The 71,010-nt window shown below is 34.8% G+C and overlaps 6 protein-coding genes and 1 long non-coding RNA gene across 14 annotated transcripts; 4 read left to right on the top strand and 3 right to left on the bottom strand.

The window, feature by feature from the left end:
• Window positions 1-5,917: 5,917 nt before the first annotated feature.
• Window positions 5,918-7,230, top strand: LOC112781874 (uncharacterized). Its single transcript, XM_025824562.1, has 5 exons — window positions 5,918-6,092; window positions 6,268-6,441; window positions 6,535-6,739; window positions 6,822-6,988; window positions 7,082-7,230. Exons 1-5 carry the CDS (start codon window positions 5,918-5,920, stop codon window positions 7,228-7,230), a joined length of 870 nt encoding a protein of 289 aa, XP_025680347.1.
• A 4,945-nt stretch (window positions 7,231-12,175) lies between these two features.
• Window positions 12,176-16,021, bottom strand: LOC112771340 (glycosyl hydrolase 5 family protein). Its single transcript, XM_025816055.2, has 3 exons — window positions 15,446-16,021; window positions 12,689-13,283; window positions 12,176-12,609 (listed from the first exon to the last, which is right to left on the bottom strand). The coding sequence occupies exons 1-3, from the start codon at window positions 16,019-16,021 to the stop codon at window positions 12,176-12,178; spliced, it is 1,605 nt and encodes a 534-aa protein (XP_025671840.1).
• Window positions 16,022-25,925: 9,904 nt separating this feature from the next.
• Window positions 25,926-29,035, bottom strand: LOC140182769 (uncharacterized). The gene is made up of 4 exons (XR_011878880.1): window positions 28,847-29,035; window positions 28,702-28,756; window positions 28,456-28,613; window positions 25,926-26,258 (listed from the first exon to the last, which is right to left on the bottom strand). It is a non-coding gene; the product is annotated as an uncharacterized lncRNA (long non-coding RNA).
• Window positions 29,036-30,108: 1,073 nt separating this feature from the next.
• LOC112791365 (receptor-like serine/threonine-protein kinase SD1-8) lies at window positions 30,109-37,334 on the top strand. 4 transcript variants are annotated; one of them, XM_025834169.3, is made up of 7 exons: window positions 30,109-31,938; window positions 35,406-35,555; window positions 35,643-35,833; window positions 35,926-36,136; window positions 36,246-36,483; window positions 36,575-36,725; window positions 36,828-37,334. In XM_025834169.3, exons 1-7 carry the CDS (start codon window positions 30,630-30,632, stop codon window positions 37,137-37,139), a joined length of 2,562 nt encoding a protein of 853 aa, XP_025689954.1. In that variant the 5' UTR covers window positions 30,109-30,629; the 3' UTR covers window positions 37,140-37,334. The 4 variants fall into 4 exon arrangements, with proteins under 4 accessions (XP_025689954.1, XP_025689953.1, XP_025689955.1 ...); XM_025834168.3 differs by having other exon boundaries at window positions 30,198-31,938; window positions 35,397-35,555; XM_025834170.2 differs by having other exon boundaries at window positions 30,416-31,918; window positions 35,397-35,555.
• A 1,378-nt stretch (window positions 37,335-38,712) lies between these two features.
• On the top strand, window positions 38,713-42,665 carry LOC112791367 (G-type lectin S-receptor-like serine/threonine-protein kinase RKS1). Of its 3 annotated transcripts, none has more exons than XM_025834172.3 (7): window positions 38,713-40,191; window positions 40,281-40,415; window positions 40,595-40,767; window positions 40,884-41,094; window positions 41,472-41,709; window positions 41,797-41,950; window positions 42,033-42,665. In XM_025834172.3, exons 1-7 carry the CDS (start codon window positions 38,844-38,846, stop codon window positions 42,336-42,338), a joined length of 2,565 nt encoding a protein of 854 aa, XP_025689957.1. In that variant the 5' UTR covers window positions 38,713-38,843; the 3' UTR covers window positions 42,339-42,665. The 3 variants fall into 3 exon arrangements, with proteins under 3 accessions (XP_025689957.1, XP_072089572.1, XP_025689960.1); XM_072233471.1 differs by having other exon boundaries at window positions 38,723-40,191; window positions 40,359-40,415; XM_025834175.3 differs by lacking the exon at window positions 40,281-40,415 and having other exon boundaries at window positions 38,723-40,191.
• A 552-nt stretch (window positions 42,666-43,217) lies between these two features.
• On the top strand, window positions 43,218-47,362 carry LOC112791368 (G-type lectin S-receptor-like serine/threonine-protein kinase RKS1). 2 transcript variants are annotated; one of them, XM_029297180.2, is made up of 7 exons: window positions 43,218-44,784; window positions 44,870-44,998; window positions 45,469-45,638; window positions 45,756-45,966; window positions 46,301-46,538; window positions 46,618-46,765; window positions 46,854-47,362. In XM_029297180.2, exons 1-7 carry the CDS (start codon window positions 43,491-43,493, stop codon window positions 47,154-47,156), a joined length of 2,493 nt encoding a protein of 830 aa, XP_029153013.1. In that variant the 5' UTR covers window positions 43,218-43,490; the 3' UTR covers window positions 47,157-47,362. The 2 variants fall into 2 exon arrangements, with proteins under 2 accessions (XP_029153013.1, XP_029153014.1); XM_029297181.2 differs by having other exon boundaries at window positions 43,260-44,784; window positions 45,577-45,638.
• Window positions 47,363-53,580: 6,218 nt separating this feature from the next.
• Window positions 53,581-57,931, bottom strand: LOC112791364 (G-type lectin S-receptor-like serine/threonine-protein kinase RKS1). Of its 2 annotated transcripts, XM_072233469.1 has the most exons (7): window positions 56,500-57,928; window positions 56,292-56,432; window positions 56,005-56,189; window positions 54,727-54,937; window positions 54,393-54,630; window positions 54,165-54,315; window positions 53,581-54,073 (listed from the first exon to the last, which is right to left on the bottom strand). In XM_072233469.1, the coding sequence occupies exons 1-7, from the start codon at window positions 57,824-57,826 to the stop codon at window positions 53,762-53,764; spliced, it is 2,565 nt and encodes an 854-aa protein (XP_072089570.1). In that variant the 5' UTR covers window positions 57,827-57,928; the 3' UTR covers window positions 53,581-53,761. The 2 variants fall into 2 exon arrangements, with proteins under 2 accessions (XP_072089570.1, XP_072089571.1); XM_072233470.1 differs by lacking the exon at window positions 53,581-54,073 and having other exon boundaries at window positions 54,162-54,298; window positions 56,500-57,931.
• Window positions 57,932-71,010: the final 13,079 nt, after the last annotated feature.

Raw genomic sequence — 71,010 nt, 5'->3', positions numbered from 1 at the left:
TTTTCACCGACAGAGAGACCGGACTTTGATCGAAGGAGAAAGAAGAGAGCAATGGAATTGAGGAAGGATCTGTCGGCCGACCTTTCAACTCGATCCCGCAACAAAAGGTAAACTAGAATTTAAATTTCAGATCTTTAATTTGATTACAAAATCGTAAACTGGATTAACGTAATTATTTTGTAAGACATCTTTATAAAAAAATACTAGATTGAATTTAAATTTGAATATGAATATCAAATGAAAAAAATAAAATATCTTAGTTATTTGTTAAGATATCTTTACAAAAAATTGGATTTAATTTGATTATTAGTTGGAAAATTATAATATCTTTCTGATTTATTAAGATATCTTTATTAAAAATAGATTTTTTCGTTATCTTTGTTAGTTATCTCTATAAATAACAGTGTTTATCATGAAAGTTTAAACCTAACACTCCTTTTTTAATCACCGCAGATCAGAGGAGCAGAGAATATGAATAAGGTAATCACGCTTGCTTTTGTTAAATGATCGGATTTTTAGTCTTTTGTAAACTCTGTTTAGTAGTTTTTTTTAGTCTAATAAAAATACTAAAATTTATTTCGCTTGAGTAGTACATACTAGATGCCTCTGTAACTTCTAAGGGAGAATCAAACATGGACTTCTCCGCCTTGGATGAGAAGGTAATCTATTTTTGGGCTACAATACCCGAAGATGCATTACTTTCTTGACATACTCTATTTAACATGTCTTTAATTATCTTTTGTGATGTTTATATTTGCTGTGTTGTTTCCTTATTATACAAGTAAGGCATCTTATTTTATGGCATCTTGTAGCTTGAAAAGGGTGTTGTCGAGGCACTGTCGATGATGATTTGCGAAGCTGTTGTGCAAGGGATAACAGCAGTTCTCCCAAAGATTGTGAAAACGGTTGGTTCCTCACCAAAAAGTAGGAGTGACTGTGTAAAACTTTTGAATATTGCTCCAGTTGTTACACCGTCGTCGGACACTTTGAAATGCATAAAGCTTTCGAATACTGCTCCAGTTGTTACTCCCCTGTCAGACTATTTGAAAGAAATATTTGATGCCAATCCCTCAATGTGTTTGGATGACGAACCAGTCACGAAGAAGAGTACTTGGAGGTGCAAGGGAAGAAAGCGTGGATTATCGATCTCCGTAGTTAAGGTTTTATGTTTTTTTTTTTAAATAACAACTATTAAATACCACTTAGATAGCATTTGATCAAAATAGTACACAGTAGATGATGTTATAGTTCACAATACACAACATCATTCAACAATTGGATTTGCCACTGTTCCCATTTAGGGGTGAAAATCTTTTTAGTATTCTCACATATTATAATATTAATGTTAAGTCATAAAATACAATCTCTTCCTCAACTTCTCCTCTCTTTTTTACTAGATATGAGGTCTGAGCTTCACTGTTGAGGGCTTTAGGCTTGTGAGTACCAGTTTCTTTTTCTGGTCATCATATTGTGCCTGTTAGTGACATTGGAAGGTTGATTAGAATCCTGATTAATACTAGGGAGCTAAATTTCAATTGTTGATATGAGAATTTGATTTATTGATGTCGTGAAAAGCTGATCAGTTGAGAGGACATTATTGACAAATAAGTAACAGTGCCTAAAATAATTATCATATTTTTTGGAGTTGCAGAAAGAATTGCAATTTGCAGAGAAGCTTTCTCCAGGGTGTCCATGGATTTACTACAATAACTACAATCCAAATATGGATGGGGATGACATGTCACGTGTGAGTACTTAACTTTTTGGATAACGTTAGTAGATGAAAATTTTTTTATTTTTAATATGAAAAAAATATCTGGTTGATTTTGTGTGTATACTTTGAGTAAATAATTAACGTTATTACATTGTGCTTTTCCATCCTCGGTAATTAACTTGGTAAAAAAAAATCATATTTCATGCAAATGCAACTTTAGTATTTATATTATCGATGTAAGTGTGGCTTTAGTTAGTAACTTATAAATATTTTTACTGCGGTTTAAAACACTTGCCATGTTTTCGTTAGATCTGAAAACGATAAAATCCAACTTATAAAATATTTATATTTTTATAATTGCATTTTTTTCGAACTTTGTGTTGATCAAAATGAATGAGTACTGAATTTATTTTTTGTTGCCATTATTTTTATAGTGTTTGGACCTTTTATTTCGGCTAACTAAAGAGATAAAAATTTTTGATAAAGAATTGGCCATTGCTGCTTACATCTTTGAAAACAATTTGGATCCAGAGTAAGTAAAATTAACTTATTTCTCATTTTATTGCTAATTTGTCATATAATTTTTTATAACCTTTTCTACCACTATAGTATAATATTCTAATTTTATGATTTCAGGGAAGGGCTTGTTCCAAACGATCATTGTAGTGGCACACGCAAGAGTCTTCTGACTATAATGCCTGGCAAGCCAATAATTGGTACATGCAAGACTCTTCTGACAATAATTGTAGTGGCACACGCAAGACTCTTTTGACTATAATGTACGAATACTTTGTTTTTGCTCAAATATCTGTATCGTAGGCATATCTGCATCATATACTATTAAATTAAACTTCCTAATTGTGACTATAGTTTTGATAAAATGGCCGTATTTACATATTGCTATTTGTGCAAAACGAAAGGCCAGACTAGCTAGCATTAATTCTCCTACAAGAAACTAGTATAACTTAGAAAACAACAATGATAAAGCCATAAAGAGATTATATTAGTTCCTATTAAACAAAACAATTAGATCAAAACTAAAGGTGAATTTTTAGTATTAAGAAATCAACATTCTCTCTTAAATCTCCAATTCAATTATGCCAGTAACCCAAAGGGTTGACTTACTATACAATGAATGAGTGCAGAAATAGAAAGAAAGATGAAGAGCTACTAGAGGGCAGAAAGAGAGTTAGTTTTCTTGTTCCTGCGATTGTGAGCACACGCTGATGCTGCGAAAATTCTTTTGCTGGTTCAGATTGCCATTTTCCTTCTCAGATAAAGAAAATTGACAATTGAAAAAGATGATCAACACAATACAAGTGAAGAGTGAAAATTGACAATTGAGTAAGATGATCAACACAGCAGAGCCACAAAACACACAACAGCACACCAGAACCCACAACCCACACCAGCACAACCAGAAAGTTAATAACAGCGCAAAATTAATACTACCAACAGTATTCAGCATTCAGCAATAAAAGTTATCCCTCAGCAACAAACAACACTTGATTTGATTTTTTTTTAGCATTCAGCAACAATCGTTTCAAAACAGTAACAAGTAATCCCTAATCACACTAAACCTGAAATCAATAAAGCTAAACAAAAATTTCAATAATGATTTGATTTCTATTTTTAGCAGCAACAAGAAAATTTCAACAAAAATTTCAGGAATTAAAAAAGAGCAACAGCACAAAATCAATTATTTGATTTTCCATTAATCCATTCACAATTTCACATTCAAAAATCAGCAACAGGGCATAAAAGGATGAGAATAACCGAAGAAGTGAAAGCAATGCCGCTAACCTTCGACGGAGACATGGACGGCGACCGGCAACACAACAGCGAGTGTCGACACAGCAGCGAGTTGCTCCAAGTTTGAGAGAAGCCAGGGAGGACGGGGACAGGGGGAAGGAGGATGCCGAGCTACAAGAGAGGAAGCAGAGGCGCCGACAGCACGGACGGCGGCGGCACTACTGCAGAACCATTGCAGGCAGTGTTGTTGGAAGTTGGAACCGGACCGAACTGCCCGATCAAACCGGAAATCCAGTGAACCGGTTGTATAACCGGTCTGGGTGAGCTTCATGACCGGACAAGGAAGCGAACCGGAAAGACCCAGTTTGAATTGGCCAGGTTTGGCCAAAATTGGTGAACCAGCGGGTTTCATTTAATCCGGACCAGTTCGAACTCTTTTTTTCCATTTGCTTGAAACGACGTCGTTTCGATTAAAATAAAAAAAATTCAGTAAAGTAAATTGAGCTGCTGAAAACCCTAGCTCGAGCCTCCTGCCTCCATTCCCTTTCCCTCTTTCCCTTCCTAAACCTTTTGGCCATGACTCCATGAGAGACCACCTGAGAGCTAAGAGTTTGAGACAGAGAGTGTGAGAGAGACCTGTTCAGCCACCTCACCCGGCTCACCGTCGTCGCAGGAGGCAACCGTCACAGTGCGCCACTCACAACAGCTAAGAAGCACCTCAATCGAAGATTCAATTCGCCTCCTGCTACTGCTACTACTCGTCGCCTACTGCTCATCGCCTCCTGCTCGTCAGTGATCACCTCCAGTCTCCCTCAGTCCCTCTTCTCTGCTTTTCCCTCCAGGTTTGTATTTTTAAGTTTTTTTTAAGTTATTCAAGATTTTAAATTTTCAATAATTTAGTACTTTAGTTTTAGTTAGAATTAATTGATTAATGATTGATTATGTATGTTGATTTCTGTTAGAATTTAGAGTGTTGATTGTTTAGTTTTTTGTAACATATTGTTGTGATATTTGTTGATTATCTATGTTGATTTCTGTTTGATTTTGATCTCTCTTGATTGTTGATTTATGTTTGAGTTTTGTTCAATTTATTGATTATCCATTGTTGTTAGATTGTTGGTTGTTGATTAGTCATTTAGTCCTAGTTGATTAGGAATTTAGGATGGCTTCATCAAATACACCATCAGAAACAACAACTTCTCAAGAACAAGGATCAACTCCTGATCCAACAATTGGAACCCAAAAAAATAGTAATAGAGGAAAAACTGATCCTGCATTGGGCCATTGTAAACAAGTTGTGGAGAAAGAAAAAACTGTTCTGTTATGTATTTATTGCGAAAAGCTTATTAAGGGTGGAGGAATTAACCGGGTTAAGCATCATTTGGTTGGAAAAGGCGGAGATATTAAGGCATGTTGAAAGGTGCCAGCTGTGGTGAGACACCAATTCAATCAAAACATTGAAGATCTTCGAACCAAGGAAAGAAAAACTCAAGAAGAATATGCAGAAAGTTATAATGCTTGTGATGAAGTTAAAAGGGAATTTGATGAGGATTGAATGTAATGAGATGCGACAACAACAAACATCAAGAATTCCAGCACCTAGCTCTAGACAGGGAGTTGGAAAACAAATCAAGGGATTACAATCCTTTTTTTCCACCGGCAGCAACACCTGGAGCTCAACCAACTCTCAAAAGTGTTCTTCAAAGCAAAGAAATTGTGGAGAAGTGTGATATTGCTATTGCAAGATGGATGATGGATGCCTCTGTGCCATTCAATGCGGTTAATTCAACTTATTATCACCCGATGATCGATGCTATTGCAAACATGGGTGCAAGGTATAAAGGGCCAAATTATGGAAGAGTTCGTGGATATTTGTTGAGTAAATTGGTTGAAGATGTAAAGAAGATGATTGAAGATTATCGTGTGATTTGGAAACAAACTAGATGTACTATCATGGCTGATGGATGGATTGATTGTTGTAGGCGTACTTTAATTAATTTCTTGGTTTATTGCCCTAAAGGAACTGTTTTCCTAAAGTCAGTTGATGCATCTTATATCTCAAAAACTACTGATGCTTTGTTTAAGTTGCTTAGGGATGTTGTGTTATTTGTTGGTCCTAAGAATGTTGTACATGTAGTGATGGATAATGCTACAAATTGTTGCTGCTGGAAGGTTGTTGGAATCGGAGTTTCCTAGATTGTATTGGTCTCTTTGTACGGCACATTGTGTTAATCTGATGATGCAGGATATTGGGAAGTTAGTGAAAGTGAGTGAAACTGTGTCACAAGCTTCAAAGATTACGAAGTATATCTATAATCACTGCCATCCTTTGTACTTGATGAGAAAATTCACAGGCAGATGAGAAATACTTCGTCCAGCTCCAACTCGATTCGCCACTAATTTCATTGCTTTGCAAAGTATTTAGGCTCTCAAAAGGATGCATTGAGAGCTATGGTGACATCTATAGAATGGACAAGCTCAGCTTACTCTAAAGAAGCCAAAGCAAAAAAGTTTGTGGATCAAGTCTTAGATTCTAAATTTTGGAATCAATGCACTGATATTGTTAAGCTTACTGAGCCACTTGTTCGTGTATTGCGTATTGTGGATGAAGATAGTGCTGCAATGGGTTTCCTTTATCAAGTTATTTATAAGGCTAGGGAAGATATGGTGAAGAGGTTTCAAAAAAGAAAGAGGGTTGTTGATCCATATTTTAAGATTTTAGATTCACGTTGGGATTCACAACTTAAACCTTCATGCTGCTGGTTATTAGTTAAATCCAGCTTTTTTATTTAATGCTGCAGAATTTGAAAAGCACAAGCAAACAGCTTCTGGCTTACTAGATGTCATTGAGAGATATGCTTATGGTGATGCAGATTTGAATTCTAAATTGACAAGTGAGATGAGAATCTTTAAGAATGCTGAAGGAGACTTTGGGATACAGTCTGTAATACATGAGCGAAGCACAGTGATGCCTGGTAAATTTTTTATTAAAATCAGCCTTTTATGATCATGATATGTTTATAATTTGATTTTATGATTGTGATATATTATTTCCTTTTTATGTTAAGATCAATGGTGGGAATCTTATGGATGTGCAGCACCAAGCTTGCAAAAGTTAGCAATTCGTATTTTGAGTCAAACTTGTAGTTCTTCAGGTTGTGAGCGAAATTGGAGCATTTTTGAACACATTTACTCAAAGAAAAGGAATCGGTTAGAGCATCAAAAGCTTAATGATCTTGTTTATGTTCATTACAATTTAAGACAACAACAAATGTACTTTTTATTATTCTTTCTTGAAGGCATTATTTTAAATTTTTAGTTATAATAATAATAATCAAGTTAATTGATAATATAGGAACCGAATGAGAAAGCAAAGTTATGATCCAATTTGTCTTGATGCATTTGAGGATCATTCAGAATGGATAATGGAAGATTCACCACGATTCTTAACTCCTAAAAAAGTTGATGCTTTACGGAATGATCTTGCAAATATGTCTCTTCAATCAGCTTTAGATGACTTGGGTATGTTTTTGTTAGGGATGATTTTGTAATGCTTTAACCAAATGTTTTGTCTTATTATTGATTATGATTTGTGAAACATTATTGGAATTCTAGATCAATTGAATCTGGAAGACGATCGAGATGATGATGAAGCTAATAATAATTCTGTAGAAAATACAAATCAGAATGAAACCAATCATCAAGATGTAACTCCAGATTTGTCAGATGAAGAAAGATATCCAGACTTTGAAATTACTCCTTAGATATAATCCATGAATTGCTATTTTCATTGTGTCAAATTGAGTTGTTTATGTAATAGTACTAACAAATTTTATGTTTATTTTCGTATTACTTATTTTTAGGATTTGAGACTTAATGTTTATTAAAATGTTATTGGAGATATGTTTTTTAACGGTTAATTTTTAAGTTTTTAGCTATTTTATATGTTTTACTTATGTGGGACTGGGTTAACTAGTTCAACCAGTGACCTACCAGTTGAACCAGTGACCTAGTAATCTGATCGGTTTGATCACCGGTTCGGTTCTGACAACTATGGTTGCAGGGAAAACTTAGGATTTTGGTTGGGTGAGTTTGACCTTGAGTTCAGAGTTCAGGCCTTCAGGTAGATAGTGATTCACGAATTGGGGGGTGGGGTGGGTGTTAGGGGGAAGGGGTGGGTTTTGGAAAGTAGACCGGCCCATTTTTCACGTCGGTTTCTAGTTGAACCGGTTAGACCTACCAGTCTGGCCGGTTTTCAAAATATTGATTATTGTTATAAAAAATCGGTTTTATTCTGGTTAGTTAAAAAATTTAAAAAAATCGGTTCATTAAAACGTCCAATAATATGACGACACATAATTATCTTTACAAAAAGACATTTTATGCAACTTTATGGGAGTATCCCCCATAAATATATGTGTGATTTAAGTTATTTTTAATATATATTTGTATTTTAACATATATTTTATACTGATAATTGATTTTGGTGTATACGTATTATAATCATTCCGAAGATCCACAATTCACTTGAGCATATTCTTCATTGTTCATTAAAAGCTCTAGAATGATTGTTATGTATTTACTTAATAGGAATGGTGCATATTGCATTAAAAGCTCTGGAAAGTATACATAAAGGCTGGGCCAAGCTAAGGAAGTATCTCGAATTTGCAGCCATAAGAGGATGATTTTCTTGATTACCATAATGGTAGTGGTTGATTGTTTGTTCTTTCTGTGTTTGATCGATCACCTTACTTTCAGTCCCTGAGTCCTTAGAATAAGTAGAACTCATATTTTGGCCTGGTAAAGTAGGTAGATCCAAAGATGATATTCCAAGATCTAATGAAGTCATGGATATAATACGATGACAAAGGAGTAGTTCATGACTCATCTTATTAAATCAGTTTAGTTCGAGATCATCCACTTGGTTTGAATCACGTCTCATATTAAACTAAGAAATCGAGATATAGAGACAGAGAATAGATAGAATTTATGGTAATTGCTACAGTACGATTACTAATTTATACGTATCGGTACGATATAAAAAATAGACAAATAAAAATTTGCCATGTGGATTTTACTTATTTTCGTCGGTATTTATTTTTTATTTAATTTTTAAAAAATATTAAATAATTATATTTACAAAAATATCCTTATATATGATTATATAAAATAAATATATCCTTATAATTAATTTTATTAAATGACTAAACAATCCTTTTTATTTATGTGACAAGAATACCCATTTTTAATAATAATTTAAATTACAATTAAATCAACAAATCATTTCAAAAAAATAAAAAGAAAAACAAAATCAATTAATAAAAAACATCATATGTGCTTGCTGTTCTTCTTCTTCTCATAATCAAAAGTGTCCCAAAAATGATGAACAAACCCTAATCCTAACAAAAGTCTCAAAAGTCAAAACCAGTTCTTGTCTCCCTCTCTCTACTCGCCACACCCTTCCTTGTTGCTTCCCTAGTCCAGTCTCCGCTGCGTGCTCCCCTGTCTCGCACTGTCCCACCTTTGCCACCATACCTCACGCTGCTGTCGCCGCCCTGCCTCGCACTGTCGCTTAGTCTGTGGGTGTTGTATCGCACGATGCTTCTGCAGCCTGTGGGTGTTGCCGATTGGAAGTTGCTAGTGTCGTTGTTGCTGCTGTGGCACCGCCGGTTTAAGTAAGCCACAAACCTCCTCTTCTCTCCTCTGATATTCCCTTCCTATCTCTGTTCAATACTTTAGTTGAATGTTCAAACTTTAATCTATTATAAAAAGGCTAGGGAATCAAAATTACACGAAAAAATGGAGAAATGGATATTATTTGGGAAGGAAGTTAATGCATGTCTTATTTTGCAATGAATTTCTATTACTAGAAGACCTTAGTTCTACTAGTTATAAGAAAATAACTACACCATAAACACAAATAAATAAAGTGCAACTACTAGCAACACTTGGAACAGATTTCAGTAGGTACATGTGCCTATGGATATCAACTGAACAACAGCAAATTTAAAACAAAATTAAACAAGAAAAAATAAATAGTTCATTCGAGAAGATTTAGAACAAAATAGAATAGAGAAAAATTCAACTAAAAGACTTCAAATAAAATTTAACTGAGTTTAGTTTAACATTATACTAATATACAAGTCTCCCTGTAATTTATTATATTAATATACTCTTATCTATTTTTTATATATAAATATATAAATCTTCAGTTGGTTTATAACTTCAAAAATTAAAGTTGATTTGCTCAATAACAGTTTGTGAATTGATTATTATGGTAAGATGATGTGGTCCATTCTTTTTTGAGAGCGCTTCCTTTTGCTTTAACCATTAACGAGGTATATAGTAAGTAACATGGGAATGAATCATGTTTTAATTATATATAAAAAGTCAATCCAGTAGAATTATAAATTCATAATCATATCCAGAACAAAAAATAGGAATATAACTGATTAAAATTTGAACATTCAACTAAAGTATTGAACTGAGGTAGGAAGGGACTATCAAAGGGGAGAAGAGGAGGTTTGTGGCTTACTTAAACCGGCAGCACCACAGTAGTGAAGATAGCAACAGCAACGGCGACGCTAGCAACTTCCAATCGGCAACACCCATAGGCCGCAGAAGCATCGTGTGATACAACATTCACAGACTAAGCAACAGTGCGAGGCAAGACGGCGACAGGAGCGTGAAGCAGGGCGACAAAGGTAGGACAGTGCGAGGTAGAAGAGCACGCAGTGGAAACTGGACTAGGGAAGCAACAAAGAAGGGCGTGGCGAGTAGAGAGAGGGAGACAAAAACTGGTTTTGACTTTTGAGACTTTTGTCAGGATTAGAGTTTGTTCATCATTTTTGAGGCACTTTTGATAATGAGAAGAAGAACAGTAAGTACATATGATATTTTTGATTAATTAATTTTGTTTTTTTTAAATAATTTATTGATTTAATTTTAATTTAAATTATTATTAAAAATGAATATTCTTATCACATAAATAAAAAAGATTATTTAATCATTTAATAAAATTAATTATAAAAATATATTTATTTTATATAATTATATATGAAAATATTTTTATAAATATAATTATTTAATATTTTTAAAAATTAAATAAAAAATAAATGCTGACAAAAATAAGTAAAATTCACATGGCAAATTTTTATTTGTCTATTTTTTTATACCATATCGATACGTATAAAGTAATAATCTTACGGTAGTAATCACCTAGATTTATTATTACGATAATACTAATACGGCATCGGGTAGGTGCCATTAACAATAAGAACTAATGCTAATCCTAAAGTATTTAATTTAGGGAAAAAGACAGATAGGTCCCTGACTTTTTAAATTTTTGACAAATACATCCCTGACAAAATTTAAATACAAAAAAGTCCCTGACTTTAACAAACGGAGGACAATTTAGTCATTCCGTCTATTTGCCTCTCATACACCAAACGGAACTGGCTGACGTGGCTGAAACGGTGTCCAGGTGTCCGTTACGGTGCCACGCTGGAAGGGGAATAAAGTTCAAAGGACAAATAAATCCTTGACGTCATTTTGCAAATAAAGTTTGAAGGACAAATAGGTCCTTGAGAATTTTTTTTTTCATTATGCTTCTATTATATTTCTATTATGAGAATTTAGTTTATAAAATTATGCTTGTATTTTAAAATCTAGTTAACTTATTGTACTCTGCAATTTAAAATTATTTGTATTAAAATTGCAGAAATTGGACTTTTTCTGTTTCTATTTTTTTTCTTGAATTGCATTAGTTAAGTTTTAGTGCATTTGTGTATTATATTAAAATTTGTTAAATTGCATTAGTTCAGTTTTCATCATACCAGTGGCATTAGTTAGCATCAGTTCATTTATGCATCAAATTAACATTAGATCATTTGTGCATCATTCATGTATTAAGTTAGTATTAGTACATTTGTGTATTATATTAGAACTAGTATTTTTATCCATAATAACATTACGAGAATAATTTTTTTAAAAAAATTATAATTCACTTTGTTCTAACAGTATAAATTATGCATGACACAAAAGATTTATAAAATCAAACTACTTTTACAAAAAAATCGTAAGTTGACAAAAGTTTCTGACTAAGAAGACCAAGATATCCGTAGATAAAAGATTAAATAATAAGATTTTTAGTTATTATTTTTATATGAAAAGTCTAATTTTTTATTAATAATTAATTTTAACATTCGTTATCTAAAATTTAAAATAATTTAATGTGTATACTTTTTACATTTAAAATGTTTTAATTGTAAAAAATATCAAATGACATATTTTGATTTGTCAAATTACTAATATAAAATATAATTATATATAGAGTAAAAATAGTAAAGAGAAATATAAAAATGGAAGAAGATAGATGAGAGAATTTAGGAAAAGAGTTTATTAATTTTGAAAAAAAATCTTAAGGACCTATTTGTCCTTCGAACTTTATTTGTAAAATGACGTTAAGGACTTATTTGTCCTTCGAACTTTATTTCCCTTCCAGCGTGACACCGTAGCGGATACCTGGACACCGTTTTAACCACGTCAGCCAGTTCCATTTGATGTATGAAAGAAAAAATAGACGGAAGGACTAAATTGTCCTCCGTTTATTAAAGTCAAGGACTTTTTTGTATTTAAATTTTGTCAGGAATATATTTGTCAAAAATTTAAAAAGTAAAGAACCTATATATCTTTTTCCCTTTAATTTAACTAGACGTTGGTTGTAAGAAGCTGGAACCACTGGCTTTGGGGATTATCCAAACAAGCAGAATCATCGTCATCAACGCAGATGCATTTTTTGGTGACTAACTTAGAAGAATGAGAATGAGTGCCCAAGCACAAAAGGTCCCCATTCTTATTTTTGGTGGCCAAATGAAGACCCGTCACCGAAACAAATCTCCAAGAACTCTGTGGTGACAAGCAATCCTTTGAGAGTGTTGGAGGAAGGCCTTCACCAGTTGCCTTTAGACACAGAGGAGAGTCCATCTTTCTGATTGGAGCTCCATTATTATCTCCTTCGAAACTCCACCGAACATGGTTCTTGCAGTCACCAAATTCAAGTTCCTTCTTGCGGCTCACGTGCGTGCAGTTACCGCTCAAAGGATGGAACAGGATCTGGGACTTTGAAAGGTTAGAAGTTGGATCTGCATCGGAATATCACATTAATTAGCACTATACTTCTGGATTAGATGATTAGATGAAGTAGATGATTAGGGTATGTACCTTGGAGTAGAGCTTGAAGAAGTTGAAACTTGTGTGGGAATTTAGGGTCTCTATAACGTGTCCAATCATGGGTCAAAACAGCATAGCTCTCATCAGCACCAACATTCCCTTGTCGATAATAATAGCTTCCTCCAAAAGACCACAAGCTCCAATCCATGTCCATCGCTGCAAGGTAAGACTTGAAGCACACGATGTATTTGTTGTCCGCATCATTTTCACCCGTCATGTCATAACCGAATTCGCTCACAAACATTGGTGCTGGGTTGCTTCCGCCTATCAAAAATCCCCATAGATTTTGCACCGACTCCAGGACAGAGGCGCAAACCCGATTCACCGGTTGTAGGCTCCAACTGCCTGTGTCGCCGGTAAAAGAGTACAAGTGCGCCTCGTAAACTATCTTCTTGGTGAAGTTTAGGTCAAGGGGCTTGTTCTTCAAGAACGTGAAGTCTTTGTCGAAGTCTAAGCCTGAGATTACAACTAAGAGATTAGGGTTGTGTTGGTCAATGGTTCTTGCTCCTTGCCTCACGTACTTATACCAATCCTTTGAACTTTCACGTGAACCTCTAAGCTCATTTCTCAAGTCCATAGCCACAACCTAATGCAACAAAATTAAGAAAAAGATACTTGAGTAAAAAACGATTAGCTAGTTCAAGGAGTGTGATCTTTGACATACCTATATCTGCGTGGTTTGGAAAAAAGATTCAAATAAAATTTTATAATATAAAGTTTTGAGTATTATATTTATAAAGTGAATAGATTTCGTTGAATTTGTGTGCACTATGTATGAATCTGAGATACTATTCCACATCACGATATCTTATATATATGTAATGTGAATAATATATAACAACTGAATTATATCATATAAATATGATTCTGTTAATGAACTAAAAAAATTTAAAAATTAAAACTTAAAAGTATAAAATAATCTACTTTTGAATATTTTATGATATGAAAAACACAATTTTTCTTTCACTTCTTATTAATACATTGCCCATGTAACATTCCGTTATTTCAAAATGTCATTAACATAATATATATATTAACAATAATGTTAAAAAGACAATAATCTATTATCTATTATATATCTCTCATTTTTACAATAAAAATATGCTACATATCATTTTTTCATTGCAATTAGAATCAAATTTTTCTCTCCAAAATTAAAAAATTCTTCTCTCCTCCTTACTAATTTTACAACCAAAATGTGTCACATACCATTCTCTCGTTGCAATTGAAATCAAATATTTTCCTCCAAATTTAAAGAATTCTTCCCTCCTCCTTACTAATTTTACAATCAAAATATGCCACATGTCACTTCCTCATTGCAATTGAAATCAAATTTTTCCCTCCAAAATTAAAGAGTTCTCCTCTCCTTCCTCTTCCTTTCTCTATTTATCTCATTCCTTCAACCACTCTATCTATTTTTTTATTACATTATCAATGACTAATTACTATTTTGACAATCAAAATATGTAACATAACATTCTTTAATTACATTAAAATTACAATTGAAATATTAAAATTGAAATTGAAATATACCTATATTATGTATCATATATTACTATCTAATTTATTAATCAAATGTGTTACATAACACTCCCTTATTAAAATTGAGACAGAAAAAATATATTTTTTAAATTAATAAACTCTCTTTAAAATTCTCTCATCTACATCTTTCCATTTTTCTATTTCTCTCTACTATTTTTACTCTATATATAATTTATATTTTATATTAGTAATTTGACGAATCAAAATATGTCATTCGATATTTTTTTACAATTAAAATAATTTTTTCTTCCAAAATTAATAAACTCTCGCTCTCACTCTCATTCTTCATCTTTATCTTTTTTTTCTCTTTTCTCTCATTTTCTATTTTTTCTATATTTCTCTTCTGAGAAAATAAAATTAACAAAATAATATAATTTAAATAAAAATATTATTATTATTGTATTATATACATAATTTTTTTGTTTTTTATTTAGTTTTAAGTTTCACCGCTTATCTTTTTAATCTATATTTTCATTCTCTTCTTTAAGATATTTATTACATATAATTTGGAGAGAATACTAATGTTATAATTAAAAGTTAGAATCAAGATTCAATTGTTTTAAAAAAATTAATTTGAGTTAATTTTATAACTATTAGTATAATTTTTTTATACTAATATCTAATTATATTTTTATATACATAAAGAGAAAAATTATTATTTTTAAATAACAAGTATAAAAATTAATTATTTATATTTGTGTAACAGACTTAACAATAAACACCTAATTAAATATAAAAATATACACGTTAAATTGTTTTAAATTTTAGATATCAAAATGTTAAATTTTAAAAATTAGACTTTTTCATAAAAAATAATAACTAAAAATCTTATTATTTGATTTTCTATCTATAGATACCTTGCTCTTCTTAGTCAAAGACTTTTATCAATCTACTGACTTTTCATAAAAATAATTTAATTTTATAAATTTTTTGTGCGATGCATAATCTATATTGTCAGAAGAAAGTGGATTATAATTTTAAAAAATTTATATTTCCCTAATATTATTACAGATAAAAATACTAATTTAATTATAATTTTATGTATATAACATTTAAAATTATACACTTATTGTTTTTAAAGATAATTAATGAACATAAAATAAGATAACTTTATGCCGATTTTTATCTTCCAAACGTGAATAATCTGTTAGCAAAATTAATCCATGAAAATAAATGTTGTTGTTCACACTGAATATGACAACTCACATGGCGTTTTGGCTTGAAATGGCGGGCTACAAAAGCCAAACCTTGAAGCCATTCCTGAGGTTGAAAGTGCCTGTCATTGAAGAAGCCATTCTGATCTTGACGATCACAGCACCATTTAGGCATGCTAACATGGTTATCAATGAGCATCATGACCCCTTGTTTATCCAAGGCATCAACCACAGCATCATAAGCCTGAAGGTGCGTCATGTTCAGCACCCAAGGGTTGTGCTTCTCTATCGCTGCCACCCTCTCCGGTATGTCCAGACTCCTCAAGGTCTCGCCAATGGAGACGTTGGCGTAGCGAGTGAACATGTAAGTGGCATAGGAGAGACGAACGCAGTTGAATCCCCGTTCAGGAAACTGCTTAACGATGTCGTTTAAGGGTAACTGGTCCAAACCCTCCGCCACCATTGGCTTTGCATGTGCAACCCAATGGGCGCACGTGAGCTTCACGCGCTTCCCCGTTGCGTCGTCGATGATCCATCGCTTGTGGGTTGAGAGGGGCAAGGCGTTGCAGTAGCAAGTCAGTGTGGCCAAGAACAAGAGCAAAACCGAGACTTTGCATAGCATCTTCATTTTCGAATAACAATCAAGTCACATCAATATTACTACTGATTAATTGTTAAATGGATAGATAATCTCATCTGTTGTTCGATGAAACTTTTTAATTTTAGAGACACTGAAGAGTTTTAGGTGAAAACCGAATATTTATTTGGTCACGTAATTCGATTAATTAGTTTATTCATAATTTTGAAAGTAAATAATATCGAATGCAAAGATTGTGAATACTGGCGGATTTACGGGGGCCTAAGGTGCCCCCCTTTTAAAAAAATTAATACTATTAGTTTATTATTATTATTATATAATTAATATATATATTATAGATTAAATATATTTTAGTATATTAATACATCAAAAAAATTTACATGTTAGTAATTTAATATGTATAAATTATAATATGTATTATAATATATTAGTAGTAATTAATAAATAAATTAAAAAATAAAAAACGTATAAATATATAAATAATTAAAAAATTACTAAAAAAATATAGGTTTGTATTAATGTTAATGTAAAAAAATAATAACTATAAAAAAATTTTTATTTTGACTCTTTTTATGATAACAGTAATAATTAAATAGATTTTTTATACAATAAAAATTATTAAAACAAAATTTTAAAATAAGATAAAAGACGAATTTTTAACAGATTATCTGATTATATATATTTAAAAAATATTTTAAAATTTATTTCAAATAATAAATTGATAATTTTAGTTATATAAAATATCATAAAATAAATTTAAAAATATCAAATAATTATTAAGTTTGACTTATATATTATAAATTATATTTTATTATTTTTTATTATATTATATTTTAATTTATTTTGTATTTAATTTGTCCCTTCTTATAAAATTTTTGAATTCGGCACTTATATTATATTTTATTTATTTGGCCATCATCATTTTTCAATGAGTTGTTATGAATCATTTATCGTCACATCAAAGATTTGAAACCTATTTTTTATTATATTATTCAAAGTTTTAAAGATTTGAAGCCTTCGTATTTTCTCCCACACCTCTAATTAAAATAAAGGAATTAAGGGTATAAGCAACGTTATGTTAATATAAATAACGAAGCAGCTGGCGGAGAAAAGAACACTTCATCGTCCATCTCAAGTTATTCTCATCATGATCATCATCTCCTAAATAATTGATTAACTTTGGAAGCTTGAAATTGCAGTTACTAGTCCGTACATTGAACATGATGATGATCAATATATGTTTTGGCCGCGTCAGCTATATACACTTTAACTGCACAAGTTGTATAGATTATTAGATCCCATAAAAACATGTTTCATTACTAGTTTTATAAGTGAATATATAAGTAATTAACTTTTCTAATTAATTCATGATAATCAACTGCTGTCACATCCTCGCAATAATTCAACATTATGATTTATGCATAGTATATCGTAAACAAAAATTGAAGAGATGTTTCACCTAATTTATGAACTTCTAGTTCCTATATGTTGAAGTGTTGAACGTTGGAGGAGAAAAAAATTATTCAATTAACTTAAAAAATATTAAAATATAATATTATAATAAGCCTTTTTTATGGTGGGTTTGTCAGAAGCCCCACTACACTGGGTGGGAATTATTTTTCAATCTCAAGATAAAGTTATTAGTATGCATGCTTTGAAAAATGAAAAAGAATAGGAGTATATATCAAAAGAATGAAAACTAATTTGTTTAATAAAAATATTATGTGCTAAAGAAAAATTAGTCACTAAATTAATATTATATATTTGTGTATAAATATATAATATTTAATTTATTTTTAATATATATTTTATATTTTGATATATTTATACAAATAACTTATTTAATGAATATTCTTTATTTTTATATATAACGTCATTGTTTTTGTAAATGCCTTACAGAATCCTAAATTTTGTGGTGTAATACTGTAGTATATATTATGGCAATATGTCATTCAAAGCTAAATAGAATAAAGTTTAAAAAATAATATATTACAATCCTCTAATTGCTAATACTATATTCTGTTTTATATTATTAATAAATTATTTTGACAATGAAAATCTTTTCATCATTATGAAAAATAAAAATAATGAAAATCAGAAAGTAATTTTAAAAAATTACACAAAGAGAATTTTATAATATGAGATTTGGAAGTAACAATATCATTCATAAAAAAAATTTATTGCTATACAATAATAGGATTAGAGCTAAAGTTTTTTTTTAATGGGTAAATTATAAAAAAAATGATTGAAAGTCTTAATCCATTTTCATAATTATCTTTCTAATTGCTAAATAAATAAAGTTTTGATTTTTTATTTTTTAATATTAAAAAATAATATATATTTGAATTTTTAATTTTTTAAATATTAGAAGGATAATTAGGATGATAAATTAAAATTCTCAATCATTATTTATATTATAGTGTTTTATTTGTGCACTACCAGAATATTTATTATTCAAAAATATTATGTTAAAAATTTATTATTATACATATATAATATGTTATATAATTTAATGTTAATGTGTACTATATATATATATATATATATATATATATATATATATATATATATATATATATATATATATATATATTTAATTTTGTGGTTAATTTTTTGTGTAAACATAGTGTGGTTATTTATTTTTAAGTAATGATTCTCAAGAGAATTGAAGCATGTAATTTTCAAGAAGAAAGATGAATAGAAAACAGGGATATATATGATGATGATGTATACAAGCTAGATAGTAAAAACCAAAAAAGAATTTAGGGCAACTTAGTAAAGAAGACAATACAGTAAAATAAAATTGAGAGATTATGAAAAAAATACATTACACCTCCTCATTTTAAAAATAACTTCTATTTATACTATGACTCATACAAACACTTTAACAGAGTTTTGCTTTTCTTGACCTGCACTAGCATTATTATTCAAATTTGTGTTAGTGTCCACTACATCTTTTACATCCCCCTCAAACTTATGATTGGTCTTGAGACCACTCTAAGTTTGTACTTGAACTTATCAAAGGTTGCTGCTAACAAGGATTTAGTCAATATATCAATAATCTGCTCTTGTCTTGAGATATGGACCACATGTAGTTCATTGCTTTTGATCTTGTCTCAAACAAACTGTATATCAAGTTGGAAGTGCTTAGTTTTGTCATGTAACACTGGATTAGAAGCAAGCATTATAGTGCTTAAGTTGTCACAGAAAATAGTTAGAAATGTCTGAAGTTGAACTTTCAACTCGAGCAAACAAGTTCTTAATCCAAACTGTCTCTGCTACACACGCTGCAAGACTTTGAAATTTAGCCTCTATCGAATTCCTATTGACAGTGATTTTCTTCCTACAACACCAAGACACAAAATTAGATCCTAAAAAAAAAAAATACAAAATCCAGTGACTGACCTCCGGTCTTCAAGGTCTGATGCCCTATCAGCATCAGCGAAACTATACAATCTGAAGTCTGTATTCTTATGAAAGAGTAACCCTTGTTGCTTAGTGCCTTGAAGATACCGAGGAACTCTCTTTAGAGCTTTCCAATGTGCATAAACTAGCTAAACTTGCTCACAACGAAGTAAACGTTTGGTCTGGTTATTGTGAGATAATGAAGACTTTTAACAACAGATCTATATAGTCTTGGATCCTCAAATTCTTCTGAACCTATAGTCAACAGCTAAAGAAATGATATCATGAGAGTTGGCATTGCACTTGCCTCTCCCATGTTTAATTTTAAAAATAAATCATTCACATATTTTGTTTGAGATAAATGAATATGTCCTGCAGTAGTTTTTCTAACTTCAACACCTAGAAAATAACTCAGTTCACCTAGATCCTTTAATGAGAAAACTGTATTTAAAATTTTAATCATCAGGTCAACTTGAGTTGAATCACTCTCTGTAATAATAATGTCATCTACATAGCATAGAAGATATATGACATGATTAGAAGTGTATTTCAAAAACAAATAGGTATCTGATTTTACAGTGGTAAAGTCAAATGTTTCTAAAGTTTTGTTCAACGTTAGGAACTATTCTCATGGTGCTTACTTTAGATTATATAGGGATAGATTTAGTTTGCACACTAAGATTTTAAAATTGACTTCAAAACTCTTGGACTACTGCATATAAATAATTTGAGATAAATCTCCATTAAAAAATGCGTGATTAAAATCAAATTGTCGAATAACCCAACCTTTGGATAAGGTTAAGCTTAGCACAATTCTCACAGTAATAAACCTAATCATTGAACTAAAAATCTGGTCAAAATCAAAACCTTCACTTTGTCCAAAATATTGTGCAACTAATCGTGCTTTATTTGTATTTTTGCACAAATTTATCAGGGTTCTTTTTAGTGGTGAAAATTCATTTAGAACCTATTATTTTAGCATGAGGTAGTGACAACACTAGATTTCAGGTATTAGTTCTCATAAGGGCATTATATTCTTCTTTCATAGCCTCATACCAATGTGGTATAGTGTGAGCAGTAGCTATAATTTTTGGTGGTCTTTCTTCATATTTCTCATCACTATGTTTAGTTAGAAAAATTTTGGATTTAGACTTATCTGTCTTAGATTTGGTGTTCATATAGTGGACATTAGTGTTTGGTGAAATGGGGAGATTTTGTGGCACACTATGACTGTATTATGAACTATCACAGAGTAACTGACTCTCTATAGCAGAACTAGGAATAGGAATTTCATGGTGCAGAATTGAAGGAAAAACTTGATCAGGCTAAGAAATTTCTATATTAAAGCTAGTGTTAGTACTATTGCTCGACTTATGAAGAAAGTTGAATTATGGAGGATTGATCATGAGAGAGTGTTTGTGTAAGTAAACCAACATATGTTGGTACAGTAGGAATAGTCTGAAAAGAACTCTAATTAATGAAATTATTATCAGTACTAGTCTTCGTATATCGTAAGTTATTAGATGAATTTATAAATAATTCTTTATATGAAAATATAGATGCATCAAAGACAACATGTCTACTAATAAACACCTTACTAGTGGGTGACAAGCACCTATAACCTTTGTGATTGGCTGCATATTTCAGAAAAAGACACTTGTGAGATCTATAATCAAACTTATGTCTATTATAGAGTCTCAGCAGTGAATAACATGTGCTGCCAAAAATTCTCAAATGTTAATAATCAAGAATTTGATTAAATAACAATTCATATGGCGTCTTACCTTAGAGAACAAGAATAGGTAATCTATTGATTAAGTATGTAGCAGTAATTACTGCTTCATCCCAAAAAGTAAGAGAAAGGAAAACTGTAAAAAGCATTGTCAAAGCTATTTTTATAACATGGCAATGCTTTCTCTCAATCCTGCCATTTTGTTCATGTGTATGAGGACATGAATATTTATGATATGTATACCATGTTTAAGTATAAATTCTTTAAAACTATTAGAGCTATACTCTTCTTTATGATCAGTTTGTAACTCCTTTAATTTATATCATGTTAAGTTTTTAATGAGAATCTTTTATTGTAAAAATGCATTATATACCTGAGATTTAGATTGTAATATATATAGACAAGTGTACTTACTATATACATCAACAAATATAACATAGTACCTAAAATCAAGATGATATATAATAGGGGCTAAGCCCCAAACATCAGAATATACTAATTGAAGGGATACAGTGTAAGTAGTAGTAGAATAAAAAAAAAACATCTTGTATAATTTTGCATAAATACAATTTTCACACAATGAATTATCAGAAGTTAAATTAAAGAAGTTAATTGTATTCTAAGTAATAATATTGCATTTATTTAAGACTGTGTGTACAATCTGTTTGGCAGCATGTCTTAGCCTCTTGTGCCACAATTCAAAAGAAGAACATGTAATAGTTAAAATTCTAGGTACAAAATTTAAAGAAGAAAAATGAGGAACAACAACATTAATAAATTTGTAGATTCTTCCTCTACAAAATTCTTGCATGAGAACCTTCTTGAAGAACTAACATTTAACAAAGCAAATAAAGGCATGAAATTCAAAAAAAAATATTGTTATCTTCAGCAAATTTAGAAACACTGATTACATTTTTCGTGATCTATGATATGTGAATTAACTTTTATAATTGAAACCATCTATTTGAGTCTTGTGCATAAAGATTGAATTTCCATAATGTTTAATAGACAAACTTGATCTATCACTTACAATAATCTTATCTGAGCCAGAATATTCTGTACTGATAAGAAGGTTGGAGTGATTTGGAGTGACATGGTGAGATGTACCTGTGTCTGGGTACCAAGAAGTGTCTGCTGCTGATGAGGGAACAACCATGTATGCCTCAGGATGATGAAATGATGCTATAGGTGGTGGTGGCGTGGTGAATAGCACTGGTGGTTGTGATGATGGTACAGAAGATGAAGGAAAATAAGATTGAGGCCTGTAAAAGGGTGCAGTGGGACTTGAGGGAGGAGGAATTTGTTGAACAAATATATGATAGTAATGCCAAGGAATATGATCCGTTCGACCACAAACTTGGCATTGTGGTTTAGAATTTGAATTAAAAAACTTGTCTCCTCGAAAAAATCTACCCCCTCTGCCTCATCGTCCTCCAAAACCCCTTCCTTGATTGATGGAGGGTAAAAAATTGCCTTGTGTCAAATGAGCCTGTGCCATTAAATTAAACTATTTGAATTTCGAAACTTATCTACCATATAATCATGAGTCATAATGAGAGTTTCAACTTCACTTAATGAGTCCATTTCCGATTTTGCATCGATAGTAAAGATTAGTATTTGATAATCAGAATTTAGACCCTCAAGAAGTGCTTCAATATGCTCTGCTGATATAAGAGGGTTTTCTAAAGTCGCAAGAGAATCAATAACATGTTTGATTTTGAACACATAATCAGAGTCAGATAATCCATATTTCTTGATGAGTTTCAATTGTGTCTTGAGTTGTTTGATTTTGTACAGAGTTGACTTAGCGAAATAATTTTCAATCTTTTTCCAGATTTGAAAACTAAAAGCACGGCCTACCATTTTGTTTTTGAAATTCGGATCAATTGATGCAAGTATCCATGACATCAGGTTGGAGTTATCTTGCCTCCACTGCTTGCAGTGAGCAGATTCTTTTCCAACAATTCGACCTTCTTCAGAAAGGTACCTAGAAAAAATTTTCTCTAGTAGAAGATAATCTTGTAAATCTTGCTCATAAATAGTAGCCACAACTTGTTGTAATCAAGTCTTGTGATTATTTTTGCCAAGTATGTCTCCAATTAGGGTGAGTAGTCGTTGATTCAAGAAGGATGCAGTGATAGAAACAGATGTAACGACATTTTGAGGGGTTATTGTTACTGTTGACAGAGTTGGAATTTGAAGGTGATTCAGCCATTAAAGAATAGAAACTTAAGTTTTATATACCAGCTCAAGAGAATTGAAGCATGTAATTTTTAAGAAGAAAGATGAATAGAAAACAGGGGCATGATGATGATGTATACGAACTAGATAGTGAAAACTAAGAAAGAACTTAGGACAATTTAGTAAAAAAGACAATACAGTAAAATAAAATTGAGATTATGGAAAAAAATATATTACAGCTCCTCATTTTAAAAGCAATGACTTCCTATTTATACTATGACTCATACTAATACTCTAACAGAATTTTACTTTTTTTGACCTACACTAGCATTATTACTCAAATTTATATTAATGTCCACTGTATCTTTTACAATGACAATTTTTTTTTTTTTGCTAATTTCTCACGACTTTAATAGATAAAACAACTGGTTTGAAGTTTTAAAATTATTATGTATCTAAATTAAAATGGAAATCAAACTCTTTGAAATTTAACTAAGAGAGAGGTAAGTTATAATTTATTTTTCACCATATATAATATCTTTTTTTTTTCTAAAAAAAATAGTAAATAGCGTGGGATGTAGAAAGTGTGTGTATATATTTGGCATGTTGTTGTAATAAACTAATGATACCAGTCAATAAAGATTTTTTATTTCTATCTACCATTTGCATATATTGTTTTGATAATCATTAACAGAGTGCCAACGAATTTGTTAACAGGATTAGGAGTGGTAAAGACCTGGGAAGTCTCCTTATCTCATATTTATATATATAGAAGCTAATCGAGTTGATGTCGCTCTTGCAGAGTTGGGCCATTTTATTTTGATTCGGATGTGTACGAGTGTATGTTTGATTGTTTATATCTCTTATTTCTCTCTGCTATATGTGTTTTTATATTATATATGAATTATACTATCTGTATATTAAAAATTAATTAACAATCTTATTTTATATAAATATACGTATTTGATATTTTATAAAAAAAATTATATTATTAAAAATAAACTAAATTATTAGTCTATTGTAGATTTTATTATTATACTATGACAGATTTAATTATTATGATAATTGATTATATAATTAAAAAATATATATATAAATTTATAGTAACTGGTTTAATAATTGATTTTTTTATATATTAAAAAATTTATTTTTATATTTCTATTTTCTCCAACAATACGAGAAATACTTCTTTTCTTAAATTGATTGTGTAATTTTTTCTTTCTTTTATTTGGGCTCTTTGCCTCGTATATCAGTATCACCGAAAAAATTAAAAGAAAAGAAAAGAAAAAAAAGGAAACAATGAGTTTGTTAGAGACTAGATGACAAGGTATGCTGACTAACTCATCTCACCGTGCTATTTAAAAATGAAAAATGGACGAAGGGCAGAATAATTTTGTTAATAAAATAAATGCGTTGATTATGTCATTATGCTAGTTAAACTCATTTTTTGATGGCCAAGGATAAAACAGCTAAGAAGCCATTCATATAAAGATGTTTAAAATATTTTTTTTAATATATTTTTAATAATTAAAATTTAATCTATATAATTAATTAAATTATATTATTTTTGTTAAAATAATTAGATCAAATAAATTAGTTTGACCGAAAATTTAATAAACTAAATTTTAAATTGATCTAAATTAATATTTTTTTTATAAAAAATAACTATAATATTCTTATTATAAAAAAGACTAAAATACTCTTATTATATATATTAATTTTAAAAATCTTAAATTCTAATACTATTACGACATAGAGAAAAGAGAAAGGTTAAGATTAGAGTTTTTTAATATATATATATATATATATATATATATATATATATATATATATATATATATATATTAAGTCATTTAATATAATAGGGACATTGTAGTTATTTTTATAAAAAATATTAATTTAGATCGGTTCAAAATTTGGTTTATCGATTTTTCGATCAAACTAATTTGTTTGGCCTAATTTTGACAAAAATAAAACAGTTTGATTGATTATATAGATTAAATTTTAATTATTAAAAAATGTCTTAAAAAAAAGATGTTTTAAGTATCTTTATGTGAGTGGCTCTCAAAGTTAATTGTATTAGATAATAACAAAAATGAGAAAAATGTGTATAATCAAACAGAAATAAAAAGTTCACATAAGTCTAGAGTCTAGTCATTTAAATTTGTCTCTTGATCTATCTTATGTTGTGATTTGTGATAAGAGTATTTTATAGAAATTTATTAATCTCATATAAGATTAGATATTGTATTTACATTTGACTTTATGTTTTGATATGGTTGTTACAGATCACGAGTTATAACTCGGCATCATGCGTTACAAATCGGCTTTATGGATCGTAACACATCTCAAATGGGATAGTTTGAAATCTTAACGTCCGGTCAAATACCAAAATTATCGATCTGCTATAATTTGTAACACCCTACCATACAGAGTCTTATGCTTAAGTCATAATTCAGAGATGGCAAGGTATTACGACCTCTAAAATAAAAATTTAGTACATATAGTAGTATGAATGATTGATTATAACTAGGAGCCTTTGTAGAAAAAGGGGTAAACAAAAACCATCGCAACTCTAAAGCGCAACACTCCGATCGACAACGTAACGAACAAGGATACCCAATGCGTGATTATATATATACAAATGAGAGTCAAAAACAGGAATATCAAGACTCAAAATCCGGCTGCGAAGATAACCGGTCCGAGCATAACAATATATACATATGATAAAAATAAGGAAAACCCCAAAGGAAACCCAAAGGGACACAAATACATAAAACCTATTCTCCAAAATCTCCCATAAGAGGAGTCATCACAGTTTGTATTATTTAATGGAGATAAAAGTATCTAAGCAAAACATATAAACTAAAACCTAGCCCCGAGAACAAAGGATCTTCGCAAATCTAGAAGTCTCCAGCATGCATCAGCGGGACACCTCACGTCCTGCATCTGAAAACCACAAAATCCGCATGGGTGAGAACCAGAGGTCCCCAGCATGGTAACAACTTCCACATATATAATACATAATAATGGAGGAAAGCCGAAGGCAATCCTAGAACTTCCTCCAAATAATATCAAAGCTTATAAACAAACTAAACCATAAAGGGCATCTGACTAAAGATACTTCAGTCTAACTAATACTTCCATTTCCAATTCCTTCAAACCTCCCAACCACCAGCAGGAGTAGAATGTAGCAAACACAGTTATATCAGACAAGAAATATACAATTAGGAACAAGTAAGGCATTTAGACAATTAGCAAGTAATATGCAGTCAAATAGGCAATCTCAAACAATTCATATAGTATGCATATGATGAATGCCTGTCCCTAGTGGCTGATGATATCATCTGTCGGTTATAGAGCCAACCCGACAAGTCCTGGTAGCTAACCATTGGACTGTCCCTCTGTCACGCATCCCCAACTCGAGTTATACTCGTCATAAACTTGATCATAATCATGATCTATATCCATCACCTTCACTGGTGAATATTTACGGGGGCGAGCTCATCCGGGTCTTTCACAGTGCCCGGCCACACTTATGACATATGGTCAAAAGAGCTTCGAGTCTCAACCTGGAGCACGTGGTGGCTAGCCACTGCTTCCCCCCAGGGAAACTCTCAACTCCAACAGTGGAAGTGCAACATTCACAATTCATTCAACAGCATATATGCATTTATACATAGCCATAATCATGGCTCCACCGTAACACGACAATAATCTAGCCATCCAGCTCATGGTTAAATCCATAACCAGCCAATATTCATAGCATACCCAGCTATTCCGGCTCACGGTTCAATCCAGAACCAGCCAATTCATAAACAATTACGGCCCTTCAGCCATTGGCATAACAAGCACTCCACCACAATCCTCCACATCTCACATAATCATCAATGATCCTCATTGATTATTCATTTTCCCTTGCTTCACTCGCAAGTTACCACATTCACTAGCCTTTCTCCTCATAGCTAGACATATCATAATGATTTAAGATATAAGTGGTGAGATCGGAGGCTTAGAAGTATGAAATTTGGCTTTTAAAACTCAAAAATCAACTTTGGGATGAAAACAGGGCCACGCGTATGCGCACTCCACGCGCACGCGTGGATGGCCTCAAAAACTCATCGACGCACAAGCGTCATGCACGCTAACGCGTGGATTAAAAATTTGTTAATCGGCGCGTACGCGTCAACCACGCGTACGCGTGGGTGTTCTCGTGCCCCAGGAACAACACTGGCACAGTTCTGGCATAACTCTCTGGAAAATGGCTGGGCATTGGGTGCAGCACAATCGGCGCGCCCGCGCACATCACGCGCACGCGTGGATGGCGCTCTCTGGAAGATCGGTGCATACGCGCCAAGTGCGCCTACGCGCAAGGGGTTATTCTGCTAAAATTTTTCTAAGTTAAAAGCTGCAGAATTCACAGATTTAAACCCCAATCTTCCAACGGACATAACTTTCTCATTTTAAATCGTTTTTCACCCGTTCTTCGAACGGCGTGGACTTCCCGGATCTAATTTCATTTCTAAACAGATTTGACACAAAACAGAGATCCGTAGTCCAAGTTATGTCCCACCAAAGTATGCCCAAAAACCATGTTTTTCATAAAAACCACAAAGTGCCATTTTCAAAACAAGCCATTTCCAACTCTTTTCAAAATCAACCAAAACATGCCATTTTCATCCCCTTTCTTTGAAATTAATCAAAATATATCGATTTCAACATCAAGCCTCCTCAACTCACACATTGACACATTACCACAATTTACAAATCACTATCTCATCATTTTAACCCACTTCACCCAAGTGGCTCAAACTCAAATATATTGACATATCATATACTATTCCTCATGCCAATTCTCAACAACACCTATTCCAATAAATCATTATTGTACACAATCAACATCATACTCACCATCAACATGATTCAACCCACAATTCAACTATAACCAATCATCAAGCATATATCACAACATGCATATTTCTCATACGTCATACCCTCAAGGCATCATTAATCATCATTACACATATGATCACATCATATATATCAACAATTAAACAACATCAACAATTCAATGCCTATCTTAGGGCCTTTAGCCTAAGTATTTCCTACTGCATTACATATTAGATACGGGAAACCGAAACCATACCTTAGCCGATTTTCCCAAGCTCCACCGGAGCACTTCCAAACCACTTATCCACAAGCTCTCAAGGCCTTAACACCTCCAAGAACAGATTTTTCACCACCAAAACCTTTCCAAGCTTTTCAAAATCACCAATCAAGCTCCAATATTCACATATACACAACCTAAGCCACAATCATCATACCCATGCACAACATCTCAAAACCCAAACATCATAAAACATCAAAATTACACTAGGGTTGAGAATCTTACCACACCCAAGGTCCAAGGAGACAAGATTAACCTTCTCCTTCAAGAGAGTTGGGTCCTATAACATCAAAGAACCCAAAATCTCAACATTTCACCCATGAAACTCGAAAATAAGGGCTGGAATTTCGAACATTAACACGTGGCTTACCTCAAGATTGATTGTATGGGTTTTGTAGAGCTCTCCGCGGTGAACACGTGGCCGCAAACGGAGCGGCAATCGGAGCTCTAGATCAAAAGTTATGGTGGTTTGAAGATCAACCAAGGGAGAGAACTTGAGAGAGTGTTCTTCCTCCCTTTCTCTCCACCATTTCAGCGTGTTTGAGTGTGTTGTGAGGAGAGAGAGTGCTGAAAACTAGGGTTTTGGTTTAGTTTAGTTGGGCCAAGGGCCCACTTTGGGTCCGGTTGGCCCGGTTTGACCCGTTCGGTCCAATCTTGGTCCGATTTCTATAAAATTGGTACCGAAATTCTCGTCTCAATCTCCTCTATCATATTTAGCCACAAAAATCACATTTTGGGCTTTCTAAAATAAATTCTCATTTATGGGTTAATTAGCCGTTAATTAATCGGGTTTTACATAATTAACCTTCAATACAAACAATTATTAGAGAACGTAACCAATTTATTTTACATCATCTATAAAGGTATGGTATTTTTATTGATGCAGATATACTTTTAAATATACAATATTAATTTAAGTATTTGAATATTTTTTGTAGATACACTCCTTTTTTTTGTTTACACTTTTCACGGCGTGATATATCTCTGGACCAAAGAGTTTAGACTTTAAAATTTATAGCTTGACGTTGAGGATAACAACTCGACATCGATTCTCAGAGACCGACTTATATTCAGATTATTTACCCAATAACATGTTTAAAAAGATTACTATGAGAAGTTTTGGAAATTTGTAAAAAATATTTTTTTAATTATTAAGAGCAAATGTAAGATATTTTTATTTCGACTATTTTGTGTATATTAAAATTAGTCATTAAAATTAATTATTAGTATAAAATATATTTTAAAATATAAATATATATTAAAAATAAATTAAATTATATATATTTATATATAAATATATTTTTAATAATTAATTTTAGTGTAGGGGTAACATTTTTATTTTTATTTTATTTTATGTTGGCAATAGTTGATGGGTAGCCGATAGCATACGATTTTGTCCTACATTAATGATTAACCATTAAATACTAAATCTGATAACGTCTTTATTATTTAAGAAACATCAGAAAAATCAAATCAATTTTTTGATTATGTTACCCCAGTGAATACATAAAGAAACAAAGAAGCAGCTCCAAAATCAATTGATATATTTTTCCGGCTTGTTTGTAGCATTTTTTCCCTCTCGTGTTAAAGGTTGCGGGTTGCCATATATTTCATCCTGGTGTTTTTTTTTTTATTTGTTGACAGAATATTTCATCGTGATATTGATCACCTAATCAGAAGCAAAATATTATATTTGTAAAAATAGCAATATTCAAAAACATGCATTTCTTTCTTTATTCTTAAGTTGATGATTCAGCCATCATTGTAGACCACCACCTTCATAACACTCACTGACTCACATATTAACGTTACAATAATGTTAAGAACTAAAAAAAAAAAACAAAATTTAGTTTATTTTTAATTATTTTTTATTAATTATTTTTTATTATCAAATATTTATGTTAATCTTAAATGTCATATATTTTTAATTTAAAGTTTAAAGAAAGGCGAAGAAATGAAAAAACAAAAAAGCAGAGAAAAAAGGGGAGTGAAGCAAAGCAAGAGCAATAAGAGACAAGGGTTCCCTCTGAGTCAACACGCCCTTCTTTTTGTGTCGCTAATTGTATTCAGTCTTCAACATGAACAACAAACTTGATTCCAACCACTTATATACTTGAATCCACCTTCACAAACCAAGCCCCCTCTCTCCAAACATGGGAAGAGCAAGAGGAAGATGTGCCACTACTCTCCTCTGTTTCTTCCTTTTTTGTTTCTCCATTTTTTCCCCAAAACCTTGTACTTCTTCAGATACCTTAACAAAATCCCAAATCCTAAGAACAAACCAAACCCTCTTGTCCCCAAAGGGAATCTTCCAACTAGGTTTCTTTTCCCCCACCGATGATGATTCCACCTCCTTGTACCTCGCCATATGGTACAACAACATTCTTCCTAGAACAGTGGTTTGGGTTGCAAACAGAGATACCCCACTTCAGAGTTCCACAGGGTTTCTCCAGATAGCTGAAACAGGATCCATCAACATAGTTAACCATTCCTTGAAATCCATATGGTCTTCAAATCAAACCACACAGCAACCTCAAAACCCAGTTCTCAAGCTCTTAGATTCAGGGAACCTTGTTCTAAGAGAATCAAACGAGAACGACGACCCATCAAAGTTTCTATGGCAGAGCTTCGATTACCCTACGGATACTCTGTTATCGGGAATGAAATTGGGTTGGAACTTAGACACAAACACGGAGAAACACCTAACTTCATGGAAGTTCCAAGACCAAGACCCTTCAACCGGAGATTACTCTTTCAAGATGAACTTCCATGGGCTCCCTGAGATTTTCCTCTGGAACAAGGACAAGATAACATATAGAAGTGGACCATGGAACGGTGCGAGATTCAGCGGCGTGCCAGAGATGCAACCCGTAACGGATTCAATCAAATTCACGTTCCACGTTGATGAGCACCAAGTGTACTACACATTCTTCATCGGGAACGAATCGTTGTTCTCGAGACTGTTGGTGAGTTCTTCCGGAGAACTTCAGAGGCTGACTTGGATAGAGAGCACGCAGGCATGGAACAAATTCTGGTACGCACCGAAGGACCAATGCGACTATTACAGAGAGTGTGGGGCGTACGGCGTGTGCGACGCAAACGCATCGCCGGTTTGCCAGTGTGTGAAGGGGTTCAGACCGAAGAACCCGCAGGCATGGAACCTTCGGGATGGGTCGAATGGGTGTGTGAGGAAGACGGAGTTGGAGTGTGAGAGTGACGGGTTCTTGAAGATGGGGAATGTGAAGCTGCCGGAGACGACGTCAGTGTTTGTGAATCGGAGCATGGGGATCATGGAATGCGGAGAAGTGTGCCGTCGGAACTGTTCATGTACTGCTTATGCCAATATAGAGATCACCGGTGGGGGCAGCGGATGTGTCATGTGGATTGGCCCCCTCTTAGATATCAGGCGCTATCCTTCCGGTGGTCAAGATCTCTATGTCAGGTTAGCAGCTTCTGATTTGGGTATGTCCATTCATTTCTTTCCTTTTTCTTCTTTTTTTATTTATCTATTTCATAATCTGAACTCAGTAGAATTAGTACAGTTATCAATATAAAATATAAATACATATAAAAATTAATTAAATTATACATATATATATTTATATATAAATATATTAATAACTAATTTTAATAATTAATTTTAATGTATGAATAATATTTTTTATTTTAAATAGTGTGCATTTAGTTTGTGGATAAAAAATTATGGACCTTTTTATTTTTAAATTAAACTAGAGAAAGACTAGACATTTCCAAAGATGAGATAGACCTGGACTGGAATAAAAACATGACGGAGAATAGATGTGGGATGGAAGAATTTAGATTCTTTACCTTTGAAATTTTTATTTTAGAGAATAAAATATAATTTTTTAAAATTTCTCTCATGTTTTATTTTAATTTTATTTATAAAATAAATAATAAAATATTATATTTTATCTTCTAAAATAAAATTTAAAATTTTAAAAATTCAAATCCGAGATAAAATGGGTTGAAAATTTTGTGGAATTTGTTATTGCAATCATCGGGTAGCATATTCCAACTCGTGTTAGAAGTAGAATAAGAGTTAGCTGGAGTAGGAGACCATCAAGACTCTTTAAATAGAAGTTTCTCTGTCCATCAAATTTAATAAGCCTTGTTTTAGTTATTATTCTTTCATTCATAAATTGACCCCTTTATTTTTTATTTTGTTTAAAGAAATACTCATAAATTTCTTTTTATGTGAATATTAACTCATATATGCAATTAAGATATCAAATTATACATATAGGTGGACAATGATTTAGGTGGGTAATTTAAAGGTGTAGTATGTTTTGATTTGATTGGTGATTATTTATGTTGTTTAAAAAAGTTATTGATTACTTAGCATAACCCAATAGTGCTAGGTGAACAATGATTATGTTGAACAATATGAATCAGCACCAATCAAATATAAGTATATTATATCTTAATTTAATGATACTCATTAAATTTACTCTTTTAACCCTATTAATTCATATTATTCACACATTGTTCAAAAATATTATTAGTTACTTATAATTTTCCTAACCGAAATTATAATAACTGAAATACATCGTTGTTTTGAAAAAAAAAAAAAAAACACCGCCTTGTCATGTAAACATGTTCTATTTACTCAACTGATCTTCTGGCTATAAGCTAAGGGTGCAGCAATATTTCATTCGTTTGTGTTGAAAATATATATATGTAATGATGACATGATATATAGCTTTTCGAAAGAAATTAGAGTCAAAAGGTTGGTGAAATATTAAATGGAATCTTAAATATAATATACCACTTGTAGTATTTTTTTTTTTGTTGGATGAGTGGTGACTATACCACTTGTGGTATACTTTACTGGCATTACCCGTCAATAAATAATAATAATAATGTAAAATCTTTAAATTAAAAGGAAATGCACTAAAATCTCAATATCGCTTAAGAGACATTAAATTTACTAAAAAGAAAAGTTATTGACATGTAAAATACAGTTGTGTTATAAACAAACTCTTACCCAAGACTTAATCGTTTTTTTTTTTCATATAAGGAATATTTTAATGAGAAGCAGTTTAGAAAACTAAAAGCTATTTTTAATAATGATAAAGTTAGAAGACTGAAAATATATATATTTTTTTTGCATTGCATTGCATGTCATGTGAGTATGTGAGATTGTGAGTGAGGACAGAGCAACGCAATGAGATGAAACGAAGGACCACACCGCAAAATTGCTTGCTGCGTTGTAAATCTTGTCTTCACCACGTGCTCTTCAATGTTTTCGGGTCCCATGCATAATGCATTGCTTATAATTTATGAATATTTCGGGTCGGGCATTTTTCATTTTTTTTTGTTTGGTACACATAAATATGTGATTAATTGTATAATTTCTACCATGCATGCGATTTCTAAAAGTGGCTATCTTGCTATACCAGCAAAAGCAACAATATATATTTTTTTAATTTTCCCCCAACATGTGATGGAATAAGCTTTATTTTATTCTCATAAATTAGCACAGATGAACTACCTTCCAAACTCAAGATAAGGAAACATTGATGAAACACACTAGAAGCCAACTAAACTCAGATACGTAGCTGTTTGTTTCCGAATCACGAAGAGAAAATAGAAAAGTGCGTAAACTGCATTGACTCCAGTATATATTCATGTCGGTCCATTTAGCCTTGATTAGTTGCGTAAGTTAATGGGACTCTCCAAAAAATATTGTGGGCCCACTACCTAATAGGGCCTCTCCCTTAGATTTCTATCCAGGACGGCAATATGGGCCCACCCAATTTTAAATGTTCGGCTCTCAAACGTTGTGTTATGGCCAACCTTTTTGACTTCTGAGGTTTTCTTGGTTCACACTTCACACTTCACACTTCACACTTCACAGCACACACCCCTTGGTGATCTTCATGCGTTAGTGTTTTACACGAATATATGATGCAAAAAGGAAACTTTTATTTGTTAATATATTCTTTATAGGATTTTGTTTTCATTTATTTATTTCTGCATGCAATCTTACTTTCTCATTTATGGTTCGCCTAAACTAAATTAAATAGGGGACTTCTTCTCACTGCACGTATTTTGTTTAAAATATAATGTGACTGTACATGCATTAAGAAGCAGCTGCATATGTTAGATGGAGCTAGATGATCCTATTTAAGTTTAATGAAAAATAGTTTAGGGGAATTTTAAAAGATTACTAATTAAAGAAAAATTTAATTTTGATGTATTATTAGTGTAAAATAATTTTACAGGTGTATCTAATTATATAATACTATATTAATAAAAATAATTATCTTTCACATTAATCATGTAAATAATTATTTAAAAAAATAAATATAATTGATAAAAAAGGGCAAAATTGTCACCTTAAAATTATCTTTGGTGAAAGAAATGGAGCCTACCACCTTCTGTGGTGGGACCCAAAAAAGGTCATTTTATTGTTTTTTTCAAGCCATTTCGGTAGGAGTAGGACTGTAGGAGCATTTGACACCGCTTCTCTCTCTATATCCCCGTCCCAATTTTCTAACTACCCTTTTTGTGATCCATTTTTTTTTATATATTTTTATATTTTTTTAATAGCGAGTTTGCTTTACAAGTGCAAAGTAATCCAAAAAGGAAAAGAACCTTTTGAAATTGATTGGTTTACATTCCCTTGGCGGTGGTGCTTGTAGCAGAATTATATTGCTAACTTTGTCACATGATCTTTTTTGTTACTTAAATTCCATGCAAGCACCATGAATGTTCCTTTGTACTTAGCTTCTTTTATGAGCTTGTGTTTTCTTTTTGCAACTGAATAACAGGTTATATGACATGCCTTTTTTGTCCCGAGTCCCTAGACTAATTTACTAATCTAAATAATAATAACTTTTATCTTGTAGCAACTAGACCAGATATAAAGTGGATATCTTAACTTTCTCTCCTTTTAGCTGACACAGAATCTGGAGATGGTTCTCACAACACAGCTAAGGTTGTTGGGATTATAGTTGGCGGTGCAGCTCTTATACTTTTGGCACTGGCTATCTGTTTCTTGTTATGGAAGAAAAGGAAATTCCCATGCATGTTGGAGAGGGAGACAGTGCACCGAGGTAATTCACAATTAATATTGTGCTACAAATGAATGAAATCAATGCCTGTGCACTTGTACTGTTTGATGAAACGTTTTTGCTTGCCAGGTTCTCTGGAAAGGAGTCAGGATTTGTTGATGACTGAAGTGCTCTTTTCAAGCAACAGAGAACAGTCTAGTGAAAGGAAAATTGATGACTTAGAGTTGCCATTGTTTGATTTTAATACCTTAACAATGGCTACAAAGAACTTCTCTGAAGAGAATAAACTTGGACAAGGAGGATTTGGTGTTGTTTACAAAGTAAGTTGTTGTAGTGTGCCACCAAAATGCACCCTATCACATTCATATTGTCATCCTTGAAATCCTAACAACAGTAACTATGATTATATCAGGGCAGGTTGATGGAAGGCCAGGAAATCGCAGTGAAGAGGTTATCAAAAAATTCTGGTCAAGGAGTTGAAGAGTTTAAGAATGAGGTCAAGCTGATTGTCAAACTTCAACACCGGAATCTTGTTCGGCTGCTTGGTTGCAGCATTCAAATGGATGAAAAGATGCTTGTGTATGAGTACTTGGAAAATAGAAGCCTTGATGGGATTTTATTTGGTAGTTATTTCAACATTCTTACTCATAATATTACTTGATGTTATCTCATTCAGACTTTTAATGTGTAATTCAATATTTAATGTTTGTAACCATCATGGCATCATTTCAGACAAGGCAAAAAGCTCCTCATTGGATTGGCCAAGGCGCTTCAGCATTATTTGTGGTATTGCTAGAGGACTTCTTTATTTGCACCATGATTCCAGATTTAAGATTATCCATAGAGATCTCAAGGCAAGCAACATTCTACTTGACAAAGAAATGAATCCAAAAATATCAGATTTTGGAATGGCTAGAATTTTTAGCACAAATCAAACAGAAGCTAATACAATGAGAGTTGTTGGAACATAGTAAGTGGCACCACAACAAACTAGTACTCTCCAAAATATTAAACATAGTAACCTCTCTAACTCTAACTACAAACACTTTGATTATGTACAGTGGTTACATGTCTCCTGAATATGCTATGGATGGGATCTTCTCAGTAAAATCTGATGTTTTTAGTTTTGGGGTATTAGTGTTGGAGATCATAACTGGAAAAAAGAATAGAGGATTCTACTATGCAAATGCTGAACTGAATCTTCTAGGGCATGTAAGTGAAAAATTTTCTTTTATCAGTATGTTATTACATAGTTGATGCTAACCATATCCTGCTAATAAAGAATTAGCTGAGCCTCAAATTGTATTGTTGTAGGCATGGAAGCAATGGAATGAAGGAAATGCATTGGAATTAATTGATTCGTCAATTGACAATTCATATTCATCATCTGAGGTTCTTAGGTGCGTACAAGTGGGGCTCTTATGTGTGCAAGAGCGTGCAGAAGACAGGCCAACAATGTCTTCAGTGGTCTTGATGCTAAGTAGTGAAACTGCATCAATGCCGCAGCCCAAAAACCCTGGGTTTTGCCTGGGAAGGAATCCAATGGAAACTGATTCTTCTTCAAGTAAGCAAGATGAAACATTCACTGTGAACCAAGTCACAGTCACAATGCTAAATGCCAGGTAGTGAAAGAAGCACGACCTTCATCTAGATCTTGCACAGTTTGTATATTCCCTGAGCTATATAGAAAAAATCTGTTAATTTTTCCTTTCTTAGTGATTTTGGGTAACTTCGAGATCAAGTTTGGTCTTGTTTCGTTGTAATATGCAAGAGATGCTTCATCAATTATTTTTACACAGTTTATAGCACTTCATCTAAAAATTTTTTCAGTTTGATATTGTTTCAAAACAAGTAGCTTAACAATCACTTCAGTATGTACATACTACATGGTACATCTGATGATATACCCGAGCCAGTTGCATTACAAATTGGCAGCGTGGGCTTGCTCTTGAAAGAACTTAGATAACTTATCTACGTACTTCAAATAATAAGAAAATATATATACCAAACAGAAAACCGAAAGGCCAATCATTGGGAGGAACTTGACAATATCTGAATTGTCAAAGTGCTAATGTGACATGCAGCATATCTTGGCCTTCAAAACTTGGAAGAAGCCCAACTTGGAGTAATTGGATTTCATTTAACAAAAGAGTTGTTCCACAAAACAAATTGAGGAGTACTTCATGGACCACAATCACATTCTTTTAATGTGTATTGTGTTAGACTTAGTCTGGAACCTGAACTGTTAGAGTGCAAGTCTTAGGTTTTTTCTTAGTTTCAATTTTGACAAGGAAGTGTGCTTTCCTGATCTGAAAACAGAAAGTTTATAGTGTGTAGTTGTAAAATGCTGTGGAAAAAAGTTGACGTACAGAATCTAACTCTAATAGAGACTAGTGGTGAAAGTACAAGATACCAGAGAAGAGAAAACAACCTCAGCTACCAACAAAGGAAAGATAGTGCAGAATCAATCTTCTTGTCTTGGTTTTCCCAGCATGACTTAAATCAGTGAGTCATTATTGCACTGACAAAATATCAAATTGAATTATGAACGTGGCAGTTGCATACCAACCTATAAGATGCATCAACAACGAGACTCCCTTATACTGCCCCGTAGTGAGGAAGTGAGGCAGCTTTGAGAACAGAAGAACAAAAGACAATTTTGGAGATTAACTCTTGAAAAATGTCCTTTGACTCTATGAGTAACCGGGAACCTTCCACACAAGCCCTATTAAGAGAACTATTGGAAAAAAGAACGTACATTTAAGAGGTTTAGTCATGATCAACATGAAAAACAATCACATCTGACATCACCATGCTCAATAGTCATTACAGGATAGTCATTAATATAATAAAGCCTACTTTTAAACAGTGATAATTAAGCTAGGAATCTTTCAAAAAAATCTTGAATCATATGTGCCTTTATCCTACCAGAAATATTTCCATATTTCGCAAGACTTGTAAACGCCTAATAAAGACTTATTATGAGCAAATGACATTTATCTAGTCTTGATTACGTGCGGATCTCTCTGGACTAAAAGTCATTATGCTTTCAGATATTTGCCCACCTTTGGTGCAAAAATTTATGCTAATTAATCATTATATAGTTCATAGTCTTCAATTTAATTATATAAATTTGTTGTCTTTTTCTAATAATCATTGAGAGATACTATTGATAAGATGTGTTAGCTAATAGCCATCCAAATAGAAAGCATGTGTCCTAACTCCTAAGTCAAGCAATCTACAACTGTTTCACTTCAGTGTGAACACACTTTATCGCTTATGTCTATTTCCCTTTCCCTTGATGAACAAAGAGAATGAAGCAGAAACTCCATGTGCTCTGCAGAAAATCCTCTCTGCCTTATCATGGGTCAAAATCAAAAACCAAAGTTACATTGCCATTATTGGCTGCTAAGTTCTTTGACAGTAGTCCTTCTTAACATCTCATTTGGCTCTTGCTTTGACACCATATCCACTGACAAAGCCCTCAGAGATGGTGAGATTCTTGTTTCTAGGGACAAGACTTTTGCTATGGGATTCTTCAGCCCAGGCAGGTCCACTTCCCGTTACATCGGAATCTGGTACAACAATCTGCCACAACAAACTGTTATTTGGGTTGCAAACAGAAACACTCCCATCGATGACACATCTGGGGTTCTCTCAATCAACCAACATGGAAATCTAGCACTCCACCATAATCATAGCATTCTTCCAATTTGGTCTACCAATGTTTCAGTCACACCTTCAGACACAAACAAAGTTATAGCTCAACTCACAGACATAGCCAACCTTGTTCTGATCCTTAACGACACCAAAACTGTCATCTGGCAAAGCTTTGATCAACCAACAGATACTTTGATTCCCCACCTGAGATTAGGATTTGACAGAGGAAAAGACCAGAGCTGGGTCATCCAATCTTGGAAAACAGATGATGATCCTTCACCTGGTGACTTCACATTGAAGTTCAGCACCAATGGTATGCCACAGTTGTTTTTATACCACAAGAATCTTCCATGGTGGCGAGGAGGACCGTGGAATGGTGAGTTTTTCATGGGTATACCCAACATGAAACGAGATAACAACATTTTCAATGTTTCTTGTGAGGAAGATGAGAACCATGCAGCACTCTCATATAACACCTATGACAAATCCGTTCCCAGTTGGGTGGTGGTTCAGCAATCTGGTTTCTTTCAAGTGTTCACTTGGGATAACCAGAAGAATCAGTGGAACCGCTACTGGTCAGAGCCTACTGGTCAATGTGATAACTATGGAACATGTGGACCTAACAGTAACTGTGACCCTTTGAACTATGAGGATTTTCAGTGCACTTGTCTGCCCGGGTTTGAACCGAAATTCCTGCGTAACTGGTATGAGAACAGAGATGGATCAGGAGGGTGTGCGAGGAAGAAAGGTGCATCTGTTTGTGGGAGTGGAGAAGGGTTTGTGAATATTGAAGGATTGAAGGTTCCTGATACATCTGTGGCTATAGTTAAGGAGGGTTTGAGTTTGGAGGAGTGTGAGAAGGAATGCTTGAGAAACTGTTCTTGCAGTGCTTATGCAGTTGCTAATGTGGCCAGTGGTGGAAGTGGATGCTTTGCATGGCATGGTGATTTGATGGACATAGAGAAGCTTAGTGATCAAGGCCAAGAAATATTTGTACGTGTTGATGCTGTTGAATTAGGTACTCTCTTCTACACAATTTTTCTCTTTTTTTTTTCATCTGAAATGAAAGCGGTTCTGCTTCATTATGTTCTTGTTTTTTACTCTCAGCTAATTATTACAAGAAAACAAAAGAAGCATTTGGTAAGAAAAAGATTATAGGGGTTCTGGTAGCTTCTTTGTTTGCAGTTCTCCTTATTCTGGCCTGTGTATATCACTTGCGGTTGCAGAAGAAAAAGAAAGAAGGTATGTGATTCAAGATTACTTTCATGGATGATGCTATTGATTTTACACGGGACTTCCATATGAAATGCAATGAAGAATTGGTTAAGTATTAGAATGTATTAGAATTCATGAGATGCTTTCGTAACCTATATAGGTATAGTAGTTTCATAGGGAATGTGATCACCTTGAATTTATTTCAGATAAAATGTTGCGGCAATTGAATCAAGATTCTCCTAGAGAAAACAGTGATGATATTCAAAGTAAAGGAGATCCAAATCTCCCCTTCTTCAGCATTAAAATAATCATGGCAGCCACAAAAAATTTTGCTCCTCAGAATAAACTTGGACAAGGTGGATTTGGCTCTGTCTATAAGGTAAACTAAAACTCTTTTTATGTCTCTTTTTACTTTCATTTTCTTCTTTCAAGACACTTAAGAAAACTAATGGGAAAATAGAGTAACAGTGTCTTAAGAGTTGTTAAATATTTCAGGGTCAGCTATACAATGGACAAGAGATAGCAGTGAAAAGATTGTCCAGAGATTCTGGACAAGGAATAGAAGAATTTAAAAATGAAGTTACACTATTAGTTAAACTTCAACATAGAAATCTTGTGAGATTGCATGGTTGTTGCCTTGAAAAGGAAGAAAGAATGCTTGTCTATGAATACCTTCCAAACAGAAGTTTGGACTTCTTTATATTCGGTAAATCTTCTGTTCACTCATATAAGCTTTTATCTAGATTAGCAGCTATAACGGTTACTAAATTAAAGAGGGAAAATTCTCTCCATTGAAGAATTACCTTCTTCCATTCCACTTTTAGAAGCAGACACCAAATCTGGGCTGTGGCTACTCCATTTTACAAAGAAGCTTGTCACAATTCTAAGGGGAAAAAAAAATCCTGTTAGTTCAATTTTTCAATCAGAATACTAATATATACAGCAAACATATTTTTTTTTAAAAAAGGGTATATTCCTTTTCCATTGTAGGTTTTCATACTTTCTTTGAATTTAAGTTAGAGCCCTATATGTGCTTAATATTTCATACAGTGGTCATTCTTGGAAATCATGGTCATATTTCAGATAAACTCCAAAGGTCATTGTTAGACTGGGATCGGCGTTTTGAAATTATTTATGGGATTGCTCGAGGTGTGTTATATCTTCATCAAGATTCAAGATTAAAAATAATTCACAGAGATCTCAAAGCTAGCAATGTTCTCCTTGATGCCACAATGAATCCGAAAATCTCAGACTTTGGCATGGCTAGAATATTTGGCGAAGATCAAATCCAAGCCAGAACGAGAAGAGTAGTAGGAACATAGTAAGTATTAGGAACTTAGAATAACCAAGACTCACGAAATTAATTAGTTAATATTATTTATAATCTAATCGTTTTATGCTTTTGCAGTGGTTATATGTCACCCGAATATGCAATGGAAGGACGATATTCAACAAAATCTGATGTCTTTAGTTTTGGAGTCTTACTTCTAGAGATTATTGCCGGCAAGAGGAACACAGATAGCAGCGACAAAGAAAGAGCCTCCCCAAATTTAATTGGATATGTAAGTAAAGAAGAGAGATAAGGAAAATAATTTAAGCAATGGTGACTTTGACTCATACAAAGATTTTGTTATGAATTTCTAGGTATGGAAATTGTGGACAGAAGGAAAGGCTTTGGATATGGTAGACACAACACTAGACCAATCTTATCCTCCTGAGATAGCTTTGAAGTGCATTCAAATTGGACTATTGTGTGTGCAAGAAAATGTGAACAAGAGACCTTCCATGATGGAGGTTGTTTTCATGTTAGGGAATGAAGCACCTATTTGTCCACCTCAAAAGCCAGCATTTTTATTCAATGGCAACCAAGATGACTTGCAAGAGTCATCAACATCTGGAGGAGGATCTTCAATTAATGAAGTAACAGCAACTACCATCTCTGCTAGATAAAATCTAGTTATATGCAATGGTTACATAACTTTATAGGATGCATGAAAAGTTGTTTATAGTCCTTCAGAAACTCATACTGTTAAATACTTAAATATGAGAGTAATAGGGGTTGGCCACTTCATGAGCCAGAAATTCTTTGGATGAGTTTTTTTTTGGCTTAATTAGTCTGAAAATTTTCAAGTCCAAGTTTTCCCGTTGTTCAAATCTTGACTAGGGAGTTTGTTTTCTTTACTATTTTAGTAATTGACTCACATTTTGAGTTATGTATCAGTATCAGAGAACTTATTATACATGTCTATTCTTAACCGAAAAGCAATTCTCACAAAACAACTGCATATTAATTTAATGGCAAATTAAAATTTTAGTTATGGCTTGATACGCATGAACAATTTTTGGCTTCATTTATGCAAGAATCCAACTCCATTTTTAATAATAAATCTAATTAGTATTAATGGTAGTTAAGGGATGTAGGCTTGAATAACCATCCCCCTGCCCCCAAAAGAAGTTTCAAATAAAAAGCTAACTTCCAATAACTAACTCCATGACAGAACAAAACTAATCATGCTTCCATTTCTCAATGTGAAAACAATGATGGATTATCCCGCCACTTGCTGTAAAGATTATCCTTTGCGTAATGCTTAAACACGGTGATAACTGATAAGATTGAAAAATTTGGAATCTTTTGAAAGTTGTATCATTTGTTTTCAATGGGCCTTGAACCTACTAAGAGTATTAGTGACTAATAGTTCATAAGCTGTTATATTACCTAAAAGTGCAAATACGTGGTAGTGTGGGTCTCTTAGGACCACAAAGTCAATTTTAATCTTAGAAATTTGTACACCGTCAAGCCCGGTGCAATGTACCAAATGGACAGCAGCCTCTGACCTATAAGTCATGCTAACAATAATTTGTATACGTCCTAGTCTCATAGACTTCAACGTTCATTAGAAGATAGTTCTTCATTATCTTTTCCCGATCATTATTCTATAGAATATTTATTGATAAGGTGTGCTAATAATCACAAGGAAGGGTGACATGAGACATTTAACATGTCCCAAGTCTAGCACTTTAATTCATTATGTCATATTTAAATACATTCACATGTGTCTCAAACCTTCATTTTCTCTTCAAAAGATCCTTTCTTTCTTGTGAATGGCCCAAAACCATTATTCTCTGCTTAGTTCTTTGAGTGTAGTCCTTCTCAGCATCTCACTTACCTCATGTTCTGATACAATTACCATTGACAAACCCCTCAGAGATGGTGAGATTCTTGTTTCTAAGAGCAAAACCTTTGCCATGGGATTCTTTAGTCCAGGCAAATCCACTTCCCGTTACATCGGAATCTGGTACAACAACTTGCCAGAACAAACTGTGATTTGGGTTGCAAACAGAAACACTCCCATCAACGACACATCAGGGGTTCTCTCAATCAACCAGCATGGAAATCTAGCACTCTATAACAACTATACCACTCTTCCAATTTGGTCTTCAAATGTTTCACTCACACACTCCAACAACAACGTTGTAGCTCAACTCTTGGACACAGCAAACTTTGTTCTGTTCCAAAACAACACCGGAACCATCCTATGGCAAAGCTTTGATCACCCTACTGACACCTTCATTCAGCACTTGAAAGTTGGTTTTGACAGAAGAAGTAACAAGAGCTGGTTCCTCCAATCATGGAAGACAGATGATGACCCTGCTCCTGGTGCATACACGTTGGGATTCAACCCCAATGGGAAGCCACAGCTGTTCTTATACAACAAGAACCTTCCATGGTGGCGAGGAGGATCATGGAACGGTGAATTGCTCATGGGTATACCAAACATGAAACGAGACATGCTCAAATTCAATATTTCTTATGAGGAAGATGAAAACCATTCAGCACTCTCATACACCATGTTTGATGAGTCCATTGTGAGCAGAATAGTGGTTCAGCAATCAGGTTTCTTTCAAGTGTTCACCTGGGATTTCCAGAAGAGTCAGTGGAACCGGTACTGGTCAGAGCCAACAGGTCTATGTGATAACTATGGAACATGTGGATCTAACAGTAACTGTGACCCTTTGGACTATGATGAGGCCTTTCAGTGTAGTTGTTTACCTGGGTTTGAACCCAAGTTCCCGCGAAACTGGTATGAGAACAGAGATGGATCAGGAGGGTGTGTGAGGAAGAAAGGGGTGTCTGTTTGTGAGAATGGGGAAGGGTTTGAGAAGATTGAAAGCTTGAAGATTCCTGATACATCTATGGTAATAGTTAAAAAGGGTTTGAGTTTGAATGAGTGTGAGAAAGAGTGTTTGAGAAACTGCACTTGCAATGCATATTCAGTTGCTGATATTAGGAATGGTGGGAGTGGGTGCATGACATGGCATGGGGACTTGATGGACATTCAGAAGCTCAGTGATCAAGGCCAAGATCTTTTTGTCCGTGTCGACTCTGTTGAGCTAGGTATGACTCATTTTTTTATGTTTACTTATTATTGGAGTTTAGAAGGTTCTGTTTCATTATGTTTGGTATTGTTTCTTATTCTCAGCCAAGTACTATAAAAGACCAAGATTGTTTGGTAAAGACAAGTTGGTAGCGGCTCTGGTAGCTTTCATGCTTCTGGTTCTCCTTCTAGTGTCCAGTGTGTATTACTTGTGGAAGAAGAGTAAAAACAAAGGTACGTGATTTACTTTCATGGATACTAACAAGGTGCTTCATATTGAATAAAAATAATATCATTAGAAAGAATAGTTGAAAACTGGGTTTATACTTTATACCTTTTGGAACTAAAGGAAGTTCACCAAGACCAGAGTAGCTTTTTGAAAGAACTAGTTTCCCTAATTCTAAGTATCCCCTGTTGTGATATTTCATCATTATCAGCAGCATTTGTCTTAATGTTAGAAAAAGTTTGATTTTGGATCTCTTCTTATGCTGCAAAGAAAAAACATGTAGTACTTTAAAGTAACTTGGTTTTCCTTTAGTTCATATAGAAAGAATCATATGTAGTAACTCGGGGGGAGGGGGGAATGATTCTGCAATGGCAGGTACTACAGTTTCTTAAGGATTCTGGTAATATTATTTTAGAGGAAAAGAAAATTCTGTTCAATTTGAGCCTTATGTGAAATCTTACGAAATTTGAAATTCCAGAGAAAATGATGTGGGATTTAAATCATGGTTCTCCAAGAGAAGAAAACGATGTTCAAAGCAAAAGACATCCAAACCTTCCCTTATTCAGTTTTAAAATGATAATGGCAGCCACAGAAAAATTTTCTCCAGATAATAAGCTAGGCCAAGGTGGATTTGGCTCTGTCTTTAAGGTAAATGGAAACTCTTAATAATTAATGCATGAGAATTCTTATACCACTTGGCTCTATCTTCTTTTAGACATTGCAGAAAGCTAATGCAAAAATTGTCTAAATTTGCAAATATTTTAGGGTCATCTATTTGATGGACAGGAGATAGCAGTAAAAAGACTCTCCAAAGATTCAGGTCAAGGAATAGAAGAGTTCATAAATGAAGTTACACTGCTAGTTAAACTCCAACACAGAAATCTTGTGAGGTTGCTCGGTTGTTGCCTTGAGAAGGAAGAAAGAATGCTAGTTTACGAATACCTTCCAAACAAAAGCCTAGACTTCCTCATATTTGGTATGCAACTATGCATTTTTCTATTAACTCATTAACTTTCCTGCCTCTGTAAGCTTGCACATAAATTTTGGGACAAGGAATAGACTGTGCACAAAAATAGCTCTTATGGCTTTAAAAGATGACCTGATTAAAATCCATTGGAATCACCATCTACTATTCTCCATTTTCACTTCAATGTCTTCTAATTTAGCAAGAAATGCTACATATCTGCTACACATTTTCTGACTAGATAAACTCCTCTCATTTTGGCATTTATTGATAAAACAAAATGTGAATTGTAACTAATATTAACCATGGCATTCCAATTTTTGAAAACACCAATGGTTCATTGTAGATGAAGTTCGAAGATCATCGTTAGATTGGGGTCAACGCTTTAAAATTATTTCGGGAATTGCTCGAGGTGTATTGTATCTTCATCAAGATTCAAGATTGAAAATAATTCACAGAGATCTAAAAGCCAGCAATGTTCTTCTTGATGCTGTAATGAATCCCAAAATCTCAGACTTTGGAATGGCTAGAATATTTGGAGAAGAACAAATTCATGCAAGTACAAAAAAAGTAGTTGGAACCTAGTAAGTATCAACACATATACCAAGAATAGAAAAACTAATTGCATTTTAATAGTCATCTAATCATTCTAAACAATTATAGTGGTTATATGTCACCTGAATATGCAATGGAAGGACGATACTCTACAAAATCAGATGTCTTCAGTTTCGGAGTCTTGTTATTGGAGATTATTGCTGGAAAAAGAAATTCAAATTGTGAAAAAGGAAGAGCAGCCTCCTTAATTGGATATGTAAGTAAACAAGAAGTATTCTTAAAAATGGCAAACAATTGAATCAATTAGATGCATTACTGAGACAGATTTTGTTATGAATTTGTAGGTGTGGAAACTTTGGACTGAAGGAAGGGCCTTGGATGTTGTAGATTCAACACTAGGCCAATCTTATCCTCCTGAAATAGCACTGAGGTGCATTCAAATTGGACTATTGTGTGTGCAAGAAAGCGTCAACAATAGACCTTCCATGTTAGAAGTTGTTTTCATGCTACGCAATGAAGCACCTATTTGTTCACCTCAGAAGCCAGCATTTTTATTCAATGGCAATCTGGACATGAAAGATTCATCAACATCTGGAGGAGGATCTTCAGTAAATGAAGTGACAGTAACTACCATCTCTGCTAGATAAAATCCACCTCCAATATTGTAAAGGGTTCAACATTGTTAGTAGGTTCTATTAGTTTAAGTTGCTTGAAAAATTCTGTTTCTTCATTACATAATGAGTATATTTGCATGAAGATTGGCCTAGTGCAGGTTCATTTCTTCTTGAGATAACTTGATTATCTTTTTCGCTTACAATACTCTATAACAATACAAACGGAAAATTGAAACAAAGGAATATAAAGAAATCCAAGCTTTTGTTAGGAAGGTATTCATATACTAGCATTCTTTCTTCTTTTTCAAAACAACATCCGACTAATCTCACAAGATTTTTATGCTGGAGTTTACTTAATAGTGTAATTTCATTTTTGAATTCCTCAGTTCCTTGACCTGAATTGCTTGACAATCTTTTCACTGCTATTTCTTGTCCATCAAGATAACCCTGAAAACATTTGTAAATACTTTTAAACTCCTTAAAATATTTTTCTAAATTTTCATAATTTTTTATGGATAGTAGTTTTATTGGTGATGGCTGCATGTTTCATAATTAAGACAAACATGATTTAGATTTGTACAAAAAGGACTAAAAGTAACTTTATGTTTGGATATCTCTTACAAAAAAAAAATTTTATTTATCAATAATGTTTGAGTATAACAATATGATTTTTTTTGTTTATTTGTTATGTAAAAAATATCTTTTTTTTAAGAAAAAAAATATTTTAAAAAAATATAAATTATAACTTTTTACAAAAGATATTTTTTATTTTTATTATTAGAAATTTACTAAATACGCTAAAAAATAAAAAAGATATTTTTTCAATAAAAAAGATCTTTTTTACCAACTTAATGACACCCAAACAAGAACGTTATTTTTTCTAGCAACATGTTAGACTTAAATATTTTCCTTAAATTAATGTTACAGTATCAAATTTACGTCTTTTTAAAGTCCATACTTTTTATATGTTTTACTCCTATTTTAAAATCATTGTGGATTTCACTTACTGGATACTCAATGCATTAAAACACCTATTAACGGTTATAGTATTTAAAGAAATTTAATTGTTAAAAGAAAATTAACTTATATACAGAACCAAAACCTCCTTGACCAAGTTTATTAGAGGGAGAGAAGTTATCAGTTGCAGAAGAAATGGAGCTTAGATCAAATAATGGTAAATCTGAATCTTCAGCTTTCTCAAAGTAGTGAGTATCCTCAATCTTGTATAAATAGCATTTTGTTTGCCGATTAAACTGTATTTTTGTAACTAAATGGCAATGTGGATGCAGTCTTGAACTGAATTATTAATTATTAATTTAATCCTCAATATTTTAAAAAAATCATCGGCTAGAAGGAGGAACAACAGGATTGACACTCTGATGATTTATGGACGACTAGTGGGGAATCAAGCAAGAATAAAGGTTGCTATTAGGGGCTTTTATAAGGGCTTGTATCGGCAGGAATATGTCCCGAGGATTGGCTTTTGGGATGGTTTGGTGAGGCAGCTTGATGTTGATGAGGCTACAGCTTTGGAGGTTATGCCATCTGCCGTGAAAATTTGGGAGGCAGTTTAGGACTGTGAATCTTCTAAAGCACCAGGTAGTGACGGGTACAATATGAACTTTATCAAACGATGCTAGGAGGAGATTGGCCAAGAGTTTACAACAGCAATGATGGGGTTCTTCCAGAATGCTAAGCTACCAACTGGTGCGAATGTTACGTGGGTAACCCTTGCTCCGAAATTTGTGGGTGCCAAGGAGATTAAGGACTTTAGGCCGATTAGTATGGTGGGATGTGTGTATAAGGTGATTTCAAAAGTCTTGGTGAGAAGAATGAGAACAGTTATGCCGGGTTTGGTAGGAGAGACACAAAGTGCATTTGTGAAGGGTAGAAAAATCTATGATGGCGCCCTAATTGCTTGTGAGACGGTTCAGTAGCTTAAGACGCGTAGAAAGCAGGCAGCAATTATAAAACTAGATTTTCAGAAAGCATATGATAGAGTCAAGTGGAGTTTTATCGATATTGTGTTTCAGAAGATGGGCTTTGGACAAAGATGGAGGAATTGGATGAAGGAGTGTGTCAGTACGGCCACTATGTCTGTCCTGGTTAATGGGTCACCGTCCAAGCCATTTAAAATGGAGAGGGGCCTAAGACAAGGAGATCCACTTTTTCCTCTTCTCTTTGTTCTTGTAGTCGATGTGTTGCATCGGATGTTGGGGGAAGCCGTACGCAATGGGCGCATTGCTCCCTTAATGGTTGGAAGAGATCATATTGAACTATCACATCTTTAATTCGCGGATGATACTATTTTGTTTTGCCTTCCGGAGACAGAGACAATTATGAATTACAAGAGGCTGTTGCGCTGTTTTGAGCTGATGTCGAGTTTGAGCATCAATTTTGATAAGTCGAGTCTGATAGCGGTCAATTGTGAGCAAGAGTGGATGGAGCAGGGCTGTCGCCTTCTGGGTGCAAGCAAGCTGTCTTACCTGTTAGGTATCTTGGGATCTCTTTAGGGGCGAATCCGCGATTGGTGAAGACTTGGAAACCTATCATTGATAAGGTGGAAGAGAAGCTCAGCTTATGAAAAGCGAATATTCTAAACAAAGCTGGAAAGTTAGTTCTCATCAAATCGGTGTTGAACAGCTTACCAATCTATTACCTTAGCTTTTACAAGATGCCGAAGGCGGTCGCTGACAAGTTGATTGCATTACAGAGGAGGTTTATGTGGGGGCAAGGAGGATGAAAACTATGGTATACCTCTGGTGAAGTGGGAAGTGGTTCAGGCACCAAAAAAGGCGGGGGGTTTGGGGGTCGAGGATGCAATTCTCAGGAACACAACGCTTTTGTTTAAGTGGTGGTGGCGATTTTCAAAGGAAGAATGTCTGTTGTGGAAGAAGATTGTGTGTTCTTGTAACAATTTGAATCCTAATGTATGACTATCAGATCAGCCTATACCAGTAAAGGGTGGCCTGTGGAAAGACATCTGTCAGTTGAATATAATAGAACAACAGGTGAAAGATAAAATTATTAGTGGGATGGCGATGGAAGTGGGGGATGATAGGAAAACTATATTTTGGGAAGACAATTGGATTTAAGGTGGTCCTTTGAAAGCGAGTTTTCCAAGGCTTTTCTCTGTTTCAAACCAACAAGGATCTGTGATAGGAGATTGTGGGTTTTGGGATGGGTTAGAGTAGATTTGGAATTTTCAGTGGCGGAGAGAGTTATTCAATGGGAGTTGGAACTTGTTCATCAACTTCATGAGAGGTTAAGGCCAGTAAAGCTATCAACTGGTAGACAGGATAATCTTGTTTGGAAATTTGATAATAAAGGTATTTTTTCCACTAGCTCTTTGGTGCAGGTGCTGCAATCGGAGACTCTTTCACAAGAGATTACGAGCTATAGCTTCACAAGTGTTATTTGGAAAGGGTTGGTACCACCAAGAATAGAGCTTTTTGGATGGTTTGTTCTAGTTGGTCGAGTAAATACTAAAGAGAGGTTGAGTAGATTGGGCATCATCCAGCAGAGTGACAATATTTGTGTCCTGTGTAAAAAAAAGATGGAATCTGTTCATCATCTGTTTCTGTTTTGTGAGTTTACTTGGCAGGTGTGGTGCGCATAGTTGAGGAGTTTTCGTAGAGATTGGACAGTCCCAGGAACCATTAAAGGTCTATTTGAGAGTTGGACTAGCATGCTTAATAGAAAAGAGGAGAAGAAGAGGTGGCTGATTGGATTCTTTGCAGTGATTTGGAACATCTGGTTGGAACGCAATGACAGAATCTTCAACAATAGAGAAGCAGGTGTTGAGGTCATTCAAAGTAGAACGTTTCTGAGCTACAAGGAGTGGGTTGGTATTGATCCTTTTGGTTGTTGATGACTATGCCGGAGATGACAGGGGATTGATCACCTTCGTGTTTGGTTTCTTTTTTCTGGGTGCTTAATATGCATGTTTATCTGTTGCTCCACTTTACTGTGTTGAGCTTTCTTTGTTTAAAATAAACAATTAACTGACTTTGCAAGAACAACTTTCGCATCTCTTACTGTCATGACCCAAAATGAGTTATAATTGGCGCTTAAGAAAATAATCCTATAGCAAGCCTAACATACTCAAATATAAATTGAATAAGCAAGTTACAAATATTTTACAAGTTCTAAAATAAATAGTTATATACTTTTAACAAAAAAATTAAAATAACTAAGAATGGTTGGATCCTGTATGTGATATATGGAGCATATATTTCTAGGAATTCGACAAAGAATAGGTACTCATTGCAGATCATTACTCTTGAATAGAAAGTCTCACATAGTCAAATATTTGCTCCTGAAAAATATTTTTTTAAAAAAAGGTGAGTTTTGCAACTCAGTGACCAAACAATACATCTATAATCGATATGAGACCATATAAAGATTATTATTAAAGTAATTTTTTTGTTAGAAAATAATAGTTGATAATAATAAGTGAATCAATAAGGGAGTTCTCATACAGAAATCAAATCAAATAATCCACACTTGGGCGGCTCCACCTCTAAGGGTAGCTCTTTCATCTCGTGTGTCTTAACAGAATAATAGATCTAACGTGTGACCTACACGTTAGGCTAGCAACACCTCTGCTAGCTGGAGTTTGAGTTAGATGCATCTAAGTTAACGTCATAACCTCCGTTAACCACGATTTTCTAATACGAGCCTCCCAAACCAATTCAAAACATATAATTTCAAATATAACAAATCTTTGATCTTTCAAATATCTAAGGTATCAAATCAAATCAAATCATATTATACTTTCTCATTAGAATCTTTTCCAATCATACTTTTTCAATCATAACACATTTCAAATATATTTCACAATCTTTAAACTAAGTGAATACAAACAAACATTTCAATGCTTCAAAAACCGATATTCAAGTAAATTTAAACATTTTAGAATAATACAAAACTTCGTCAAAAATATATATGGTCTCAAAAACAGATATTCAAGTAAGATCAAACAATTTAAAATAATGCAAAACTTCATAAAAAATATATATGGTCTCATGCATAGTTTCGAAAGTATAAACTTCATAAAAACGAATTATTTAATTTTAATAAATCAATTATTTTAATCAATTTAAGACCATTCAAAGTATATATAGTGAGTATAATTCAAAGATCATAATAGATATATGTCAAAATAATTATAGATGTATAGTCAAATAATTATAAATGTAAAGCCTACTCACAATATGGTCCCAAATGACCAAAGATACCAAATCCGGAGTGCCAAATTCAAGATGAGGAAGATTGAAGTAGAATAAAATAAATGAGCGCTGAATTTGGACCGGAGAGTGACAAGATGGAGCTGGCGATAATCCTGGAAATCTAAAACAGGAAAAACTAAAATCGAATTAAAACAAGGACAAGACAAATTAAATGGTGGCATAATAGGACATGAAAGCTAGAGCAGAATCAAGGAAAGAGGCTGGACCGGGATAATGACTTCAGCTCCAGTAGCACCAACAACTCCGGAGGCAACGACGATGGCTTGGTTCAGGTACATTCGAACGGCGACAGGAACAGCGCAGCAGCAGAGGGTCCCTCCTCGGCATTTCTCTCTCTCCGGGAACTCCTCTCTTTTGAAGCTCCAAATCTGCAACTACGACAATGACAACGAGGCTAGTTTCGACGGCGGCAGCTAGGTATTTCTTGGCGACAGAGGCGCCGCGGCCATGGCAGCAGCAGCAGTAGAGTTCCAACGGTGGTGGAACCTCCCTGCAACCCCTTCTCTCTCCACGCGTGTTTTGTTTCTCCCCCGGCGACAGATCTGGCGGCGCTAAACGGAGGCACGAACATTGGCAATGGTGGCTGTGCTTGACGGCGATGACCCTTCCAGCGATGGCTCTGGGTAGAATGGCGCGTCTTCCCTCTTTTTGCGAACCTCCATGGACGGCGACGATGAAGACCTCGGTGGTGACGACGGTGACACGGGCCCCACAGGATAGTGACATCTCCTTCTCCCCACACGGCTCTCTCTCTCCCTCGGTTTTGGCCTTTCTCGCGACGACACGATGGTGGCGACAGTGGCAGTGATGCCCACCAGCGCCACTTCCCTTCCTTCCTCTTCTCTTCCTTCTCTGGTTCTCCCCCTCTTCTCTTCTTTCTTTCTGTTCTTTTGTTCTGCTGTTGGGTAAGGGTGGCTAGAGTTCTGGTGAATGTGTGAAAGAATGTGTTGTGTCAAAATTAGGGTTAGGATTTTGGTTTGAAAAAAGAGAAGTAAGGGTATTTTAGGAATTTACTAATGCATTTGTACATTAATGGAGGATTTATTGTAGAGTCACTCTGGCGAGATTGTCACATTTGATGCATGCATGGGATCAGTTTAGGTTGCCATTTTTCTCTGGTTCCTTTTTATTATCATTTTTTATATATCCAATAATTAACAATCAATAATACATTTATAGTACCTAGAGATCACTAAATGGCCGCGTAAGGGAACCTTCAATCTAGTTCTTTTCGTCACATGAAAAGTTCATTCGGATTAGTGGTAGTTACAAAGTTTCTAGCTACTATGACACAGTCTGAGTTTCTCAATTATCAGCTTAAACAACCATAGAATAACCATCAAATTAAACTTGCGTTGCATTTGAAGGAGTCAAGGATAGTCATGTTTAACGGCCAAAGATTGTACTTGTTGTTATTTCGTTTACTGATGAAGATCCATCTTCCACTATTGATGATGGTTCTTGCACTAGCTCTCGGTTGTTGCTGAATAAAAATGCTGGTTTTTGGGGTTGGCGAATGGGTGCTTCATTTCCTAGCATGACAATAACTTCTAACATGGAAGGTCTATTGTTCACATTTTCTTGCACGCACAATAGTCCAACTTGAATGCACCTCAAAACTGTAGCAGAAGGATAAGACTGCCCAAGTGATGAATCTACTAGATCCAAGGCCTTTCCTTCTGTCCAAAGTATCCACACCTACCAACACATAGCAAAATCTCCAATTGAGTCATACCAATAGTATTCAGTTCATTTGATAGATTGAACAATTTAAGACATGACCACTTACGTATCCAATTAAATTTCGGGAGGATCGTCCTTGATCATGGTCTGTGTTCCTCTTGCCGGCAACAATTTCTAAAAGTAAAACTCCAAAACTAAAAACATCTGATTTTGTCGAATATTGTCCTTCCATTGCATATTCTGGTGACATGTATCCACTAAGATATGTCAAAATATTATAGGTAATTCGAATTAATTCCTTTGTTTTTGGTTATTATAAGCTTACGGCACTTACTATGTTCCAACAACTCTTCTTGTTCTTGCTTGAATTTGATCTTCACCAAATATTTTAGCCATTCCAAAATCTGAAATTTTGGGATTCATTGCAGCATCCAGTAAAACATTGCTAGCCTTTAGATCTCTATGAATTATTTTTAGTCTCGAATCTTGATGAAGATATAATATTCCTCGAGCAATCCCAAAAATAATTTCAAAACGTTGACCCCAATTTAGTAATGATCTTTGAGTTTCATCTGAAAATGAACCATTGAATTTCAATTTCTTTTTAGTAACTGAACTAATAGAAGAAAAATGTTAACAATCAAATTAGATAGAGAATGACAGCCTACCAAATATAAAGAAGTCCAAACTTTTGTTCGGAAGATATTCATAAATCAACATTCTTTCTTCTTTCTCAAAGCAACAACCCAATAGTCTTACAAGATTTCTGTGTTGAAGTTTCACTAATAAGGTAACTTCATTTTTAAATTCTTCGGTTCCTTGACCTGAATTTTTGGATAATCGTTTTACTGCTATTTCTCTTCCATCAATTAAGCAACCCTGAAATATTTGTAAATTTTTTAATATATTTTTTTGAATTTTTAATTTTTATTATAAATTATATTCTTTTAATTAAGCAACATGTTAACTAGTCATTTACTTATTTATAGGGATGGCAGCAACAACTTTATCCGCATATACTCAATCCGGTCGAAAGAGAATTGTCAACCCCTATTTAACCCGCAATATATATATATATATATATATATATATATATATATATATATATATATATATATATATATATATAATTAATGTGTTTGGATGAGTGTCAAACCAAAAAATTTTATTTATATAAAATTTTTTTATTTATTAAGTTAAAATCATTAATTAAAAATTTAATATTTTTGTTTATATAAAAAACAAATCTGTTTAATTAATGATATAATATATATATATATATATATATATATATATATAATTAATGTGTTTGGATGAGTGTCAAACCAAAAAATTTTATTTATATAAAAATTTTTTATTTATTAAGTTAAAATCATTAATTAAAAATTTAATATTTTTGTTTATATAAAAAACAAATCTGTTTAATTAATGATATATAAATATCAAATTATAATTCTAAGATCTCATTATATTATTGAATATTATATTTTTTATAATTTTTGAATAGTGAGATTAAATACTTTTAAATTAAGAGCGAATAGATTTAAAATTAATATATTATAAACCTGCAAATACAGTAGAGTTAAGTTTTAATGAAAAATTCAATACGTGAATAAAGTTAGAATTAGACGTGAATCCTACCTTATCCTATCTATTGTTACTCTAATTATTTATTCTCTATTCTCATACAAAATATTTCAACATTTCTATTTGGTATTATATATATATATATATATATATATATATTCAATAATTTTTTATCGATGAAGATTTAAAATGAGACAACTTTGAGGAAAAAAAATATTTTGCTAATATTTTCTCTAAACTTGATTTAATCTACATAAGTTTTCTCTTGCATTTTCTATATATATATTAGTGGCGATGTTTAAAATTAGAGTTTCATACCAAATATATTATGGAATTGAGATATGTTAAAGGAGAGATACCTTATATACAGAACCAAATCCACCTTGACCAAGCTTGTTAGTAGGAGAAAAATTGTGAGTTGCAGAAGTGATAGAGATTAAATCAAATAGTAGTGGCAAATCTGAATCTTTTGTGTTGTCAAAATTTTGTAGATTCTCCTCAACGTGAATACGAAAGGAAGAATGCTTGTGATTCCTTCTTCTACCTATCATCAAATGTGCAAAAAAGAAAGAAAGAAAAATAAGTTTAAATATGAAATGTGTCTATCTATATTACAAGAAATTTGATACAATAAGAATTGACTTACCAACTTGCTTCCTAACCTTGAAAAAGTACACGAGGATTGTGACGACCAAAAACATGAAGAAGGAAATAGAAAGCGCTAAAATAAGCGCCATCTTTTTCTTGCCAAGAGAAGCATGGTCATTGTAGTGCTTGGAATATTTAGCTGCAAATGTAAATAATAATAAGAACAAAAAGAAGAAGAAGATAGTATCTTTTCCATACGTACGTACCCAATTCTAGTGCATCGACACGTAGAAACAAAGTTTGTCCGACTTGGGAGAACTTTCTAGTATCTTCCATATCTCCATGCCAGGTAATACAACCGGTATTTGAGCTCTGATTAGCACTAGTATAGGCAGCACAAGAACAATCCCTAAGGCACGTATCCCTACACTCCTCCATACTCAGCCCCAAATCCACGCTGGCCTTGGATGTATCCGGCGCCTTCACAAGCGCCAACTCCACAAACCCCTCCCCGCTTCGACACGTGGACACGTTGGCCTTCCTCACGCACCCACTTGACCCGTCTTTCAGATACCACTCTCTCTCCGACTTGGGTTCGAATCCTGGCAAGCACTCGCACAAGAACGTCTCTTCATGATAAGGGTTACAAATGGAATTCGACCCGCACCTTCTGTAGTGGTCACACTCTTCCCGTGGACCGTTCCAGAGCTCGAACCACTTCCCCTCGTGAGCTTGCCATACTAATCTCCTTAGGTACCCGGTTTCCTCCAGCACAGAGATCGAAAGCAGGTTTGGGTCGTTCACTCTGTAGATTGATGAAACCTCGTTTGAATCGTCGATGAAGAAGAAGCTGAAGATGAAGTCTTGAGTCATCTCCGCTGCCCCGCTCAATCTTAGACCCGTCCACGGCCCAACCCGCATCAAGGGAGCATTGTTCGTGTATAGAAATAGTTGCGGCAGCAACCCGGTCCGGTCCATCCTGTATGTCGCGTTACCGGTTCCCGGGTCGTTCCGGGATTTCCATGACGTTAGAAACCGGTTCAAGCCAGTTTTACGGTCGAACCCAAGCTTCATGTAGGGAAGGTAAGTGTTGCCAGGGTAATCAAAACTCTGCCACAAGACTTGGTCGCTGTTGTTGTTGTTGATGGTCAAAACCAAATTTCCCGTGTCTAAGAGCTTAGCTGAAGCGTTGGTAGATATAGATGGGAGAGAAAGGTTTGAGGACCAAAGAGGGTTACGGTCGTGGAGTACGAGGTTTCCATGGTTGTTGATGGAGAGAAGACCTGAAGTGGTGTTAAGAGGGGTGTCTCTGTTGGCAACCCAAACAACGGTTTGTTGTGAGATGTTGTTGAACCATATCCCAAGATAGCGGGTTTGAGAATTTTGAGGGCTGAAGAAACCGAGTGCAAAGGTTGCTCTGCCTTGGGAGACAAGAACGTCGCCGTCTTTGAGAGGTTGGTTTTGTGTTATGGTGTGAAGTGAGTTGCAACAAGGAAGGTAAAGGAGTAATGACAGTAGAAAGAAGGGATTCATTATTATGATGTTGGAGTTTAGTGTCTGTCGGCTTTGGAAACTTATACCAAGAAAACCCATTATGCTGTGCAGTGCTAATTAATTGGATCCGAAAATCGAGGAATAATGTAATGAGAAGTCAATGGCAGGGAAGGACTACGAAATTCTTTTCCGAAACTAGCACTCATTTTTTCTCCGCAGACATAGAGGCCCCTCATGATCTCCCTTGTCATTCTAATGTGCCCCGCACGTACAACAGTTGTTGATGATAAAGTAGTATAAAAATGCATAAATAACTCATTTTTATTGTGAAAAATTATAAACAGACAATAAAAATATTAAATAATATAAAAAATAGATATATCAGATTTTATTTTATTAAGTGTATAGATAATTATTTTAATATTAAAATTTAGGTGAATAATTTAAAAATATAATGTATTTTTATTTAATTAGTAATTATTTATATTATTAAAAAAATCATTATTTACTTAACACTCTTCATTTATCATTTATTATTTATGCGAGAGTCATTTAATGTTTTATGTGTTATGAGCTGACAAAAACGCAAACATACAAGAGAATTGAAAATAATGCTCATCAGCCGCCACGCATGCGGTGGCCACATGCATGTGCGTGCATCAAAGAGCCAGAGGGTGGTAGAAAAAACGATGGAGCCAACTAATATAGAGATGGATGCCAGGTATGAGAATGGAAGGAAGCTCTAATTACAGCTAAGCATAACCATCAACATACTCTTCAACTAACTATATATTATCCCTTACAACATCCACTTTCTTTTCTTTAACTCAAATCATTACCACGAAAGTACGTCCCAAATACCAAGGGGACACGGATTGCTGCACAAAGGAGAGAAGGTGTGTAGAGAATAAATAGGAATTTTGTTTTATGAGAGAGAAGGCCAATCACATTATAAATTTGAAAGTGTTTTTCATCGACCCGTGATAATAGTCGTTGTTATTTTATTTACTGAAGATCCTCCCCTAGATGTTGCTTCTTCTTGCAATTCACTAAATAAAAAAAGCAGGCATTGGCTATCTGGCATTACAACATGTATCCTACCTTATAATTCGGACTTATATCTCGGTTACATTAGGTAATTCGAAATTGTAGATAAACAGAAATTTATCACGTAAACGGTACTTTTTAAAAATCTCAGTTAGAGTCGAGATCTATTCAATAAATTTTTGAATAGTTCAAACCCTAAAAAAAATCTATAAAACAGCAGCAACATCAATAGTCTATCACATAAGTCATACAATAACAACTCGAATATATGCATAAATTTTAAGAGATTTTCTACTGACTTGAACGTCATAGTCCTTTTTGCAAGTACTACGTTTATATCCGTGTTCAAGGAGGATACTTCAAACGGCGAGCACAGTCATCTCTTTCCGTCAACATCCAGGATCCGACATATAGTGCGGAGAAGAATATCCTTACCAGAACATTTAGCGCCCACCGTGGGGCACAAGCCTCGCTTTTTAAGTATTGACTCGACGAGTATTTATTTTTCTTGTACCTTTTTCTTTTTTCTTTCTCTTCGCATGAACACAATCGAATCATGACAGATCACTCGGCGATTCCGCAGCATAACCTTTCTAACGCCAAACTCTTGGCGGCTAATGCAGCCTTGTTAGCAGAAAATCAACGCATGGCCGAATTATTGGCGACAAGGCAAAACAACGATGACGAGGAGAATGACAAAAAGAAGGCCAATAACAATCCATATGGAGACCACCAAGCAGAATCGAATGCGAAAACAGGAGAAACATCTCCGAAAGGGGAAAGACGATGACTAAGACCTTTTTCCATTTTGAGCTTTGACGAATTTGCAAAGCTATTTATTAACCATTTTGCAGCTTCCAAAATCTATGTAAGAGATTCCGACGATCTCAGCACAATTAAGCAGGGACATCATGAAAGCTTAAATAAGTACATGATGCGTTTTACGGAAGTAGCCATAGAGATCCCTGACCTTAATCCAGAAGTACAGCTACACGCCATAAAGAGTAGACTTCGGCTCGGGAAATTCCAAGAAGCGATAGCAGTGACAAAACCAAAAATATTAGAAGAGTTTCGAGAAAAAGTAATAGGACAAATAAAAATCGAAGAATTAAGAGAAGCTCGGAGGAGCGAAAAGCCAACTAGAAGAGAAGAAGAAAAGTCTCATCGACCCCAAAATAAAGATTTCAAGAAACCATTCATGCTAGCACCAAAGTTCGATTCATACACCAAGTTGAACACAAAAAGAGAAGACATAATCAAAGAAATCCTGCACAACAAGCTGATAAAACCACCGAGTAGAGCAGGTTCATACCAGGATCAGAAATATGTAGATAGAAGCAAATACTGTGCCTTCCACCAGAAATTCGGCCATACTACAGACGAGTGTGTAGTGGCCAAGGAGTTGTTGGAAAGATTGGCAAGGCAAGGTCTCCTAGACAAATACATTACCTCTAGAAAACAAAAGGAAGCAACAAGAGACACAGACAAGGAAAAAGAACCATGGCATAAGTCGGTGGAGACACCTCCCTCTAAGGGAATAATAAATTACATTTCAGTTGGCTTTGCAGGTGGCAGAACAACTACCTCGGCAAGGAAAAGAAATTATCGAACCATGATGACAATGGAATGATCTCGTCCAGGTCCACACATTTTGGCCCCAACTTCCCCTATCACCTTTAGCATGGCCGACTCCAAATCATCTTGTCCGAACTTAGATGACCTGATTGTAATTTCAGTCCACATGGGAGAATTGACAGTAAAGAAGGTCTTGCTACATCCAGGGAGCAACACCGACGTCCTATTTTACTCAACATTCCAAAAGATGCACTTTAGTGACAATGCATTGCAGCCTTCGCCCGTGGAATTGGTAGGGTTCTCCGAGAAAAGGGTATCGGTATCAGGTTATGTTTGCTAAGAACGCAATAGCGGAGCCGCCGAGCTCCAAAACTTTAGACATTCAATTTCTAGTAGTCAATTGTGCTAGTCCTTATAACATTATTCTAGGATGACCATCACTTAATGCCTTTGGGGCCATTGTTTCGACGGTCCATCTTTGTGTAAAATTTTCTTTGCAGGATCACATGGTAGGAACAGTGTATGCCGATCATAAAGAGGCTAGACAATGCTACAACGCGGGCCTAAAAGGAACCACAAAGACGAACATACCTCGGATTCATTCCATGTACAATGCAGAAAGCATTCCTACTTTGGCCGAACTGGACCCCAAAAGTAACAACAGTCATCCTGCACCTGTGGACGACCTAGAAAAGGTACAATTAAATTGAGATGATCAATTTACTAACATCGGATCTACTTTCCCCGTAGAAACAAAGAAGATCTTATCAAAATATTGAAGGCCAACGCCGACCTTTTTGCATGGACACCAACAGATATGCAGGAATCGATCCGAATTTAATATGTCACAAACTGGCAGTCAATCCTAACGTTTGACCTATAAGACAAAAGAAAAAAAACTTGGGGTCAGAACGGAAAAAAGTAGTAGAAGTAGAAACCCGGAAACTACTGGATGCAGGATTCATCCGGGAACTCTGGTTCTCCTCATGGTTTAGCCAATGTAGTGATGGTGAGGAAGAGTTCGGGAAAATGGCGCATGTATGTGGATTTTACCAACCTAAATAAAGCATGTCCCAAGGACTGCTATCCACTTTCGAACATAGACAGATTGGTGGACGACACCTCGGGGTTCCAAGTACTTAGTGATGCGTGAGCATCTTTCTTATCTTTTCCCAATGAATTTGCACTTAAATTATGAGTTTAATCAAGAATTAATTATCTTTTAGCCACTATGGATGCTACTTTGAGACTTGTGCATTTCTGTTTATTTTAGGTAGCATTCAGCTGGATTTGATGGAGTTTCTGCAGCACAAGAATTAAAGGAGAAAACCAGCGAGGAGCGACGCATACGCGTACCTGACGCATGCGCATGATTTGGAGCTTTCCATGACGACGTGTGCGCGTGGATGACGTGTACGCGTGATTTGAGGATTTGCACAGCGACGTGTTGATGAGCGGATAATTTATACGCTTTTGGGCATTGTTTTTAGTATGTTTTAGTTAGTTTTTATTACATTTTTATTATTTTTTAGTTAAAATTCACTTTTCTGGGCTTTACTATGAGTTTGTGTATTTTTTTGTGATTTCAGGTATTTTCTGGCTGAAATTGAGGGACATGAGCAAAAATCTGATTCAGAGGCTGAAAAGGACTGCAGATGCTGTTGGATTCTGACCTCCCTGCACTCAAAGTGGATTTTCTGGAGCTACAGAAGCCCAATTGGCACGCTCTCAATTACGTTGGAAAGAAGACATCCTGGGCTTTCCAGCAATATATAATAATCCATACTTTGCCTGAGATTTGATGGCCCAAACCGGGGTTGCAAATCAGCTTCAGAATTCCCGGCGTTTAACGCCGGAACTGGCACAAAAATTGGAGTTAAACGCCCAAACTGGCACAAAAGCTGGCGTTTAACTCCAGAAAAAGTCTCTACACATGAAAGCTTCAATGCTCAGCCCAAGCACACACCAAGTGGACCCCAGAAGTGGATTTTTACGTCATTTACTCATTTCTATATACCCTAGGTTACTAGCTCACTATTAATAGGACCTTTTGACATTGTATCTCAAGCTCATGACATTTTCACACGTTTCATACTGTACCTTCTACAGCATGAGTCTCTAAATCCCATGGTTGGGGGTGAGGAGCTCTGCTGTGTCTTGATGGATTAATGCAATTACTACTGTTTTTCATTCAATCACGCTTGCTTCTATTCTAAGATATCACTTGTTCTTCAACTTGATGAATGTGATGATCCGTGACACTCATCATCATTCTCACCTATGAACGTGTGCCTGACAACCACCTCCGTTCTACTTTAGATTGAGTGAATATCTCTTGGATTCCTTAATCAGAATCTTCGTGGTATAAGCTAGAATTGATGGCGGCATTCAAGAGAATCCGGAAGGTCTAAACCTTGTCTGTGGTATTCTGAGTAGGATTCAAGGATTGAATGACTGTGACGAGCTTCAAACTCCTGAAGGTTGGGCGTTAGTGACAGACGCAAAAGAATCACTAGATTCTATTCCAACCTGATTGAGAACCGACAGATGATTAGCCGTGCTGTAACAGAGCGCGTTGAACATTTTCACTGAGAGGATGGGAGGTAGCCATTGACAACGGTGAAACCCTACATACAGCTTGCCATGGAAGGAGCCTTGCGTGCATGAAGAAGAAGACAGTAGGAAAGCAGAGATTCAGAAGATAGAGCATCTCCAAAACCTCAACATGTTCTCCATTACTGCAAAACAAGTATCTATTTCATGTTCTTCTACTTTTCAAATTAAACCTGAGAATTATTGATATCCTGACTAAGAGTTACAAGATAACTATAGCTTGCTTCAAGCCAACAATCTCCGTGGGATCGACCCTTACTCACGTAAGGTATTACTTGGACGACCCAGTGCACTTGCTGGTTAGTTGTGCGGGATTGCAAAAGTGTGATTGCAATTTCGTGCACCAAGTTTTTGGCGCCGTTGCCGGGGATTGTTTGAGTTTGGACAACTGATGGTTCATCTTGTTGCTTAGATTAGGACTGTTTTATTTTTGGTTGGTTTAAAGTCTTTTATTTAAGTCTAGTTTCATATTTTAAGTTTGGTGTCAATTACATGCCTTTGTTTTCTTTTAATTTTTCGAATTTGCATGTTCTTAGTCCTTTCTTGATCCTTAAAAATTCTAAGTTTGGTGTCTTCTTTGTGTTTTCCTTTAAAATTTTCAAAAATTTGTGTTGATTTTCTAAAAATTTTAAGTTTGGTGTCATTTTGTTGTTTTTCTCTTTCCTCTTTTCAAAAATCAAATCTTTTTCAAAATAATTTTCAATCATATCTTTTCAATTGCTAATTCCAAAATCTTTTTAATTAATTAATTAATTTAGTTTTCAATTTACTTTGATTTTATTTTCTTTTAGTTTTCGAAATTTGATTTTATTTTCCATTTGTTTTATTTTATTATTTTCGGTTACATTAAAAAAAAATATATATTTTACTTGTGAATCATTATCATATTCCTTTTCTCCATCATGGACCTAAGTGGAATTGAGCAGTCCAGAAGGACTCTGGGGTCATATGCTAACCCCATTACAGCTGCATATGGGAGTAGCATCTGTATACCTCCCATTAAAGCAAGCAGCTTTGAGCTAAATCCTCAACTCATTATCATGGTGCAGCAAAATTGCCAGTATTCCGGTCTTCCACAGGAAGAACCTACTAAGTTTCTGGCACAGTTCTTACAAATTGCTGACACAGTACGTGATAAAGAGGTGGATCAGGATGTCTACAGATTATTACTGTTTCTATTTGCTGTAAAAGATCAAGCTAAGAGGTGGTTGAATAACCAACCCACAGCAAGCATAAAAACATGGAGACAGTTATCAGACAAATTCTTGAATCAATTTTACCCTCCAAAAAGGATGACACAACTAAGGCTGGACATAATGAATCCCTTTATAATGCCTGGGAGAGGTATAGAGGTATGCTAAGAAAATGCCCCTTTGAGATGTTTTCAGAGTGGGTAAAGTTAGACATCTTCTACTATGGGCTTACAGAAAAAGCTCAGATGTCTCTGTACCACTCAGCTGGTGGATCTATTCATATGAGGAAGACGATTGAAGAGGCTCAAGAACTGATAGATACTGTTGCTAGAAATCAACATTTGTACTCTAGCAGTGAGCCCTCTACAAAAGAAGAAGCTATGGCAGTAGCTACTGATCATAATCCTCAAGAACAGATTGTTGAGCTTAATCAGCAATTACTCCTAATGACAAAATAGTTGGCAGAATTTAAAGAGATACTCCAAGAAACTAAAATTGCCAACAAGAACATAGAATCACAGTTGAATTAGACAAAACAGCAGTTATCTAAATAGATAACAGAAGAATACCAAGCAGTTCAACTGAGGAGTGGGAAGACATTGAATAACACTGCTCAAAGTAGCAAAAAGCCAAGAAAGGAACAATTGACAGAGGATAACCAAATCATTGCCCAAAATCCCTCTAAGGACAGTAAGAGCCCAGAGAGGAATACTCCTGGCGTTCAAACGCCAGAAAGGGGGGAAAAGCTGGCGTTAAACGCCCATTCCTTGCCCAGTTCTGGCGTTCAAACGCCAGAAAAGGGGGAAAAGTTGGCGTTAAATGCCCATTCCTCACCCAATCCTGGCGTTCAAATGCCAATGAGGAATCAGACACCTGAGAGTGCTAATAGTAACCCCTCTAAAAAATCTTCTTCAACCACCTCTGTAAGGAATAAACCTGCAGCAACTAAGGTTGAAGAATATAAAGCCAAGATGCCTTATCCTCAGAAACTCCGCCAAGCGGAACAGGATAAGGAATTCGCCCGCTTTTTAGACTATCTAAGGACTCTTGAAATAAAGATTCCGTTTGCAGAGGCACTTGAGAAAATACCTTCTTATGCTAAGTTCATGAAAGAGATCTTAAGTCATAAGAAGGATTAGAGAGAAACTGAAAAAGTGTTTCTCACTGAAGAATGTAGTGCAGTCATTCTGAAGAGCTTACCAGAAAAGCTCCAAGATCCAGGAAGCTTTATGATACCATGCACATTAGAGGGTGCTTGCACCAAGACAGCCCTGTGTTACCTTGGAGCAAGTATCAATTTAATACATGCATCCACTATTAGAAAGCTTGGGTTGACTGAAGAAGTCAAACCAACCCAGATATGTCTCCAACTTGCTGATGGCTCCATTAAATATCCATCAAGCATAATTGAGGACATGATTGTCAAGGTTGGGCCATTCGCCTTTCCTACCGACTTTGTAGTGCTGGAAATGGAGGAGCACAAGAGTGCAACTCTCATCCTAGGAAGACCTTTCCTAGCAACTGGATGAACTCTTATTGATGTACAAAAAGGGGAAGTAACCCTGAGAGTCAATGAGGATGAGTTCAAGTGGAATGCTGTAAAAGCTATGCAGCATCCAGACACACCAAATGACTGCATGATCGCTGACATTATTGACTCTTTGGTGGAAGAGATCAATATGGCTGAATGTCTAGAATCAGAGCTAGAGAACATCTTCAAGGATGTTCAGCCTGATCAGGAAGAACCAGAGGAAACAAAAGAATTTTTGAAAATTCCTCAGGAAGAGGATAAACCTCCCAAACCTGAGCTCAAACCACTACCACCATCCCTGAAGTATGCATTTCTGGGAGAGGGTGACACTTTTCCAGTGATCATAAGCTCTGCTTTAAATCCAAAGGAAGAGGAAGCACTGATTCAAGTGCTAAGGACACACAAGACAGCTCTTGGGTGGTCCATAAGTGATCTTAAGGGCATTAGCCCAGCAAGATGCATGCACAAGATCCTATTGGAGGATAATGCCAAACCAGTGGTTCAACCACAAAGGCGGCTAAATCCAACCATGAAGGAGGTGGTGCAGAAAGAGGTCACTAAATTACTAGAGGCTGGGATTATTTATCCTATTTCTGATAGCCCCTGGGTGAGCCCTGTCCAAGTTGTCCCCAAAAAGGGAGACATGACAGTGGTTCATAATGAAAAGAATGAACTGGTTCCTACAAGAACAGTTACAGGGTGGCGCATGTGTATTGACTACAGAAGGCTCAATACAGCCACCAGAAAGGATCATTTCCCTTTACCATTCATAGACCAAATGCTAGAAAGACTAGCGGGTCATGATTATTACTGCTTTTTGGACAGCTATTCAGGCTATAACCAAATTGCAGTAGATCCTCAGGACCAAGAGAAAATAGCATTTACATGTCCTTCTGGAGTATTTGCCTACAGAAGGATGCCTTTTGGTCTGTGCAATGCACCTGCAACCTTCAAAAGGTGCATGCTCTCTATCTTCTCAGATATGGTAGAGAAATTTTTGGAAGTCTTCATGGATGACTTTTCAGTATTTGGAGACTCATTCAGCTCATGCCTTAACCATCTAGCACTTGTTCTGAAAAGATGCCAAGAGACCAACCTAGTTTTAAACTGGGAGAAATGTCATTTTATGGTGACTGAAGGAATTGTCCTTGGGCATAAAATTTCAAGCAAGGGAATAGAGGTGGATCAAGCAAAGGTGGAGGTAATTGAAAAATTACCACCACCTGCCAATGTTAAGGCAATTAGAAGCTTTCTGAGGCATGCAGGATTCTACAGGAGGTTTATAAAGAATTTTTCAAAAATTGCAAAACCTCTAAGCAACCTGCTAGCTGCTGACACACCATTTGTGTTTGACACACAGTGTCTGCAGGCATTTGAGACCCTGAAAGCCAAGCTGGTCACAGCACCAGTTATCTCTGCACCAGACTGGACATTGCCATTTGAACTAATGTGTGATGCCAGTGACCATGCCATTGGTGCAGTGTTGGGACAGAGGCATAACAAACTTTTGCACGTCATTTATTATGCTAGCCGTGTTCTAAATGATGCACAGAAGAATTACACAACCACAGAAAAAGAGATACTTGTAGTGGTCTATGCTATTGACAAGTTTAGATCCTATTTGGTAGGGTCAAAAGTGATTGTGTACACTGACCATGCTGCTCTTAAATACTTACTCACAAAGCAGGATTCAAAACCCAGGCTCATAAGGTGGATGCTGCTTCTGCAAGAGTTTGATATAGAAATAAGAGACAGAAAAGGGACAGAGAACCAAGTAGCTGATCATCTGTCCCGAATAGAACCAGTAGCCGGGGCGTCCCTCCCTTCTACTGAGATCTCCGAGATCTTTCCAGATGAGCAACTCTTTGCCATTCAGGAAAATCCATGGTTTGCAGACATTGCAAATTATAAAGCTGTGAGGTTCATACCACAGGAGTACAGCAGAGTGCAAAGAAAAAAATTAATTTCAGATGCCAAGTACTACCTATGGGATGAGCCATATCTCTTTAAGAGATGTGCAGACGGAATAATCCGCAGATGTGTACCTAGAGAGGAAGCACAAAGAATCATGTGGCATTGCCATGGATCACAGTATGGGGGACATTTTGGAGGTGAGCGAACAGCCACCAAGGTCCTCCAATGTGGATTCTACTGGCCTACTCTCTATAGGGATGCCCGAGAGTTTGTGCATAACTGTGACAGTTGCCAAAGAGCTGGTAACTTGCCTCATGGTTATGCCATGCCTCAACAAGGGATCTTAGAGATTGAATTGTTTGATGTATGGGGAATTGACTTCATGGGTCCCTTCCCACCATCATACTCAAACACTTATATTCTGGTGACAGTAGACTATGTATCTAAATGGGTAGAAGCAATTGCCACACCCAATAATGATACCAAGACCGTGCTGAAATTCCTCCAAAAACACATCTTCAGCAGGTTTGGTGTTCCCAGAGTACTAATCAGTGATGGGGGCACTCATTTCTACAATAAACAGCTGTACTCTGCTATGGTTCGATATGGAATTAGCCACAAAGTAGCAACTCCATATCATCCACAAACAAATAGGCAAGCTGAAGTCTCTAATAGAGAGCTAAAAAGAATCTTGGAATGGACTGTTATTGCCTGTAGAAAGGATTGGGCAAAGAGCTTGGATGATGCTCTGTGGGCATACAGAACAGCATACAAGACTCCTATAGGAACCTCTCCATACCAACTTGTGTATGGGAAGGCCTGTCATCTGCCCGTGGAACTGGAACATAAAGCCTACTGGGCAACCAGATTCCTAAACATGGATGCTAAGTTAGCTGGTGAAAAAAGATTGCTCCAGCTAAATGAGCTAGAGGAGTTCAGACTCAGTGCCTTCGAAAATGCAAAAATCTATAAGGAAAAGGCAAAGAAGTGGCATGACAAAAAGTTGTCATCCAGAGTCTTTGAACCAGGACAAAAAGTTCTGCTCTTCAACTCTAGGCTCAGACTATTCCCAGGAAAACTTAAATCACGATGGAAGGGTCCGTATGTGATTACAAAAGTGTCATCATATGGATATGTTGAGCTTCAGGATATTGATTCTGATAAAAAGTTCATTGTTAATGGACAGAGGATCAAACATTATCTTGAAAGTAATTTTGAGCAAGAATGCTCAAAGCTGAGGCTTGAATGAATCTCAGTAAAAGGTCCAGCTAAAGACGATAAAGAAGCGCTTGCTGGGAGGCAACCCAGTCATTAGCAGGTTATCTGTTGTATTTAATAAAAGTTTAATATATATTCTCAAAGGGTGATCATCAAAATTGAAGGAATTCACAGAGTTACAGAAGGATTCAATGCAAAAAGCAGAGAAAAGGAGCTTGCTGGCAAAAAAATGCAAGTAAGGGGTGCTCTGGGCGTTAAACGCCAGAATGGGCACCATTCTGGGTGTTTAACGCCAATAAAGGTACCATTTTGGGCGTTAAACGCTAGAATGGGCACCATTCTGGGCGTTTAACGCCAGGTGTGCAGCATCCTGGGCGTTTAGCAAAACGCCCAGTGAAGAAGGGATTTCTGGCATTTAACGCCAGCCAGGGTACCTGGCTGGGCGTTAAACGCCCAAATTGGCCAACATTTGGGCGTTAAACACCAAAATGGATACCATTCTGGGCGTTTAATGCCAGATAGGTGGGGGACAGAGATTTTGCTTTCCATTTCAAATTTTTTCAAACTTTCCTGTTTTGATCCATAATTTTCTACATAAACACATTTCAAACTTTCATCATTCACCTTCAAATTTTCAAAAATCAAAATCATTCTTCAAATTTCTTTCAAATCCTTTCCAAATCTTCTTCAAAAACTCAAACATCTCTCAAATTCTTTCCATATCTTCTCAAATCTCTTTCAAAATTTTCGAAATCTCTCCCCCTTCCTTATAAATACACGTTTGGCCATTCCCTTTTCCCCACCATTCGAATTTGCTCTCCCCCTCTCCCTTCTCTTTACTTTCTTTCTTTTTACTTGAGGACAAGCAAACCTCTAAGTTTGGTGTGTGTTTTTCCGTGATCACTAAGCTAAGGCTCATCAAGATCATGGCTCCCAAGAGAAAACAAACCAATTCAAGAGGCAAGAAAGCGAACACTCCAAAGGACCTTTGGAGTCAAGAGAGGTTCTTAACCAAAGAACATGCAGACTATTATCACAAAATAATGGGTCTAAGGTTAGTGATCCCGGAAGTTAAATTTGAGCTGAAAGAAGATGAATACCCGGAGATCCAAGAGCAAATTCAAAACAGAGGATGGAAAGTTCTAACCAACCCTGAGACAAAGGTTGGAAGAAACATGGTTCAGGAATTCTACTCAAATCTGTGGCTGACAGATAAGCAGAGAATGACTGGAACCACTTTTCATACCTATAGAACCATGGTCAGAGGGAGAATTATTTACTTCCATCTGGACAAAATAAGAGAGGTCTTCAAATTGCCTCAACTGCAAGATGATCCTGAATCCTTTAATAGGAGAATGGTGAGAGCAGATAAGGGGTTAGATCAAGTTCTAGAAGACATATGCCTCCCTGGAACTAAGTGGACAACCAATTCAAAAGGTGTCCCAAACCAACTCAAGAGGGGAGATCTCAAACCAATTGCAAGAGGTTGGCTAGACTTCATTGGGTGTTCCATATTGCCCACTAGCAACCGTTCTGAGGTCACTATCAAGAGAGCAGTGATGATTCATTGCATTATGCTGGGAAAAGAAGTGAAGGTTCATCATCTGATTGCTTGTGAGATTTACACAATTGCAAATAAGAATTCCACTGAAGCTAAACTGGCTTACCCAAGCTTAATCTCTTTGCTATGTAAAGATGCTGGGGTGAGGATGGGAGTAGATGAATTCATCCCAATTGAACATCCAATCACCAAGAAGTCAATGGAAGGACAAATGCAAGATAATTCTATCAAAAGGAGGGCGCAGGAGTTCCTCCCTAAGCTCCCTGAAATTGACTACTGAACCCGCTTAGACGCATCTGTTGCCAAACTACAAGAAGCTATGGAACAAATTAAGGAAGAACAGCAGAATCAAAACTGCATGCTCTGCAAATTGCTGAAGGAACAAGAGAAGCAGGGGCGTGAGCTACAGGAGCTGAAGCGCCAGAAGCTCTCCCTTGAAGGGTCAAATACCCCACAAGTTGAGGGAGCATCCACTTCTCAAGATCAAGGTTGTTGAGTCCTAACTCTGTGATAACCTCTATCATTAGGAGTCTATTTTAGAGTCATTTAAATTTTTGTTTTCTATTACTATTAGTCTTATCTTATGTTTATCTTTGAGTCTTGTTCTTAATTCATGATTAATAAAATTTAA

This window comes from Arachis hypogaea, chromosome 3 (genome assembly GCF_003086295.3).
Source record: "Arachis hypogaea cultivar Tifrunner chromosome 3, arahy.Tifrunner.gnm2.J5K5, whole genome shotgun sequence".
In the NCBI taxonomy this organism is placed as follows: Eukaryota; Viridiplantae; Streptophyta; class Magnoliopsida; order Fabales; family Fabaceae; genus Arachis; species Arachis hypogaea.
This window is presented reverse-complemented; position numbering and strand designations above follow the sequence as displayed.

Coding starts and splice junctions, on each gene's coding strand:
- LOC112781874 (XM_025824562.1), top strand. CDS start 5,918: ATGGTGACATCTATAGAATGGACAAGCTCAGCTTACTCTAAAGAAGCC. Junction 6,442..6,534: donor GCGAAGCACAGTGATGCCTG/GTAAATTTTTTA, acceptor TTTTATGTTAAG/ATCAATGGTGGGAATCTTAT. Junction 6,740..6,821: donor AATTTAAGACAACAACAAAT/GTACTTTTTATT, acceptor TTGATAATATAG/GAACCGAATGAGAAAGCAAA.
- LOC112771340 (XM_025816055.2), bottom strand. CDS start 16,021: ATGAAGATGCTATGCAAAGTCTCGGTTTTGCTCTTGTTCTTGGCCACA. Junction 13,284..15,445: donor ATTTCAAGCCAAAACGCCAT/GTGAGTTGTCAT, acceptor TTGTTGCATTAG/GTTGTGGCTATGGACTTGAG. Junction 12,610..12,688: donor TCTTCAAGCTCTACTCCAAG/GTACATACCCTA, acceptor ATTCCGATGCAG/ATCCAACTTCTAACCTTTCA.
- LOC112791365 (XM_025834168.3), top strand. CDS start 30,630: ATGGGAAGAGCAAGAGGAAGATGTGCCACTACTCTCCTCTGTTTCTTC. Junction 36,484..36,574: donor ATGAGAGTTGTTGGAACATA/GTAAGTGGCACC, acceptor GATTATGTACAG/TGGTTACATGTCTCCTGAAT. Junction 36,726..36,827: donor AACTGAATCTTCTAGGGCAT/GTAAGTGAAAAA, acceptor GTATTGTTGTAG/GCATGGAAGCAATGGAATGA.
- LOC112791367 (XM_025834172.3), top strand. CDS start 38,844: ATGTGCTCTGCAGAAAATCCTCTCTGCCTTATCATGGGTCAAAATCAA. Junction 41,095..41,471: donor TTTGGACTTCTTTATATTCG/GTAAATCTTCTG, acceptor GTCATATTTCAG/ATAAACTCCAAAGGTCATTG. Junction 41,951..42,032: donor CCCCAAATTTAATTGGATAT/GTAAGTAAAGAA, acceptor ATGAATTTCTAG/GTATGGAAATTGTGGACAGA.
- LOC112791368 (XM_029297180.2), top strand. CDS start 43,491: ATGGCCCAAAACCATTATTCTCTGCTTAGTTCTTTGAGTGTAGTCCTT. Junction 46,539..46,617: donor AAAAAAGTAGTTGGAACCTA/GTAAGTATCAAC, acceptor AAACAATTATAG/TGGTTATATGTCACCTGAAT. Junction 46,766..46,853: donor CAGCCTCCTTAATTGGATAT/GTAAGTAAACAA, acceptor ATGAATTTGTAG/GTGTGGAAACTTTGGACTGA.
- LOC112791364 (XM_072233469.1), bottom strand. CDS start 57,826: ATGGGTTTTCTTGGTATAAGTTTCCAAAGCCGACAGACACTAAACTCC. Junction 56,433..56,499: donor TGTCGATGCACTAGAATTGG/GTACGTACGTAT, acceptor TTACATTTGCAG/CTAAATATTCCAAGCACTAC. Junction 56,190..56,291: donor CAAGGTTAGGAAGCAAGTTG/GTAAGTCAATTC, acceptor ATTTGATGATAG/GTAGAAGAAGGAATCACAAG.